The 63472-nt window shown below is 48.0% G+C and overlaps 1 protein-coding gene across 6 annotated transcripts; it reads left to right on the top strand.

Annotated features, from left to right (window-relative positions):
* The first annotated feature begins 3231 nt into the window (after positions 1-3231).
* NINL (ninein like) lies at positions 3232-60528 on the top strand. 6 transcript variants are annotated; one of them, XM_019549028.1, is made up of 26 exons: positions 3232-3247; positions 3315-3332; positions 18354-18558; positions 24252-24348; positions 25446-25621; positions 29178-29244; positions 30924-31114; positions 33079-33231; positions 35361-35528; positions 36097-36233; positions 36452-36592; positions 37940-38114; positions 39997-40107; positions 41007-41096; positions 42461-42469; positions 46363-46477; positions 47318-47380; positions 48014-48123; positions 48479-48825; positions 52459-52563; positions 53318-53387; positions 55005-55289; positions 55747-55860; positions 57236-57448; positions 58674-58787; positions 59685-60528. In XM_019549028.1, exons 3-26 carry the CDS (start codon positions 18376-18378, stop codon positions 59883-59885), a joined length of 3435 nt encoding a protein of 1144 aa, XP_019404573.1. In that variant the 5' UTR covers positions 3232-3247; positions 3315-3332; positions 18354-18375; the 3' UTR covers positions 59886-60528. The 6 variants fall into 6 exon arrangements, with proteins under 6 accessions (XP_019404573.1, XP_019404570.1, XP_019404575.1 ...); XM_019549025.1 differs by having other exon boundaries at positions 46363-46495; XM_019549030.1 differs by lacking the exon at positions 59685-60528 and adding an exon at positions 59497-59678 and having other exon boundaries at positions 46363-46495.
* The last annotated feature ends 2944 nt before the right edge of the window (positions 60529-63472 follow it).

Genomic DNA, 63472 nt, shown 5'->3' with positions numbered 1-63472 from the left:
TTTCAGTAGCTCTTCCAGTTCTTTCACCAGGGAGGGCTGACAGCTGCACTATTTTAACAAGACACCAGGGAGGGCTGACAGCTGCACTGTTTTAACAATACTTATTGATAATGCATTTTTAATAATATTTCTAACACCTCCATGCTGAGAAAATGGTGGTGGTATGCTTTGAACTAAAACACATTCAGTGTGCTTTAGTTCAAAACACACTGCTGCAATTTTCTCAGCACAGAGGCACACTGCACTGCTGATACATGTGCTCCTGACGTGGCACCAGGTGCTTTTAATTAGCACAGCTCACTAATTAAAAGCACCCAGCACCAGGGTGGAAACGCATGTAAAAATGCTTAATGGTTCTGGCATTGTGCATGTGGGATATGCTGGTTTCCTCTGAGTGTTGGTGGCATCTGGTGGGTTCCACAAGAAGAGGGGCAAGTGCCCTACAGAGTCCTGACCTGGGGGATTCCCAGGGTGCATCCACACATGCTTGAAATGATGGAAGAAACTTCCCAACAAATAAAGGACCAAAGGCCTAGACACAAATACAATTGGGAAAAGGAGCAGTGTTCCTATACCAGCATGCTTGGAAAATTTGTAAGTGGAGCACAAAGATTGTCCTTTAGGGCAGTGTTTCTCAACCCATGGGTTGCAGGCCAAAAGTGGGTTGCAAGAATATATGAAAGGGTCACAAAAAAACTTTAAAAATGGGTTCTCCTTTAAAGGAGAAAAACATAGGAAACTGTGCCTTTTCCCTTGCAGGCTGGCAGAGCTCCAGCCTGCAACAGGCTGCTTGGGGCTCCCCATGCCCCACAGACCCCCTGCCCCACACACTGGGGGGCAGGGGGAAGTGGGTCAGGAGTGAGGGGCACTGGACAGAGACTGGCCATTGATGTTTACAAATGGGTCCTGGTACAAAAAAGGTTGAGAACCACTGCTTTACGGTCCTTTGAATCCAAACCTGCTCTTCTCTGGCAAAGACACAGTCCAAGGTCTTTTGCCTTACATGCCTGGTCTTGCTTTTTTTGAAACTATTCTTTTTGGGGGGTTCTCATTTTTGGAAGCCATATGGGGAGCCCTATCAGTCTATTTCCCTTTTGCCAGCATCATCAGATAACTCCAAGAGCTGGGTACCAGCCCCAGGCTTGCTTGGTTCATGATTTGTTCCTGCCCTGCCTTCAGGTATCTCTGAGTGGGGACCAAGCCTGAAGAGCCCAGGGACACAGGTGGGATCATATTGTGAACCTGAGCATAATATCCTGACTGCCAGCAGGCTCTCCTTTTGGTATGTCAAATAGGCTGAGCTTTTTATTGGTAGAACAATGTACTTGCCATTTTTAGTTTCAACATCGCAGGCCTTGACGCATGATGACTATTATATCTTCCTCAGCTTCTGGCTAGTCTCAAAGGAAAGAGCTGCCCATGTCTCCAGGAGTCTTTCCTTTGACTTTGGTGTGCACTGGATCAGGCCCAAATTGTGAAGGACCAGAAAAGGTACTCAGTGGGAGCATCTACACCTACATGTGCACTTTAACATGCATTAGCCTATTTTAATGCACATAAAGCATCACATAAAAACTGTGGGCACCTTTGCATGTGCTCTGGTGGGGAAAATGGCACTTTAATTAGAGCAGCTCCAATAGCTACTATGTCTCCTGTATCGCATCCCTGTGTTTAAAAATAGTGTCGAGGGGGCTTGAGCTAAAGCTTGTTCCAACACCATTTTTAAGCATCAGGACATTGATGCATGAGATGCAGAAGGCTGCTGGAATGCAGGGCTGGACACAGGCATGGATATGGGCAACTGGTGCCTCCTGAGTCTGGGGGGCCACCTGCAGAAGCTGACAGCGGTAGTGATGGCGGGGACGGAGCTGGTGAGTATCCGCAGGAGCCGGCATCGGCATCGGGGATGGAGCTGGTGAGCACCTGCAGAAGCTGCCAGAGACATCAATAGCAGGGACAAAGCTGACGAGCACCCACAGAAGTCACCAGCAGTGTCAGCAGCAGGGACACATTCTTCCCTGTGCCTACCCTACCAGTTGCCTATGGGCTCGTGCAAACTGGGTGGCCACCTGGGGCCTGGACAGAAAGGGGGCCCGAAAATGGTAATTTTTAAATTATTATTATCATTATTTCTGGCGAAGGAGGGCCCTAGTACTAAAAGTTCATCCGGAGCTGCCAGGAGTCTAGGTATAGTGCTGCTGGAGTGCAGCAGTTGCCATGCTCCAGCAACAGGCCCTGCCCAGACTCAGTTCATCAAGTCTGCTCTGAGGTGCTGGAATTCCAGTGCGCTGAAGCAGCCTCGCTCGGTACAGGTGCCTTATGCTTTTTATTTCCTGTGCATCAAATAAGCTAATGCACATTAAATGTTGCTTAAAAAGTGGCACCTTGATGTACATCAATCCAAACTAATGTGCATTTGGGGAAGTGCACTGAGGCTGCTTTGATGCACTGTAAATCCTAGTTTACAGGTTGTGGACCCTCCTGGACAACGTGAGTTCTTTGTTTCTTATCTTCAGATTGGGGTAGGATGCTTTCCTGGAAGAGATCCCTCAGACAAATCCAAGTTATTGGGCTTCACGCAGGTGAAATCCTTTGTTGAATGGAATTCAGGTCATGTCTTTCACCTGAAGTGTGCTTCCAGGGATCTCACACACAGTTAGCCTGTTCTTGGGCCCCCTCTGGTCTCACAACCCCAGCAGCTCCCATTCCCACCTCTGCTTACAATCTATGGATTGCTGGGAATAAAGAACCATGGGGACAAAGCTAGAGAGGTAGGAGGAGGTAACCCCACGGCCTCATACCTTCCTGTAGGAACACTGTTTCCCTCCACTGCATGGCAGACCAGTGCCCCAACAGGGGATGAGATCAGGCTTACAATAGCCATGAAACTCCCCGTTGTCCGATGGCCTCCAGTCGATGGAGATCAGATGTAAGATTCAATAAAGACGCAGGAGAAAGAATGAAACAACACGTTAGCTGTGGGACAGCGGACACACCTGTTGTGTTTGCATCTCTCATTCGGCTGCACAAAGCCCTGGCTGGGATGATGTAGCTGGGCACGGTCCTGCTCGGAGCAGGGGGTGGGACTGATGACCTCCTGGGGGCCCTCCCAGCCCTAAGTTTCTACGATCCGTGCCCTGGCCGGGTCCTGGCTCGGCCGTGCCAGAGGCGCGGGCTGGGAAGACGAGGCGGTTCAGCGCCAGGCGGAGGGGAGGGGAGGGGAGGGGCGGCGCGGCGCGGCGCGGCGCGGGGGAGGAGCGGGGCGGCGCGGCGCACAAAGGCGCTCCCCTCATGGCCCGGCGATGTTAGAGGAACAGCGCGGCAGCGGGGAGGTGAGGTGAGGTGAGGTGGGGTGGGGGTGCTGCGCGGGGAGCAGGCAACACAGCGCCGGGGGCGGCTCCGCCACTCCGGGCTCGCGGTCGGGGGGCGTTCGGCCGCGCTCTGCCGCCCGCCTCAGGGAAGAGGCCTGGGTGGGTGCCCTCTGGAGGGAGGGCAGGCGCCCTCGGGGGTGGGGGCGCCGCCTTGCCTGGCTGTTGAGGCAGAAGAAGGTGAAGCTCCCGACTTGCTGGATGGGGGGGTCTTCCCTCCAGCTTTGCACCTGGGCAAGGAGCAGAGCCGCGTGCCTGGCGGCAGGAGCCCGGGGAGGGATGTTGGTGCTTGCTTTGTGGGTTTTCACTCAGCTGCAAGGGACGGCTTGGTTCCCTGGGTCTCGTCCCCGTTCCCATATGCGTTTCAGTCTCCAGCTCTTACCTTGTTGTTGTTTGTCCTTTGCATTTGAAGATGACCGTGGCCTTGTCACTTGGTTTGGTTTCTGTGAACGTGTGAATGGCCAATGGGCCAGTTTGTGCTTTGAGCTGTCTATATGGCGCACTCAACAAGAAACGCCGCTTTGGGTTGCTTGATCAACAGGGGGCATGCTGCCCTTGCGAGATTTGTGCTGTTTGCACACCTGCTCTGCCTTGGCCGTTCTTTTCCACTCCGGTATGGATGATGAGGCTTCATCAGGTAGAACGGTCGTGAGCGAGATCTTGTCAGGACTTCCGGTCAAGGCTGAAAGGTTTTTAAGGATGACTTAAAGGAGTCTTTTTATTCTGGCCTCCCTGAGAGCGCTTTCTAGATAGCTCTTGTATGTAAAATGGAAGGACATGATCCCTTGGAGGTCAGCCCTGTGCTTCTGTACGCACATGACAATCTAGTCACTCCAGCCCCACAGGCACCAGATCCTCAGGGCACATCAAATTAAACCAGCAGCTGGTCTTACAGCATCAGGAATGAAAGCAGCTTAAATGGTGTTTAGAGCATCAGTTGTGGTGTCTGGGAGCTGATGCCTCCTATCAGAAAGGTGTTCTTAGTATAGCTTGGGCTGGAACAATGTGACTGGTCTAGATTCTGCATCAGAGAGCTGAGGGACTGGCCCCAGTAAAAACCAGGAGCTGCGTTCAGTGGCAGTCAGTAGGTGGCTTGGTGGGAAAAATGTCTGCCACTTTTTTAATAGGTCACTTATTTAGTATAAATGGACATTGAAATTGTTTTGATATTGTCAATTTAATCTCTTTTTCCCCTGGTTTCCTCCTTAAATTTAAGATCGGATTTCTTTGTAAGCTCTATGAGTCATTTAACTTGCAGCAGGGTTGGAGTGTTGTTGTACTTTATGGCTGTCCTCCATTCCTTTAGTAACTGTTTTCATTCACTTGGAGTTAAACATGAGCTGTTGGGGAGGGGAGGGGGGTGCAGTTCCTGGTGCTCAGCTTAGCTTGTGTCTGATTCTTTCCCAGACCTGAAGATGAGTGCTTTGTGCCAAAATCTTGTCCAACCTCTCTTCCCAACCGTAAAGTTGGGCAATAAAAGATATCGCAAACAAAAAACAAACCCAAAAACCCTTGCCTCTGGTTCATTTCTATTGCTAAGGCACTAACTCCTTTGTTCTCACTTCCAGCTCAGTTGTAATAGTCACTGTCATAAGAAATTCCAGGACAAGGGGAGGGGTTTAGCTTGGGTAAATGTCCGGTATCTTGATACGAATGTGGCTTTATGATGATGTGTTACCAGCAATACTTGAGGATTGTATTTTTGTTTGTTTTACCAAGACTTGTTTGGTTTTTTTGTCAAATAGTTTACATGAAGAGCTAAATGTCAGTAGAACTTTTGACAAATTCAACTTTGGAAGGGCCACGAATTGGTTGATTGGAATAAATGTGTCAACCAAAGCTGACTTTTAGTTTCTTTGAATCAAGGGGACACCTGGCAGCATCTGATCCAGGGCATGTACTTGTGTGTGTGTGTGTGGTCTTTTTGCAGATAAATCGAGACAGCTGATCCAGAATGTCAAGGACCAAGCTGTCTCTGTCCTCAGGTTGGCTGCAGTGAGTAATCGCCTTTGAAAGCAGAGCCTTTCTATTCCCTGTCTATAAAGAAAGGAATTCAGTTACATGGAAACCTCAGAATTGTCTGAGAGTTTCCCTTGTTCCCACATCAAGACCTCCCTCTTTTTAGTAAGAGTTTGTGTTTTATTGAAGACTGGGGTCTGACACACTCTCTCCCTTTGGGCACCTTACCCTTCAAATAATCTGATGATTGTGGGATTACTCATAGCACTGCTTAGCTGACCAGAGCAATGAGCATCTGCGTAACATCAACAGCACTAGAAATTAACGTTCTGGGAATGGGCAGCCTTGCTGAGACAACACCAAAGCATTGCAAGGTCTTCATACCTTGTTGTAAATGCAGGGGGGGTCAAACTTATCTGGCCCCATGGGCCACAGGCTGACTCAACGCACTGGAGCCAGCACATAAGGCCAGGTCAACATGGGTACCTCATGCAATGAATGTCGCAGACCAGTCCTGTGTTGTATGCACAGGGTGCACATGCATGAACCTGGCATGGAGCATGAGGTAACCATGCTGGACCAGCCCAGCATGCTAGTTTTGGTGTCTGGGGTGGGGTCAGTCTGGAGACCCAATCCAGACTGGCCCTGGAGCCAGCGTGCAGGATTGGCCCAGTGGGGTGCTGCATGCCCAGTGTGTGCCCTGAACCGGCCCCTTGTGCTGTGCGTAGCACCCGTGATGCCAGGCTTGGTGTGCACTGCATGTGGTGTGCAGGGTTGGTCTGAGTCTCACAGGCCAGATCATATGGCTCCACAGGCCTGGTCCAACCCTTGAGCCATACCTGTGACACTCTTGGAAGGGTTGCATTGGAATATTCTACTCCTGATGTCTGCTTGTGTTTTCCTGTTGCATCTCATCTCTTTCTTAGAATTGCAAGTTCCTGGAGGTAGCAACAATGTCATATGTTTGTACTGTACAGTGGAGGCCGGTCCTGTTTAGATTGTACTTCATTATTTGAATGCAGCCAGTTGCCACAGAGAAACCAGCATATTAGTTTGCTTTTCCCCTTCCACCTACAGTGTTCTGGCTGGTTCCCTTGTGTCTGTACAACACCTGGCAGACTGAGGATGTCACCAGAGACTCCTGGTTCATAACAGCACGGTACAAGCTTTCCCACGCTGTCCTAACAATGTGCCACTGCCAAGTTTTGGAAAGGCACTTCCCCCTCGCCCCCCAGCCTGAGGGGTGGGAGCACAGAGACTGAGCATTTTGGTCCATTCAGTTCTTGGCTTCCCTGCAGTGCTTAACCATATTGGGCTGATGGCTTCTGCAGCGTTGGCACTTGTCCAACAGGACTTGGACTAAGACCACTGATCCATTTCGCTGCCAGCAGTCTGGAATGACTTTTGTCTTCTGATGCTGGAGAGGGTTAGGTGAGTGACATGGGTGAAAGACTCCAGAACCAATATCCTGAACTGCTAAATCAAGCTGTGTCAGTGAAATGGTAACTTGCAGTTTGTCACAAGTTGGGGTTATTTTTCTTCAGGGGCCTTTTCTTACTCTCTAATGAAGGTGAGTACTCCCTTTTCTACAGCACTTGCAAAGTGTAGCACACAATGTAGCTCTCCCTCCTGCTGTCACAGCCCCAGGCTTCTGTTTCCATTTGGGTTCAATGGCAATAAGAAGTGGAAGCCCTCAGATCATGTGCTAATAGGGTAGTTTCTTATTACTGTTGCATTAGGTTGAACTCAAATGTGTGTCACTATCCCCTTAATCATTGTAATCTATAACATAGCAGGCCACCTTGTGTGCCTGTGTCACTGATATCTTTGTATCCCTATGTATTGTCTGTTAATTGATTTAGAGACCCAGTGGTGATCTCTCCGTGAACTCTTAGTTTGGAGCTGAATGCTCTTAAGATAATGAGCTCTTGGATGCTAAATTAAATGTCTCTAACTTTGGCTGCCTGGTAACTTTAACAACAGACTCAATTAATTGTTAAATCATTTGCAGACAACCTAAAATAAAAGTGACCTCTTTGCATGAAGATAATACCTTGTACCTGTCACCTTAGATTCACAGAAAATTAGGGTTGGAAGGGACCTCAGAAAATCATCTAGTCCAACCCGCTGCTCAAAGGAAGATCCTCTCCAACTATATAATCCCGGGCAGGGCTTTGTATACCCAGGTCTTAAATACCTCTGAGGATGGAGATTCCACAACCTCTCTGGTTAGACTGTTCTGGTGCTTTACTACCCTCTTCATGAGAGGGTTTTTCCTTAAATCTAACTTAAACTTCCCTTGCTGCAACCTGACACTGTTACTACTTGTTCTGTCATCTGCCATCACTGAGAACAGTCTAGCCTCCATCCTCTTTGAAATCACCCTTCAGGTAATCGGCTTATCCGCTACTCCTGCCAGCTTGGTGTCATCTGTCTTTTTGCAATTTGCCCTTTTGCAATTGTCTGGGACCTCCCCTGATCACCAGGAGTTTTAAAAAATAATGGCCAGCAGGTCTGCAATAGTATCAGTCAACTCCCTCAGCACCCTCAGGTGTATCACGTCCAACCCCATGGACTTGTACACATCCAGCTTTTCTAAAGAGTCCCTAACCTGTTTGTTTGTTTTTTGTTATTGTTGACTGCTTGCCTCCCCAAACTGCTACCAGCTGCAGTAGTCTGGGACCTGACTTTGCCTGTGATTACGGGTAAAAAAAGGCATTGAGTTCATTAGCCTTTTTCATATCATCTGTTACTAGGTTGCCTCCCCACCACATTCAGTAACGGACCCACACTTTCCCTGACCTTCCTCTTGTTGATGATATACTTATAAAAACCCTTTTTGTTACCCTTCGCATCCCTTACTAGCTGCAACTCCAGTTACGCTTTGACCTTCCTGACTTCATCCCTGTATGACTGAACAATACTCTTATACTCGTCCCAAATTGCTTGTCCAAGTTACTTGTAAGCTTCCTTCTTTCACTTGCCATGCTTGCTTTTTCTTCCTGCACATTGGGGTGGCTTGTTCTGGCCCTCTCAGTAAGGTTTCCTTAAAATACAGCCAGCTCTCCTGGACTCCTTTCCCCCTCAGACTGGGCTCCCATGAGATCCTGCCCATCATTTCCCTGAGGGAGTCAGTTTGCTTTTATGAAGTCCAGGGTCTGTACTCTCCTTATTCATGTAGTATGTGTACTTTTGAGACCCTTCATATGCAATTCTCTTTGTTTATCACATACACTTTATTGGAGTGGTGAAAGATCTATTTTGCTAAGATTTTTACTGATTAGGTTTGACCTAGTTCTCAGTAGTGGAATTGACATTTTATGTAACAAATAAATGTGAGAGAATGTTATCTTTTTCACTGCAGCTTCCAGGATTGAAGCTCAAGCTGGGCCCTTGGAAGTTTTAAATCAAGACTTTTTTTTTCCTTTCTTTTTTCTTCCCCTTAAAGTGTTTTAAAGTAAAGCTCCAAAATCCATATTTAGGTATCCAAATGAGTACACTGATTGTTTTCAGAAGTCTTAAGCATTTGCCTGCTTCATGCTAGCTTTGGAGCAAGCTCTTTTATATGGAGAAAGCGCCTTCATTGAGAGCATGGGGTAACAGTCAGCAGGAGACCCCAAAACATCTACAATTAATGAATAACCACAGTCATGCAGATTTGTTACTAGCTGTTTATTGCTCTGAGCCACTGAGTGTCCCCCCTCCCCCCAAAGTATCTCTTATGTTGCTGTAGAACAAAAGCATGTAGAGCTGTGAGACTGGGGGCAGGGAGTCGTAGACTGTCTTGCAGTTTTGTTTTTACTTGAATTTTTTGTTGTTATTGTAGGGGTTGTTTTTTTTCTTTTTCTTTTTTTAATTTTACCAAAAATGCTCTCTCGGAAACTTCCAGAAAATGCATCCCACAAATAGTTGGTTTGTGGTTCAGATGCTTCTTTACTGGTGCTGAAAAGGCAATGGCTACAGCAGTATCCAGCCTTGTCATTTCTTGCTGTGATAGCAAGTCTTTTGACTGGAAAAAAAAATAGCTGACAGCATAAACAAGGGTCTGATTATTTTTCTTGTTCCTTGAGTGACTTCTGATGCCTAGCTTGAGACCCTTCTGAAAGGGCCTTTTTCCCTAGAGGGTGAGTAGCTTAGCATTTTGTCTCACAAAACTTCTGTATGATGTCAGAGTTTTGGATGCCTAAGATCACAAGTGACTCTGGGAAATTTGAGGCCCCGGTGCCCATTTGATCAAGCTTTATAATAGTGTCTGGTATTTGATTTTTGTTCTAGAGGAGTTCTCCTGTCTTAAAACAGTAGTTAGGACTATATTTGTAGGTGTGCTCCATGTGATTTTTTTGTGCTAGTATAGCTGTGTTGGTTAAGTGCAAGTCCCATGAATGATGCGTTTCCATTGGTATTAATATGTCTTCTACTGGAAATCCACTAAACCTTCCCCCTCTCATAATGGCTGCACAAGCACAAAGCACCTTCATTCTGGGGAAAGCTGCATCTGTGCCAGGAGGAGGGCTGTACTGCTCTGTCAGTGGCGTGTTGTACATCTGTGTCAATAAGGGCTTCAGTGGGAGGGATGGCAGTGCAGTGTAACCAAGGCCTGTCCCAGGGGTGGCTGTGACACCCCCTGGTGGCTACTCAACCCTTGCTTTTATTCTGAGCCTCTTTCTTTTCTCCTGCCACACCTTGATGTACTTATACCTTTAAGAAAAGGGAAGTTGCCCTGGTGATACCTGAGTGAGCTCTCATCTGGTCCTGTCCTACTCCCAGACCTGAGTTAGTTCTGGTTCTGTCCTCGATTCCACCCTGGCTCCCATCTCCACACTATTGCCAGGTACCTAGTCCCCCCTGAACACCAGACCCTCCTGGTCCCCACTGCAGGCACTGGACCTGCTCTGGTCCCATCTCCATTCCACTTCACAGTGCCTACACCCAACCTTGTCCTTTCTTCCCAGACTCATGGGTAACTCTGTGGGGCCCCTGGACTAACCCAGTATGCTGGATTGGGTACCACTGCTCTAACACTTCAGTGATGGGATAGAGGAGAGCTCAGAGCAGAGGTGGAGAAGAGATGGGGTGTGAGGGAACATCTCCTTTCCTCTAGCTGCCTGTGAGCAGGGAGAAGGCCAGGGCTGTTGGGTCTCCAATACCAGTACCCTGCGGTGGGGTCTTTGCAGGGTGAAGAACGCCCCCAGTGACTTCCTTTCCAGTTAGCTGTCTTGACCATGGACAGACCACCCTGTCTGTGCCCTGTTGCTGCCCAGACACCCACAACATGCAACTGTTTTCCTTTCCTAACCCTCTTTTGCTGCTCTGTCCCCTTTCACATGTATGCAGGGAGGAATGTGGTGCAGCTGCAGTGGTCAGAGGAGCTTCAAAGACCACTGAATTTCTGTATAGTAGTACAGCAGTTTGCCGCTTGTTATTCATGCCCCTGCATTGATGCAGAGTCCTCTTCCACTGACATCCCTGCATACAGATCCCCACATTGTTGAGAATCCTGCTAGGTTCGCTGCTGTAGCTGATACCTGGCTGGCAGAAATCTCTGGTCCTGCACTGAAACACTGCCTCAAGTTGCTACAGGTCCTACAAGCATGGGATGGCAGGCAGCATTGGTTCCAGCCCAGAACTCAGGCAGTCCTAGGTATTAGCCAGCAGTAATGGCCCATTTGGAGGTCAGTCTGGCACTCGGGGGGGGGGGGGGGGGGGGGACTTAACCCCTCCCTGTTCCTCTGCATTTCTGCTTACCAGCAAGTTTTGCTAATGAAAACTCTTCCCCTATGCCCTCCCTGCATGACCCAGGGTGCACTTCAGCAGCTTAGCACAGGAGGTTCAAGGTGAAGCAACCTGCTCACGGCTTTTGCCATAGCTCCTTTGACAGAATCTCACCTGAACTGTTGTAAACACATCTGTCCACTGGGCACCTTTTGCAAATTGACTTCAGAAGCAATTGCCAAAAGATTTGGGGATGCAGACCCCATCACTGGGACACCTAGTAGCCTCCATCTCCAGCCAGGAAGGGCTGATTCAGAAAAACACTTAAGCCCAGGCTGGTCCTGCTTAAGCTCTGTGCTTGCGGTGGTTAAGCAACCATTTGAGTCCTCTGGATCATGGACAGCTTGAGGGCCTAAGTGTGTTGCGTGCTCCCTATTCCGAATGGACTAGCGTTGTCCTGCTCAAAAATGTTTCCTGTACAGCCATCTGCACCATGTCCAGATGTTGTCTGGTTGGCAAGGGAAAGAAAAATCCCCCAGGACTTCTATGAATGAATGTGTGCAGAAGGCAACATTATCTCTGAACACAGCCTGGCTAAAGGGTGGGGAGTATGAAGTGGGGCTTTAATGGATCTTTTGACCCTTTCCATACCCCAGTTCCAGTTTGGGGCCTCAGCAGACATTATGGCAGTACAAAGCCTCCATTTCTGCTGGGGAAGCTGCAAGTTAGGGTCTGCCTTCCCTCTGGCAGGCTCTGCCAGAGACAATGGGGCTGCAGGGCAGTCTGTCTGGCAGTGATGGTGGGTGGGAGGAACAGCAGGACGTCCCTTTTCAGCTGCTTGATCATTCTTGCCATGCTTCTGTGAGGGGTGTAGGCTGGAATGGGCATGAGAGCATAGCAGTCTGCCCTTCTCCTAATCCAGAGGGCAACCAGGTGCTGGCTTGTACTCCCTCCAGTGTGCAAGCTTAGTGCTCTGTGGCATTGCTCCATTGGCCAATGCTCACCCAACTTTGCCTGCTCTGAATTCCCAGCCAGCATTGAGGCTATTTCGCACCTACCATCCTGCAGGGCACTGGGAGCCCTTGTTTGCAATGGCAGACCACACGCTGTCTGCTAGGATCAGTGTAGCAGACCTGTGCATAGACTAAACTGGCTGCCTCAAAGAGTATTTTCAGAGCCACAGATCTGCCTGATGAATCCCAGTCTAAACACAGACCCCTAACAGTTCAGTGCCTCTATGCAGTCAGTGCCATTTTGTAATCTTTGCAGCAGTGTTACTGTCATGCTGACAAAGCAACCCCCAGCTCCCCTCTCTAGAGACGTGACAAGACATTGGTCAGGACTCCAGTTAGCTTGCAAATATCTGGTAAATAAAAACCACCACTGACTTGCTGATAGCAGCATGGTGCACTCCACTTACGCACATCAGCTAAGTGTGTAATCCACTTAACCAATACTTGGGTAACAGGTTTGTTGTATTCTAAGCAATATACATAGTGTTTCACATTCTCCGTTTTTACTGATTTTAAAGCCATTCAGTGTTTTACTGATTTACACCCGTTTTTCAGTTCAAATCCCTATTAACCGGCATAAGCGGGGAATGGCCTATTCCCGACTTGTGCCAGTTAACAGGGATTTGAACTGAAAAATGGGTGCTACTGGTAAGCTAAAAGTGCCACTGTGCCGATTTTACCTGAGGCACAGGTTTCTAGCCAAATGTGGGTGGGGGTGGTGGCTGTATGTGGGGTGGAAGGTGGCGGGGGCTGGGGTGACTGGAGCCGCTGCCTAGGGATGTGAGGCTCCTGGCTCAGGTTGGGAGGTGCCAAGGCCAGGTCCCATCCCCACCCCCCATCTGGCCGCATGTCGTTTTTCCACCCCCCATCCCCCACAAATGCCAGGGCAGTCTGGCAGCAGGCTGCTGCAGCAGAGGGGAGGGGCGTGAATGTAGCCAGGGGAGAAAGGTAAGGTGCAGCACCATGTGCTTCATGCCAGTGATCCAGGGGCATGCACCCTCTGGGAAAAGCCTGACGCAGGCTTCTCAGTCCGCAGCTCTTCCAGGGGATGCATAGCAGCAAGAGCTGTGCCCCACACCCCATGCCTCTCACCCACTGACAACTCCTCCTTCTTTGCTCCCTGCTGCAGTCCCAGGAGCAGCCAGCAGGCTGCAGCTTGCCATGCCCCTTCTCTAGTCCCAGCCTTCCTCCCTCCCTCCCTGATGATTTTTTTTCCCCCCAAACTGATCTTTTTTTTTTTTTTTCCTTTTTTATCCTGATTTCATCATGGTTTTCATGTTTCATAGACATTAGGGCTGAAAGGGACTTGATGATCTTCAAGGTTGCTTCTAGCCCTAATGTCTATGAAATCTATAAAGATAAACCCTGAAATTCACAGATTTTGTTTTTTAAATAAAAACTGAGAATGCAGAACACTAAATATGCAACATACTGGGGGGTTATTGTGGTATGCTCTTAACCATATAACTGACATCTTTCAGCTCCTCTGTCTACCTCCTGATGTAACTGTACTCTGATTAACTTGGGGGAAATGGGAACAGAGTCCAAGGGCTGCAGTGAAAAGTCTTGAAAGTGGCAGGAGCTAGTTGGCTTCAGGGCTGCTGTCCCCCTTCTCTCAAAACTGCTCCTAGAAGCCTTAGAACTAATGCCTAGCCTTGGGAAAAAGAGTGGAACTGATCAGTAGACAATGCTGTGTGCTTAATGAACATTGCTGATACTAAGTTTGGATGTTACTTGGAGTGTACCCTGGTAATGTGTCACCTTCTTCCAGTCCTGAGGCTACGTACTTAAATGGTGTATGTTGCAGTGCCACAAGCAAGGGGGGGAGCCTGTCTTATGTACAACTTAATGTTTCATGCACTGATTCTGCTACCGTTATGCTGAATAGCACTATCCTTCTCCCATGCTCTTTGCACTGAGAAGTGTGAATTTAAAAATGCACAAAGTTTTGCACAACTATAGCCTAAGCCCCTTGTGAGGGAAGGGTCCTGCTTTTGATGCTTTCTTTCTCCAACCTGTCTCCCTCCTGCAGAAGCTTTCCAAAGGAGAGAACCAACAGGGGTGGCAGGTTAGGGTGTGCTGAGATTTTGTTCTGCATGGTTACAGTCTTTGGCAGCGGTGTCCCCAGTCACATCAGCCAAGCAGTCGCTGCTGGTGGATGGGGTATCTGGTGCCAATTGTCTCTAAATGAACACGCTGCCTTCACTCACACAAAGCTTGTAGAAATGGGGAAGGCAGCCCTATGCCAATTGCCCTGTGTAAATACCTAGACACAGACCTTGGGGATCCATTAGGATGGACATCACTGTGGGGCAGGGTCCGTCTCTGGTTACTCTGCAGTGGTGATTGCTTAAATGGGTGCAAAATGGGAATTTGGGTGGCACTTGGGAAAAGTCTGGCTCCCACAGCCCCCTCTGTCTCTGTAGCTAATTGCACTTTGACACCCCCACTCTGTATTTCCATGTATTTCTCCAGCATAGTAGCTCTGTGGACTCCCCAGGCCATGAGGTACAATCCTGTTGAGTGGTGCCTGGGTGGCTTAGAGTACTGCCCATGCTCTTGTCCTTGGTGTCTGGGGCTATCATGCAGAAGCTGTAGGTGTCCCTCTGCAGAGGGCTCCTATCTGCCCACTTGGAAGGTCAGAGGACAAGCATGATGCATGTTTCCAGAACCTATAGGCAGGAGTGTGAGCATGGTGTGAGGTTCTGCTTGGCATGGAGGATGGTGCAGTACCTGTCCTAATTGCTGTGGGTTTGAGAGGCTGATGGAGATGACAAACACCCATGCAAACCAAGGATGTTGTTCCCCAAGGCTGTCAGGAATCTGGACACTTTTTTTTTTCCCAGCGTGGCCTTGTGGGCATGTGCAGGAATGAAACTGGACATGTAAATGTGCCACTTCTTTTCTTTGGGATCAAGGCTATATGTGCTTACCGCCTTGCCCTTCCTGAGAGCAAGAACCCTAAGCAGGAGACCTTGCCCTTGACCACAGGAGTAAAGAAATGCTCAGAGCCTTCTGCTTCCCCTACTGCATGGCAGAATCATGGCTCTGTAGCAAAACTCACAGTTTTTTTTCTTTTTTTAAAATTTATTTTAAAATGCATTTCCCTCCCCTTCTCCAACCATTTCTGACTTTTTTTTCCTCTCCCTCTCTCTTCCCTATAGATAAGTATAAGTAAGCTAAGATATAGGATAAGCTTTAACACTTTATTTTAGGTAGTAAGTTTTATTTTTATCTCTCTTCTTTGCAAATAAGTGCCCTGGTATTTTGATATAGATATCCACTGTTTTATAAGTGATGATTATTATGTTTTGTATTAATTTTTTTTTTTTTTGCTTTTATATTGTGAGATTACTGTTTTAGGCCTATACATGTAAGTTAGGATAAGTCATGTCAAGCTTCCATCTTATCCCCATGCCTGGTTGTGTAACCTATGACTTATACCTACCCATCCCATGTAACTTGGTTCCTGAATGAATGGGGATGAATGAGGGTGCTCGAAAGACAATGGCAGTAGGTCTAAAAATGGCTCCCTCTGAATGACCAAACCATCAACACCAATACCTGGACCAAGGACCCAGCCCTTGGAACCACCCTCAGCATTCAAGAAACAAAAAATGAGGCAACCCACCATTGTGCCAAGCTGCATTTGCTTGGTAAGAACACTGGAGCCCTCTGGAACAGGACTGACATTGCCTGGACAGGCCCTCTCCATAGAAAATCAGGGGTAGTCTGCCCCATAAAAACGGGTAGTGAAGACTGACTCCTTGGGATGCCCTCTTCATCTGGACCAGCACCACGCCACACCACCTATGGATAGGGACCACCTATCCCCCACAGAAGCCCTGCTGGACAAAGACCCCTTTTCAGCCTGGATAGGTAGCTATCACCCCCACTCCCTCTTCAGCCAAGGGCTTGGACTCTGTTTCTCTTCCCTACCTGGACTCCAACCCTTCCACTGAGTCTCTTTCTCCTGCTGCTATTGTGAGTGCTTGTGTGTGTGGGAACCAATAACTTCATGGGACTGCGTAGTGTGTTGTCTGTCTGTTTTATTAAACCTGTTATTTTTGAAACCCCAATTTTTGATTTTTGTCTGTTTTCCTGACTGTTTCCTCCTTGCTACCACTTGTCTGCCTCGGTTTCCAGCTCCAATCTACCTTAAGTAACCCCAAGCCTTAGTTCCTCAGCCAGCTTCTCTGTAGTCCACCGGTTCTAATCCCAGTTCTGGCAGCTTTCACTCCCTACACTTCAATTTTTTTTCTTTTAGTAATGGGACAAATGGCGAGGAGGATTTTGGGTTAGTGGCACCACAATTGCTTGTTACAGCATTGTTAACACTGACTGGTTACATGGCAAAACCACAGGCTCCTCGATGCACAAACTGAGTAAGAGGCACTCTGTGATTGAAATAGCTGTGAAGAGACATGAGGGGGAAATGGGAACACTATCCCTAAAGGAGGTGAGGAGATCTTGAGTGACTCATCCAAGGTTATGCAGGGAACAAGCAGCAAAGCTGGGAGCTGAGGCCGGATCTGTTAACTGCCAGGCAACTCTGCATTCTTCAGAGAGAGAAGGTGTGAGGGATGCAGAGCTAACCCTAGAGATGTGTGGGACCCCAGCATATCAGCAGCGCATCCAAATGGGGTGGTGCTATCACTTTAGCTATCCTAGTTTGGTTAAAGCAGTAACGCATCTCTGGACAGACAAGTTTTGAAGGGAGAGAGCTGTTACTTGAGGTTATACTCCAAGATTTCTTTGAATGCTATGGTATGTGGGTGCCTTCCTGCTCCCCACAATGCTGGAATGTCATGGATCTGGGCACAATTCAAGGCCTTGGTCATGGCCTGAAGGTTCCTTGTGCTTTCTCATAACCGCTGTGCCCAGTTTCAGCCTACAGGTGGTCTGGATGGGGTCATGGATCTTCTCTTACCCTAGTCTTACCTTGAGATTGGCCCTGTCACCCTCCATGTACTTTCCTCAGTTGGAGGGATGCCCTTTGTGGTGCTGATACTGTTCCTGCCTTTGCAGGCTGTCTGGCTGTGGCGCTCCAGAAGCAGGGTTGTGGGGGGACAGGTGAGAGCAACTTGTGACAGATATCATGGGGATTGAGGCACACATTTCACTTGCTTTTGGTCTCTGGTTTGGTAGTACAATAGGAAGTGGATTAACAAGACGATGCCTTGAGCGGCCATAGACATGTGTCTGCTCTTGGCAGCTTTGAGCCTTCTGAGGCCCTATTAAGACTCTGGGTCTGATTTGGTCTCGCGCTTGTTATCCTGAATGAATGCAGCATCTATGGGAAATGTGGTTTTTCAGGGGCTGGCCTCCGATCCCAGAATGCCAGGATCAGGCCAAGACACAGGTGTGTGACTCTGTACCTGAGAGGCCACAACTTGGACTGTGGCTCCTGAGAGGTACTTCAAGGTAGTGCTAAGTATCACAAAGCAGTCACAGTCTGAAAAGTGCAACCTCTGATCTGAGTAGGAGTCCCCTTGGCTATATTGCTCTGGAGGGTGGACTTGCTTGTGTGCTGGTGATATGAAAACTAATAGGTTCATATTCATACGCTGAGTATCTGAACTATCCGGCACTGAAGCATGCACATGCACCCAACACAAGTTGGACCAAGAATGCTTGTTTCCAGGATCGTTCATCCACCTTGCCTCTTCTGGGTATTCAGGTGCGGAGGGGTCCAAGTATGTGTGGCTGCCACTGAATCATGCTCTGAAATCAGCACAATCATATTCTGAAATCTGAGCTTCTAATGCGCCAAAAAATTATCTTGATCCTTCATGATGTTCAAGGAAATGGGCGCTGCCACTTACCAGGGCTTTGGCTATAAAACCATAGGTCCAGTTTTTTGCAGTGTATGTGGGGCCCTGAATCCTGTGAGGGCTTGCTGCCTGTGAAGAGCAGAATCACAGGGCTTTCAGTGTCCTCTTCCACAGTACCCTGTCAAGGTGATGGAGGTATATGGAAGAAAGGTTTGGGCTAGGTGGTCTGAGTGCTGGTTTCATTTAGTATGCCCGAGTCAGGCCTGTCAACATGTTGGGGTGGTGAAAGTAGTTTCTTAGTGAAAGGCTTGGTGAACCTGGGTCTCTCACTGGAAACCAAGAGATCATATGCTATATCTCTGAGGGGTTTTTTATGGATGGGAGAGGGAGACTTAATTTTGCTTTAAGATTGGCTCTATGGTTTTGGGAGATTGTCTGGGAAGGGGGAACAAACTTTTTTTTTTTTTTTTTTAATGCTTTATGTACCAAGACTTATTCAATCCTCTCTCTCCTTGCTGACTTCTCAGATTGGTGGCAGGATACTATGGGATGGATGAGGAAGAGGAAAACAAATATGTGTCCCAGCTGAAGGAGGTCTATAACAGCTGTGATACCACTGGGACCGGCTACCTGGACAAGGAGGAGCTGACGGAGCTATGCCACAAGCTTCATCTGGAGAGGCAGCTGCCAATACTTCTGCAAACCCTGCTGGGGAGTGATCACTTGGCCCGGGTGAGCAGCTGTGCCTGCAGGGATCAATATCAGTTTTAGGACAGTGCAAAAGTGCTACCCCAAGGTAGCTGGAGATCACCAGTTGGATCCTCAGTGGAGCTGTGCTGACTTGCACTCGCTGTGGGTCTGGCCCCATGATTCTCTAACTGCTGAAGAGTATTTGGTAGTGAAGTTTAGGAAACCTTCTGCAGCCTGCAACACATGTGAGCAGTATGTCTAGGCTGACCACGTGTCACTCACTTGCTGTTTCCAAGCACCAGGCTCAGTCAGGCCCTGGCTGGTTTGAGGGATCTACACCAATGCAACACCCTAATCTTTGTGCCTTGGGGACTGCAAGCACCTAGCCCAGGAAAGTGTTAAAGAGAAGGATTCCTGCTGAGCACTTGCCTGTGCCGTGTTGCTTGGCTACCTGGGATGGGGGTGTGGAACTCGGCCAGCTCCAGCAGGTTCTGCTACTGGGGTTTTTTTGACACCCAACCCCAGTGTTTTGAATGTTTGCATCTCTGAGTGTGGACAGTTTGATTCCACAGGACCCCCACCTCTTTTCCCCCCACCTCCCCAGAGACAGGAGCTTTCTGCCCTTTACTTTGGAACTTAACTGAATCTCTGCCTGTCTCCTTGCCCCCCCACCCCTCACCTCCCTGGTGAGCTATTGCATTTGGGATCTGTTTAGCCCAGGACTTTTTTTGTCTGGTGGGGATAGGAGAGGGGAGAGGAAGGAGAGCCTGGGCTCCCTCTCTTTTCCACCCCCCCCCCCAACACATAGACTTCCCCCTTTAGGCTCTGTATAGGACTTGCACTTGGGAAACTCTGTTGAATTGGAACTTGATGGCTTAGGGGAAGTGAAGATTCCAGCCCTTCTGAAAATTATCCTTCTTTCCTGTTGTGTCTCCTGGATGCTTCTGTCAGCTGTATAAACATCCCGTCCTGTCCTGCTCTGGAGCCCCACAGAGCTCTTGGCCTTCAAGCTGTCTTGTGATAGTGAGCTCTGCTGGCCAAGTGCCCCATGGGGACCTTTTTCTACCAATGTGGTGCCTAAGTATGATTCTCCTGCAGCCTGCTCAAGTCCCTGAAGAGCCCTTAACACTTATACCAGTCCACTTGCCTCTTAAAGTTGAGAGCAAGTTGCAAAAAGCAGCAAAGACAAGAGACCCTGTGTTTGTTAATGGTTTTTTTTAAGGACTTGGAGCAGGGTGAAATGGAATCATCCTTAGGTGCCTACATCTACTTATGCACCTCGTGTGGAATTAGATGTGCTCCTGTATGGAAAAAAGAGTTGACTCTTTCTTTCTCCTTTTAAATCTAGTGCCTCTTTTTTTTTTTTTTTGCTGCTTGTCCCCTGGTTTCTGGTCTCTGAGTAAGGGTCAGATTTTAGAAGGGGAAAGATGGGATTGGGCTTCAGGGTTTCAGCCAGTCTCTAATCTGGGACTTCGGTTTCATCCTTGTGGAAGCAGAATATCTTGCACTGGCCTGCTGTAGGGGTCCTAAACCTTTCTGGGAGTCTGGCACTTTCTGCTGTAGAATGCAGGAGTAGGCAAGATGGGCTTTCCCAGTCTGTCCACTCTGGGTTTCCCACCCTTCTGTGCACATCTCCTTGTTGCCCTTGGCCCATAGTACCCCAGCAGTTTCAGGCACTTCAGTTTGGATCCACTGCTGTTTTTCCTGTTGGGGTTGGGCTCTGGGTGTTGTTGTGGTAGGGCACTGGGGCTTGCAGTGTTTCACCAATGCAATGCTTGATCTGAGCCTTCAAGAGGCTGAGAAGCAATGTAGACCTTAACCAGGTCCAGAACATTGCACAGGCTTATTCATAACACCCAGTTTACACCCAACAGAGCAGACCTGAACTGAAACTTTGCTTAAACCTATTAATGATTGAATAAAACCAGATGCTTTAAACTGAAACAAGAGAGTCTACCCAGGGATTTGGGCTTGCACCAAATGTAACTAAACCAATGCAAATACCCCTTACCCTGGGGATCTTCAAGAGGAGGTTGGATGGGCATCGGGCTGGGGTCATCTGGACCCAGCACTCTTTCCTGTCTATGCAGGGGGTCAGACTGAATGATCTATTGAGGTCCCTTCTGACCCTAACATCTATGAATCTATGTGGGGGTGGATAGGTCTTCTAAGCTTGTCCCTTGCCCCATGGCAGGGGTTTTCCTGCAAGAGCACCTGGCTCTATGATGTACTGAGGAGAGAACTTCAGAATCCTGTAATAATCTCATAAGAATTTAAACCACTGGTTCACAGCAGATGTGAAATCATTCCCTTGGGCTTGCTCCAAAACCCACTGCAGTTAGTAATGCTCCTCAACTTCAGCTTTGAATTGAGCCCTGTAGTGTCTTGTTAGCTCAATTAGGGATGTACAAAAGTTGGAACTTGGAGATGGAGACAGAACAAACAGATCTGTATGCACTGGTGTGAAAGGAAGAATCTTCCCCAACATGCACTTCTGCCAATGGTCATAAGCCTGCTCTGCTTTTGTCACCATGACCCCAGTGCACCATGAGGATAAACAAGTCTATCCCTGCATGGCAAGGCATGTGGTTCCTGCTGCCCATCGAGAACTCTGCACCGCAGCTGCATCCAGAGGCACTGGGACTTCACTGAATCAAAAGTCTGGCTCCCTCAGACACCTGGCAATGCTCCCTGTGTCCTCTGGGGCTCCTGCCAGGAGATGCACATTGCTTCCCCAGGCAAAGGCCAGGCACAAGGAAGCGTGTGAGCTGAAGTGGGGAGAGGAGGTGCCAGGAGGGATGAGTGGGGGAGGCTGGAAAGAGGGGTGCAGACTGAAACCTTAGGAGTCAGGAATGTCCTTGGAAAAGGCTGGAGAAAGAGGAGGCAACCAGAACATGTTTGGCCATAAAGCTTTTGGCTGCTAATTTCCTTAGCATGTTCCATATTTTTGAGAGGGGGGAAGGACTGACTCAAAAGATTGGTGGATTTTGTATGGGTGGATCAATGCAAAACAAACACAGCCTCAGACAGAGGGCTGTTTCCAAAGGGAAATGTTTTGGGTGTTGTCTGGGGTGGACATATACCTGGTCAATTATGATGTTTGTTTTTGTAACATTTCCTTAAAATTGTTTGTATACAAAAAATTTTTTTTTCACAAAATCTGCTCAAAATTCTTCTCCCTTTCGGTGTTTGTGGCAATGGAGTGCATTTCAAATGAGAAGAAGCTACCACAGACCAGTGTTTAAATGCTGCCTTGAAAAACGACTGTGTAGCTGTTTTCTTTGGCATACAATTCAAGGCACAGCCTGTCCCTTCACAGTGAAAGAAGGCCACCCGAAGAGATAAATAGTCATTTTTCTGCACTGCTTCCTAGATCTTTTTTCAAATGCAGTCTTAACTGCACCATTAAGATTAACACCTCCATTTTGTACAGAAGGGAAAGGCTCAGAAGCCTCACCCTAGGCCAGGGGCGGGCACCCCCTAGCTTGCATACTAGAGCATGGCACGCAAGGCCACTTTTCTCGGCAAGTCCTGCTGTGAGCTGGCCAGGCTCCCTGGCAGGCAGCAGATGCCTGGAACCCAAGCCAGATATGGCAGGGAGGCTACAGCCAGAGCACCAGGGCTGGAGCCCTGGCCCAGCTCCATGACCAGCAGTGGCTGCATGTGTGCCTCGAAGTGCACAGCAGGGAAGGGGCCTGGGACAATGCAACTCTGCCCCCTTCCCTACCATGCTCCCTGAGGTGTGCAGGCAGCCGGGCTGGGACTCTGAATCCTGATATGGCCACTTGCAGGCTTGCAGCTGCCTGCTGTCAGCAGTCCGGGCTCCGTGGTGCGTAGCAAAGGCCTGCCCAGAGCCTAGGCCGCTTGCAGCAGGGAGCCACAAGGCTACAAGTGGCTGCACCAGGGTCTGGAGCTCCGGCACAGCTTGTTTCTGGAAGCAGCTGCACACAAACCGTCGGGAAGTTGGCAGAGCTACACTGCCACAACAAGGATAGGGCCCCTCCTGGCTCCCTTGCTGTCTGGCTTGGCACTCCAACATCTTCTAATTCCAGGTTGTGTTGTATATTGGCATACAGCTCAAACATTGTGGCCCCTGCCCTGGGTGCTGTTCTGATCCTGTCAAAGTTGCTGGGTGGCATGCAATAATATGTGTGTACACGCATATGCACTCACTGCATTTTGTGTAGTTCTGGGTAGGCTATAGCAGTTTCTCCAGCCCATGTTCAAAAGACAGTTGGGTAACACAGTGACAGTGGAACAAAATTCTGGGAGAAATCTGGATCTAAATGGACCCCAGGCCCAAACTCCTCATGACCAGCGTGGGGTCAGAGTTGTGTTTTGCAGGGCTTTGTACAGTAAGCTTTGTTTTGGTTTTACAGGACTTGTGTTCCCTGAGTTTATCTTATTTCTAGTAAGCCTGAAGGTCAGGTTACAAATTTCCTTGTGGTTTCAGTCCAGAATCATAAATCAATTGAATGCTATTTTAAATAGGCCAAAGGACTTCAGGAGCCTTTTGGTACATTTGGGGCAAACTTTCAATGTATTTAAAAACTTGCAGCTCTGAACTCTCCTCAGTGGTTGGACAGTGAAAATTCTCCTGTTTTCTAGATGATCTCTCAAATTATTGTAAAGAGAAGAGTTAATTTCAGTTTTGGCTAATATTCCACTCCCTGAAAATACAGAATGCTAGTGACTTCATTTAATGGTTGAGAAGACTGTGGGAGGAAAGGAAATAACTGGATAGATAATTAAATGATGAAACCGCAACCAAATTTTTTTTTATGTGATTACAAAACTTTTAGTTACATTCTGTTCCTTGCTGGTGAGTTCAAGGAAACATGCTTATCTGCAGAAAAGGCTGGAGACAGACTCATAGTGGTGGTATTTCATTAGACTGGAATTTATAGCTGGCCTCTCAATTCACTTGCTCTCTGCATGTAAAAGACTCTTCTGTCTCCATTGCACTGTTTGAGCATTTGAACTCTGTCCACTTGCTGGAGGGAGATCAAGGGAGAGCCCAGGCATGTCCTCATGTTAATAAGATGCCCCTTTTCTTTCAAAAAAACAAAACAAAAAAAACACCAACAAAAAACAACAAAAAAAAAAAAAACTGTGAAGATGTAGTTAACCTGACAATTCTGGGGGGGGGAGGGCTAGAGAGAGCTGAATCTTTAGTTCTGCATCCCAGCAACTAGCTGTACTCCTGTCATTTGCATTTCATTGCAGTTGGATGTGTTCATTCAGTGCTGCTGCAAAACCATCAGTAGTAGGATCATGTTAATATTAACATCAGTCACTATTAGCTTAAGAGACCAGCAGTAATGGTCTGTGTACACGCTTCCAGAAGTTTGTCTCTAAGGTGGTGACAGTAGGGATCCCTATGGGGGACTCTGAAAGCAGCAGAATAGTTGGGTTTGGGTAGCTTGAGGCCAGACAGACAGGTCCTAGGCAGTACAACATTAGTGTTTTAGCATCAGACTTTTTCAAAAGCTCCCAATACACCAATAGCTGGACAACTGAGGTGTTTTCTCCACTCTGTGCCCCCCCACCCCACCCTCATGCATGTGTGCACACAGAGACATGCATAGGTACACACAAGTTCTCCGTCTGTGGATTCCAGTGGCTTCTCCACAGCCTCCCCTCAGAAAAATGGCTCTGGGCTTGTAAGACTTCTAATTACACACTGGCAAAGCTCTCCTTCCAACAGTCTGAGTGGTTTCTCCTGTCCCCACCAGGTTAACTTTGAAGAGTTCAAAGAAGGCTTCGTGACAGTGCTGTCCTCCAATATTGACCTGGGCATCTCCGATGAAGAGAGTAGCTACTTGGAACCAGGTGAGCAGGCAGATGGACACCAAGGTGGGACTCTCTTGCCAGCCATTCAGGTTTGCTTCCTGCATCTGCCACTGGGCCCGATCCTAGGTGCATGGGAGAGTATATCTCTATGAACTGGCAAAGTGGACTAAACAGTTAGCTCAGTCATTAAGGCATTAGCCTGAAGCATGAGAGACCCTGTTAGATTTTTCTGCTGTCACAGGCTCCTTGTGTGGCCTTAGGCCAGTCACTGATCCTCTCCTTGTCTCGGCTTCTGCCTGAAAACTGGGGAGAATGGCATGGACCTGCCTTGCAAGGGGGAGCTGTGAGAACAAAGACATTAAAGGCTAGAGTACTGGAGAGCTGCATTTGTTTTCCAGGTCTGCTCCAGTCTTCCTAGCTTGACCCTGGGCAGATGGCTCCATTTATGCAGTGCCTCACTCTCCCTTGGGTTAAATGTCAGTGGTCCTTCCCGGTCTCAAGGATTGTATCAGTCCTTTGAGCACTAGAGAATTTCTAAACACTAGTGGAGTCTAGAAAATGACATTGTGTCATAGTCATATAGACAGATGTATGCTTTCTGTCTGCTTTTGGTGGTCATACCAGATAGAGGCTTATGAATTTGTTTCCTGCTTGCAAAATAATGACCCCACTCCTCTAGCTCAGGCACTGGACTCCTGCCTTCAGAAGCCAGAAATCCTATGATCAGTGCCCATAGACAACTTGACTCATGCAACTGTTGCACGAAGGTTGTGGCTACTGTTGCACTTTAATGAAAACTGACCAAGGGAAAATATTTCTCTCTACTGGCATAAGTAAGAATCTTAACTGGGGGTGGGAGGAGGGGTCCCTCTTTAGAGTTGCGATTGACTGTCCTTCATAGAAAGCTATTTTTTTTTTCCCCCAAGAAAGCCAGGGGGTAATGCTGTAGTTCCACAATGAAAGAGGAGGAGCACTGCTTTTTTTTTTTTTTTTTTTTCCCCTGCATATTTCCTGCTGGTGGTGTTTCCTTTAGTCTAAGCTTCAAGATCTCATTAACGAAGAGGAAATGGAATTTTAAAGGGGCTTTGTCTAGACATTTGCCTGTCCCAGACTTGGATTTATTTTTCCCCTCCTAGCTATCCCAGATGAAATCAAGCCTAAGTACGTGAATGGAGCCAAGTGGTATGGCCGTCGGACAAGGCCAGAGCTCCAGGACACCGAGATGGAAACCACCAAGTATTTACAGGAGCCACAAGTCAAAGCTAATGGGAAAAGTCAGCTGAGACGTTCTGCATCTCTGGAGAGTGTGGAGGTAGGGGTGACTCATTCCCTGGCTATTCTCAATTAGCTGCTCAGACTCTGCTGAACCTCCTTGCTTTACTGAAATCCATGCTTTAACAAAAGGCCCCATTCAGGGTCTGACCAATTCAGCAGGGGCTGCTGATGGAGGTCTTTGAGGAGTTTGATCTGTTTTGGGTTAGCAAGAATTGCTAGTGCTGAGTGCTGGAATGTTGGAAGCTGCTTCTAGGCAAAGAGTTCATGTAGGTGCCACTTGGTCACCGGAGCAGACCCCACTGGAGTGGAAAGGAGGGGTTGTGCTTGCCCCTAACAGCTTCCAGCATAACAGAAATACCCAGACTGTTAGTTGGCTCAGACTAGAAGATGTTTTTCCTGTAACACAGCTTATTCAAAAGAAGGCAATTACGTTGGATGTCAAAATATTACCCTGAGGCATGCAGCATTTCTGAGTGGAAGTTTTTATGAGGAGAAGTTAGGGGTCATTTCTGGCTCCCTCAGTGTTCCTGAGCCAAGGCCCGTTGAAGGTAACAAGCATTGGAGTGGGGTTCTAGAGACCTGGGCTCTGCTTCTGGCTCAGGTAAATTTTACATGACTTCTTCTCCCCATGTCTATTTCCCCTGTGACTTCTTGCCAGTCTTTGTCCTTTTAGATTGTAAGCTCTTTGGGGCATGGACTCTTCATGATGTTCGTGCTGCAATGGTGTTTGCATCTCAGTGGGATCCTGCCAGACTAAATTGGTTTCTCTCCACCTGAGGTTGAAAGCACAGGTTGGTGTTGCTTATGCTACCTCCAGAGAAGAGCCGAGAAGCCAAACCAACTAACTATATTTAGAGAGAATGTAAGCAGAGCACTGGGGGGAAAAAAATTTCACGTGGTGTGCCACTGTCAAAGTACTGTGCAAACAGCAACAGACCAGGCTTGTAGTTGGGTAGAAAATTATTTGGAGAGAAAACAAATGCTAATGTCTCCAGTGCTGAGAGGGCAGAGCGGCACCCTGATTCAGAGCAGAGTTTCATTTCCATGGCTTCATCACTGAAGTCTGCTCTGTGCATGACTGGGTCCCTGTCCCTTCCATTCACTCCCCTGCCTGCACCATCAAGGCCCTTGGCTTGGTTCTTTTGTTTAGCTTGTGCTGCCCCTTTGTGATGGCAGTTTTGCCTTTTTGTTGCTCTGGTCTTCATTTCCTTTTATTTTATTTATATATATAATATGGGTTTTTATTCCTTGTTTTAGTGTTATGATTTTTATAAACCTAGGTGAATTTGCTGGTAGTTAGGGGTCAGATTCTCTTCCACCTAATGAGGAATCTAAGTGAACATAGGTGCTATAGTTAAAGGTGTACCGATACATCGGTCCAATTATAGGATCGGTACCAATATAAAGAAAATTCGCTGCATTGGAAATTGACCCAATGCAGCCGATTAATTTGGACGATAAATGCCCCTGCATGTGTTCAGCCACAGTGCAGCACGCAGGCAGCAAGGAGCACAGCCCAGCAGTATGGAGAGCTGCATGCAGCTGTTAAGTTGGTTGGGGGGGGTGCTCTTCCTGGCGTATGGGTGGAGGTGGGGCATTGAGCTGGGGCTATGGCAGAATTTTGGGGTGGCTGCAGCCCCCTCCTGTAACCCTGGCCTCGAGCCCAGCCCTGGCTCTAGCCTGAAGCTGCAGCCTGCCCACCCTGCCCTGCGCAGATCAAGGGGTCACACACCCTCCTGGGGTGTGCACAGCAGTGAGAGCTGTACCCTGCCCCATGCTGGCTGGCTAGCGCCTGCCCCTGCCCCCTCTCTCCCTCACTGTGGGGCGCATTGATCTGCCTGCCCATGCCCCTTCCCTCCACCCTCCCCATCCAGCACAACAGATTTACTAGCTGCACACAGCTATATCAGAAATCGTATCAGTATCAGCCTATATGACTCCTTAAGAATGGGCTATCAGTATCAGCCCCCAAAATCTCTACTGGTGTACCCCTAGCTTTAGTGTAATTCTGTTCCACCCTGCTTGACTCCCTGAAAATCCAGTAATCCATTGTGACTCACTGTTGTTGGACCCTTAATGATGAGTCACAAAAATGCAGTGAGGAAAAAAAGAATCCACCCACTTCTTTCTGTATTAACAGTTTTTTGAGGACTTGAGCAGGGTGGAATAGAATTGCATTTAGGCATGTAAATGAACTTAGGCATGTAATAGTGGCCTCCAAGTGTCTAAACATCTTCAAGGCTCTGGACCTCAGTGCCTCTGGGTATGGATACATGTAACCCTTAGGTTGGTTTAAATGAAGATTTAAGCCTGAAGTGGGCAGCCATACAAGCCTGTTGAACCTATGTAAAGCTACCTAGAATGGTTCAAAAGTGCACATATAAAATCAGATACTCTCTTTTGAACTGGTTTACAGGGCACCAATTCAACATTGTGTTGACACCAGGTGTTCCCTGATACTAGTCTACTCAGCTCTCCAGGCATCCCATTCAGCATCCTTCCTTTCCCCTACCTTCCTCCCCACCCACTGCTGTAACTAGCTGTGCTGATATGCAGCCAGAACTCTACTGCCTCCTTTTCTTCTTCTTTTATCAGTGCTTTTTATCAGCAAGTTCTCTTGCTGTGCTTGTTCAATAAAAACTACCTTTCTAACAACTAGCTGTGTCCTCACTCCCTACACCACTGTAGTCTCTCATGCCTCTCCAGCCTCTGGGAACCCAAAGGTATGGGTCCAAACACTCTCTTCTCTCCTTACTGCTCTCCCTGCTGTGCCACCCAGGTCAGACAAGCACACTGCAGCCTTCTTCAGTCAGTTGCAGGCCACTGAAGTTTTTACTGAATTCATGTTTAGGAGAGAAGAGGAATTAGAAAAGCAAAAACTCCCCCTGTCTCAGGTCTCCCACTCTCTGGGACCCCCAAGCATGGGTGTGAGCACTCCTTTCCTTGCCCCTACCACCCTACCCATCCACTGTGCAGCATGCTCGGCTGGGTGCTCCATCCTCACCTAATCCCCCTGTGTTGGAACCACAACACTTCAGTGCCTGAAGGGTGGCCGTTCTCTCTGGAACAGTAGAGCACTGTGCTTGTGAGTACCTCTGATCCACGTCAGTTGTGAACTCATTCCCCACCAGTGATATTTGAGAACAGTTTAGTTGTTAGGTGCATCTGCACTGTCTGCTTCCGAAATGGAGACAGTGCTCTGCCCTCCCTGATAGCATAATTTGACCTCGCAGCCTCCTGAAGGCCAACTTGGGAACACAGCATGGCCTGGGGCCTTTTGCGCCATCGTGTCCACTTCTCTGCATTCATAGACAGCTCTTTATTCAGTGTCCTGAAGAAACATCTGCTCCAGCCCCTCATGTGCCAGTTATGTTCTGAAAACGAACCTCCAAATGTCCTGAAACATACCACAGGCGAAAAGCAGGGGAGATGAAAGCACTGCCAATGTTCTGGCCCTGTAAAGGCATGTACTGTGGTGATGGTGGGTGTCAGAAGGATTAGTGGAAGTGACTGATCATAGAGGCCTGTTGCTCAGCACCTCTGAGCCAAGTCAGCCCTTTTTAATATTATTTGTTCATTCATTCTGTTTGCAGAGCCTGAAATCAGATGAAGAAGCAGAAAGTGCTAAAGAGCCCCAAAACGAAATGTTTGAGGCACGAGGTATGAAGCCCTCACTGTCGTGTGAAATGCTGCCTGGTGTTTGGAGGGTGCTGGGAATTCATGGTCTGGACCCGTGCTTGGGCCAGTAGGAACTTGTTTATGCCATCTGTGGATCTGATACTTCTTTCTGTTTCTCTGAAGGACATGTTTATGGAGCTACTTCTTGCAGTGTTTTGCAAAACATTTTTGCATACTGCTTATTGGCACAGTTGTGGAGCATGTAGTAAGCTTTGAGATTTTTTCAGTTCACTTGTCAGCTACCTTATTAATCTTCTGAAAATTGATGTGATGATTAATTGGTTAACATGCTGATCAGCTAGGGAGCTCTGAATCCCTAAGTGATGCTGTAGCTACGTTTGTCAGTCTACTCCTAAAGTTTCACCCCTGTCACCCTAGCTCCTTCAAAAACTTTTGCACTTCTGATTTGATATATGATCTGTGGCAGGGGAATGTGTGTGTATGTTTTGGCCACTTTCCAAGTTGAATCAGAAAAGTTATTTCTTAGACGTTATATTAAGAATGCCTGTCAAGAAATTCTCAGATTTATAAAAAAAAGTTTTTTCCATAAAAAGGAACAGAACTTTACTTTTGGACTGCAGTATCGTAATGAAACAGTTCCAGCTTTTCTTTGCCTAAAAATCCCTTTGTTTGAAAATGCCCCAACGCTTTGAGCACTGTTAGCTAGATTACAGGTAATCTTCTGGGTAGGCTACTAAGGAAAGAGGCAGAAATGGGCCTACAGCCGAACCTTTTATTTGCTTGCACCTTAAAACATGAGAACAAACATTTTTTCCCAAAGTCTGTCTGGCTACCTGCATTACCAGGACATAGATTCTCACTTATACTGGCTGGGGAGACTCAAGAGGTGGGTGGAGGGTGTCATGCAGATTGGCAGCAGGTTTTCTTGAATTTGCTGAATTCTCCAAATTTCCCTCGAGCCTATGCCCAATATTTATGGCTGGCTGGCTTTAATATATTAATAAATGATCTTTGCTTGGCTTTATTTAAATTTGTTTCACTGAAACTTTTAGAACTGGACTAAACCAGATCTCTTGTAGTCTTGGAAGGTGTCAGTTAGTTGGGATATATATCCTTGAGAGAGAAGGAAGGTTTCTTTATTTCCTTTCCTTCCTTATTGTGGGATGCTGTTTCTGTTTCTTCTTTAACTTTACTTTATGGTCTTCTCTGACTAGCTGTTTTTGTTTTTACAAATTATCTAAGCATTTTAACAAAAATTATATCTATTAGGGCAGAATAACATCTAATGCATTTGGTTACATCAGTCACCACTACTACTACTTTAAGATAAAGCTATGATATTGAATAGATGAATTATTTAATGTATGGTCTTCTCATCTTCTTTTAGGCCTTGCACTTTGTTTAATTGTGTTTAATGGCTTCCTTTACTTGCTGACCAAGTAAGTTGTCACATCTGCAAATGTTCATACTGCATTTGCTCAGAAACAAGGTTTGGACTTTCTGCTTAACAACATTTCTGCAGCTTGGTCTAGGCCTCTTGAAAATGGCCAACGCCTAACAACGACACCCTGTCCCAATCCTGCTGAAGATGAAGGAAAGACTTGTTGTTTTCAGCAAAGTGTGAGCTCTTTCTTGTGGATCTCCTACGCTCATTAGAGAAAGCTATGTGGTGTAACTCTTGGTGTTTCCTGTCTTTTTAGGCCAAATGAGCAGCTGGAACCCTGACCTCTTCAACAGCCCGAGGCAGACATCCAGTCCCTACTTTGACATGACTGAGAATCAGGTTCGGGACATCTGGGAAGAACTGGGCATAGGGGACACTGGCTACCTCAACAAACATGAGCTTGCAATTGTCTGTGAAAACATTGGACTCAAATTGCTGGAGAAGGAGGTAAGTTGTGTGGCTTGGAAATAGACACAGCGAGGAAGCAAAATGGTTGAACAAGCCACGCTGTCAAAGTAAGCAGCCTTCAATATTGAGCTGATGTGGATGCTGGTCCTAAACTAGTATGATTCCTTTTGCTGCTGGTGATGATTGTGATTGCTACCAGGTCACTGCTGTCCCCCTGGGGTAGGCTAAGAATCTCTTGGTGACCTGGACTAGTCTGCATCTTAACAAGGTGGCACTGGGGTATTCCTCTCAAGGTGAGGCTGTTCCTGACCACTGCGACTTTGATGGGAAAATTTACAGGAGGTGGTGTTCAGCCTAGGAACAGTCCTAATCCACTGGAGGGAAAACCAACAGAGACTTCCAGTCCCTTATACAACTGTAATCCTCTGGACCAGTTAGTGGGCCCTAGGGGCCTGAATGGGAGCCCCTCCAGCCCCTACACTCCTGCCTCAAACCTCCGATGTAGTATACTCTTTATGGCTCAGACCCTTAGGAAGGGTCTGTAAGCGTTTAACATCAATATCTTAGTTGTATTTGCACCCAGCCTCATAGCTAAAGGTGCCAAATCCAGCTCTTGGAATATCCAAGTGTCCATCCTGAATGCGTATAATAAAAGGTGAGCAGCTTGGCTGCTCCTTATCCATCTTGTGCTCCACTCACTCTGTCGTCCACTCACTGCCATGCCTCAGTTCTGGGAACTTCTTGAGGCTTCCTGCTGGTTCTCTTTTCTAATTGGGACCCTCTTCTGCTGCATAGTTCGGGCTTGTAATCCCTGCTAAGGGAATGACTGTGCTTCGATCAGCTGGCCAGCTGCCCAGTAGAAGAGCTGGTGTGGGGCTCAAGCCCTGCTCCCAACCAGGAATCGTGGTCACACCAGTATGCGCCTCCGCTGTGGTTAGGCCAGGTGCTGAGTCTTTCTGGTATGGCTGGGAATGAGTGGTGATCCCAGTCCTGTTCTCCTGGCTCCTGGAGGGTCTTGCCATCCAAGTGAATCCTAGACACATCGCGGGTAAGGAAAGGGTGTGAGCGGAATGTTTCTCCCCTCTTCCTTGCCAACTCTGCCCCGCTGATGTTCTGTTTGTTTCCGTAGAGCCGTTCTGACTCTGGGGATCTGGTCTGTCATGGTTCAATCTGTAGGAAGCAATTAAGCCATCTGAACTGTATTGAATTAGTGTATTCAGTTTTGATTTTCATACAGGCAATGAAATGCAATACTAATCCTTTCAGTCTTTCTGATTAGTCTTCTCTTAACTGACTACTCCCCCTCCCCCCCTTCCCGTCCCCCCAGCTACAGGGAATGATGAATTGACCAATGAACACTGCACCTTGGGGTCTTTGAAATCCTAATCCTACACTAAGGTCCACATGAATAAACCTCTGTATACACATGAAACTTGGCGAAGCCCATACTATACCATGTCATCATCAAAAAACCTCACTCCTATGTGTATGATGTAGGCAATAGGGTGGACCCACAATTATCCCATCTCAACAGCTCCATCAGCGTGTAGGAATACTATTGTCATGACAGCACTGGAAGTCAAGAGTTTTATGTTCTAACCTAAGCCTTATCAAGTATTTGCTTTGTACTACTGAACTCATTTCCAAAATGAAGATGGATACTGAACACCACAAGATTGTGCAAGCTTGCTCCTGGGATGGGAAATGAGAAGTGGGGAGGGAACAGGTTTTATTCTTGCTCTTCCATAAAAGGAACAACTTATCTTTTATATGCAACCCTCTTTATTGATACATGTGTCTTGAATTTCATGCAGGGGATATTTGTGTTGTGGGGGTAGGGAAGGAGTTAATTCCATGATGATTCTTATTTGTAAGTTCTGTAGGTGACACAAAAGGGAACAGTTTTAAAAAAAAAAAAAAAAAAGTGGTGTTCTCTTCTCATTTACTGAATCTGTCTTGTATGGGTCTGGTGTCTGATGATAATCTCTTCCCTTCTGCCTTAGGAGCTGGAAGATTTATTTAAGGAGCTGGACAGGGATGGAGATGGCAGAGTGAGCTTCAAGGAGTTCCAGCTTGGCTTGTTCACCCGTGGCCCCATTTCTCTTCCTGTTTGCTCCACTCCTGTCAAGCAGCCCTGGCAGTGGCCACGTTGTCAGGTGAGGCAGGCACCATCACCATCTGAGCTGAGGGCTTTGATGCCAATCCATTGGAATTGGCAAGCTGGAGGACAGCGTGTTCCAGCCTTACCCTCCCCTGTGACCTTCCTTGGGTTTGTCACTAAGCCTGAAAGTGGGACTGTCACGTAGCCATTCTATCAACTGACGCAACTGGCCTCTTTAGGGGCATTTCAACCCCTTTGTGCTCCCAGAAAGATTCGCATGTCCTTAATGTGATAGAATCTCCCCCTTCATTTCCCTTCAGACAGTGGATGGGTTGAGTATGTCTAGGTGGGCTGGACCTAAAGGAGAGGGGGAAGCTGCTTCCATATTTTCCCCACCTCTTGGCCTTTGTGCCAACTGGCCACAGCCCAGTGTTTGCCTCACTGGTGCATATGTAACTTTGCAGCCTTCATGCTTAGCAGTTTGGTTGTCCTGCTGGTCACAGGCACAGTCTAGGCTGGAGGGTTCAGAGGGCCTTTCCAGTCTCAGTTCTACCTACTTGTATAGAATAGGGTGGTTGCAGCCTGGTTAAAAAGATGCTGGGTCTCCTGCAGCCCCTCCCCCTTGCATGCCACTGGATTTACCACTGTAAAAGGAATCTGGCTTTTCATGTCTTCAGTTCACTCTAGCTCTTTCCTTGCCTGTTAGCTTTTATTAATGCAGTTTCTCATTTAGTCTCAAGCAGGTTCTTTGACGTGTGTGGCTGAGCAAAGAGTTCATTCTGAGCATCGTGTTTCACAGGGCAAGGGTGGACAGGCTGCAATTTGTGTTCTGTGCTTCTGAGCAAGACTTAGTTGATTTAAACAACAGCAACTATTTTTCTGCCAGGGTCATTTCTACCTTCCTCCTACTGCTGCCAGGAGCCTCTGGGATCCTTTTCACCTTTCCCTCCCAAATGTGCTGCAATCCAGACTTTGCCTGCTGCTATGGGGAGGTGCTTCCCTTCTTGGCACTTAAGGGTGAAGGAAAGACATGGCTTTGGGTTACATACTTCTCTGCTGAGCGTCAGCCAGCTGCTTCCCAGCTCATCAGAGAGAGAAAGAGAAGGGAAATGCCATATCCCTGGAGATAGGAGTAACTGTTCTAATTTTGACGTCATCTTCAGGACTCCTGACAGCTCTGTCCTTGTGTTGATAAACAGGTCTCCTCTGCAGTGCTTGAAAATTAGTTCCATAGAAGTTTCCTTTCTGGCAGTAAACATTTAATGTGTGGTGCTTTTTGGCCCCAGGGTGCTTGCAAATTAACTGCAGTAGAGTGCAGCCAGAATGGAGATGACTGTCTGGCCCACAGCACAATAGCGAGGGCAGTTTTGGCTCAGGATCCCAGGAGAAACCACCAGAGTTCCACAAGGTGCCTTGGTGTGCTCCTTTGCAAGCTGTCTGCTCTGCACTGGCTTTATAGGGATCAACACTGGGCCCTTTGGATTAAACTGCTTTGAGTTTGATCAGCCTCAGGAGTGCAAAGGGTTGAGTTGCTTTCACCAATGTCTTAATCTAATGATAGGGTGTTCTCCCCACCCTCCACTTCTGAGACAGCTGAGAATGTAGTTATGCTAACACTGACTTGCACTTCCACAGTATTCTACAAAGCTAGCCTAATTGATCCTCCCCACACCTTTGTGATGGAGGCAGTCACTGTTATCCATAGAAAACATCTGGGGATATGGACTCACATAGAGGTAAAGAGCTGGACACTTTAAATACAACCTTGGACTTCATGTGCCACCATTTCAGGGTGCCCAACTCTCAGTGCCTCCCAGGTGACTTGTGGAAGAGTCACCATTCCCTCTGAGTTTTTTTTGGCACTGCAGATGCTCAGTGTATCTGACAGTCCAACTCTTGGTGCCCAATGATGAGTGTTCAAAACTCAGACTAGATGGTTGAGAGTTTGGCCATGGATAGTTTGCCCATGCTGGTGTTTTGGATACAGTGGCAGCAGCAAGACTGGAACCTGGACCTCCCTGGCCTCCAGCAACTGGATCATACCAATTCTTAGCACAGGCATTTTAGAGTTTTTGTGCAATGTGTACCATGTGCTGATGGCCTCTGCGGTAGTGAAATCTGTCCTTGTTGTTTGTATTGAACGTCTCTTCTCAGCTGACTTCTTTTTTTTCCATTGGCTCTCAGGCATCTGAAGAAAGTGGACATAGAACTGCAGCTCCTTCTTTCCTTACCCACCCAGAGAGTCTGCATCTCTTTTCCAGTATTGATGATGGCAGCGGCTTAGTCAGTCCTGAGCTCATTATCTCCATCTGGGCCCAGGAAGGCGTGGAAAACTGCAAGGAGATCCTCAAGGTTTCAAGTATTGCCTTAGATTTAAAATGAATTTCTCTCTGAGCAGGATGCTTGCTGGAAGGAAATGGGTGAGAAGAGAGGTCAGGCCTATGGTAGGATTTCTATCATCCAGAGGGCAGGGCAGAAATGACCCTATGTAGCAGGCCAGAGCATGGATGTAGTTTGTGCTGTGTTGGAGACTAGTGTGAGCACCCTGGGTTGTTGCTGTGCAAGAGCTCTAGATGTAGTTATTTTTTCTTTGTACTGCATAAGGATACTCCTGTCTCCCTCCAGCAGAAAGGCAGGTAATTCAGCTTGGAATCCTGCCACGGGTAAAGGCCTGAAGGCTGTTTCTAAGCTAACTCCTTTTTTCCATAATTCCTAGTGTTCTGAAATTTGGGGCTGTCATGCTTTGGTTTTGGGTCAGTGCTACAACATCCAAAGCCTGCCTCCTCACCACCGTGAAGAAGGGAAGAGCCCTTTAATGATTGAGAGGTGCCTGGCTAGAGTGTGGTGGCTAGGATCCATAAGTCCTAAGGAAAGAGAGATCTCTTCAAAGCGACTTCAGGGAACTGTTGTTTCTTTGCAGAGCTTGGATTTCAGCATGGAAGAGAAGATGAGCCTGTCAGAGCTGGCCCTAGCCTTTGACAATGAGCTGATGGTTTCCCAGAGTGGTGTTCAGCAGGCTGCCTTTGCCTCGTTCAAGCATGAGCTGCGCTACTTGGAGTAAGGAGTCCTACTTTTCTGTGTCCTTGTGAGTGGGAGGCCTGTGCTCTAGAGTTCCAGCCTCCAGCCACAGGCTCCTCTTCACTTCAGTTTTGTGCAAGGGGTGAGACATAAGTGCAGAGCTTCCACAGTTTACCCATCTGGGCCCTTGTATGCTGCTCCCTGGGTGTTGGGAAATCCTTGAACATGCAGTCAGTGTTGCCTGCTTGTGCTTGCAGGGTTCAGGTGGAGCAGATCTCCAGGGAGAGAGACAAAATGAAGCTGGACTTGGAAAAGGCTGAAAAACGAAACCTGCAGCTTGTCAAGGAAGTGGATGACCATCACACTGCCATAGAACACCGCAATGAGAACAAGCTCAAGTATGGGGGGAAGGGCTGGGCCCTCCCAGAAATGGCTGATGAGAGACACATCCTGCTGTGCAGTGGGGCAGTTCCCAACCTGGTATCGGCAGGAGTTCAACTTCCCTGATCCCTTTGCTTCAGCAGAGCATGGCCTATTTTTTACCTCCAGGAGGGGAAATTAACTCAATGACATGAGCAGTGACCCATAAAAAAGGGTCTGTCCACCTTGACGTTATAGCCTAAGCTCCCACCTAGTTAGGCAGTTAGTTGCATGCTCAGCTGGTTTTCTGGAGCTTTGAAAACAAAATTGCACACTGATTTTTCTCATTGTCCACTCTAGGAAAGGCAAAAATGCACTATTGGCTGTGCTTCAGACAGCTCTTCATTAGATGCAGCCGGCGATACTTGAGATAACAACAACAGGTTCAGGTTGGGCCTCCTTAGCTTCTAAGAGGGACCAGGAAAGCATCTAATTCAGTGTGGGGTTGGGGATGATGGCTGAGTCTGTCCATGGAACCCACGAATTTGGGAGGTCAGTTGGCAGCTGTTTCTAAGACTCCCTGCGTGATGCTGGTCATGTTGCTTTTCACTAAGGGGACATTTTAGCCAAGCAAAAATTCTGGCTCAGTAGAGGATGAAGCTTTCTACACTGATAGACAGACAGGCAGTCACATTGCATGACCTGATAGTCCTCTGCAGCTGTTGGTGAAAGCAGGAATAAGGTGGCTCTTCTAAATCAGGAGTGGCCAACCTGTGTCACAGGTGCCATAAATGGCAGGGGCAGCCCCTGCATGTGTCACTCAGCAGATTGGGGCAGAGATGGGCAGTTCAGAGCAAATGGAGCAGGAAGCAAAGCAGCAAATTTGGTAGTGACCACAGAGAAGGAAGTGAAAAACAGAGCAGCAGATGAGAGAGAGCTTTGATTTCAATAAACTTCAGCATTGCTTTCACCAGTGTCTGAATCTAATGTTGAGGTGTTCTCCCTGCTTTCTATTTCTGATCAACAATGAATGTAATTATACTCCAGATGCTGACTTTCACTTCTTCTAAAGTGCTCTGCAAAACCAATTGCAGAAAGCAGAGCAGCAGATCAAGCAGAGGAAGAAGATTAGAGTGGCACTTGTGGAGAGTGCAGGGCTAATCTGTGGCACGCCTGCCAAAAATTTTGCCCCCTGCTGTTCTAACACACCTAAGTGACTTAGGAGCACAAGCCCCAATGAAAACTGTTGGGGACTGTGTGGTCCTCAGTTGCTTGTGGGGTCTGGAAATTCCTACCCTTCATTTTTTACATCAACTGGACCCATGTCCCCTACCCATTGCTTAGCTTTCAGCTCTACCCCAAGCAGTGTTTCTTGTCTGTTCCAGAGCCCTAGAACAAGACTACAGAGGGAAGCTGATTCATATTAAATCTGAAGTGGAGACAGAAAAGGAGCAGCTTGTGCAACAAGTAACCCACCAGCAAGCCAAACTGGAGGCGGATATACAATTCCTGCAAGATGAGGAGGCTAGCCTGAGGGAGAAGCTGACTCTAGCCATAAAGGTAAAACATTCCCCAGGTCAGGAATTTCCACCAGCTCATTGAGGCTGCTGGCTGCATGGCTGTGGTGTTTCAGCTGTGTCAGTGGACTTTGCCACCTTCTAATGGAGAAACTCTTGGCTCTTCCTGTCTGAGCTGGGTCTTTCTGCTGGCTGTGAGGGGGAACTATAGCCTTGCTAACATGAAAACAAGTGCATGTCATTTTAAAACCAAAATGACTCCCCTGTATACACAGTTCTCCCTTGCAGGGGGAGAAGCCCCACCTGTGGTGGCATTAACCACATCTCTGGCAAGGGCTTGGATGGTACAGGGCTGGGAGTCTGCCCAGGATAGAAAGACTCATGTCATTTCCTTCCCTTCATATAATATCCTGGGCAGATGTGTACACTATCCCTGGGCTCTCCCAAAAACACTGTTAAAAGATAATGGGCTATCAAGATGGATTTTCATACATCAGAGCTGTTCACCTGGTGGTCCATGGGCTACATGTTGCCCATGAGCAGTTAGGCTGGGACCCATAGGCTACATATTGCCATGCAGCAGAGAAGGGTCAGGACCTGAGGAGGGGCCATGTGCTACCAGCACAGCTTGTATGGTGGTGGTTAGAGGGCTGCATGCTGCTGGTACAGCCCTTACAGAGGGGGAGATTCTGGGGGAACACACGCAGCATGGGGCCTCCAGCTGCACCAACGTCGGATGGCCCTGTTCTACATATTTCGCAGCTCCTTGTAGAGCATGAGCAACCTCCTTACCTTGGGGTTGCACTTGGTTGCAGGCTTAGGAAGCAATGCAGCATGGATCTGAGTGAGTGTGTCTCCCTGTAAAGCAAGTGCAGTAGGTCACAGCCAGGGTTGGGCTTCCAGGCTGCTGGGCTCAGCATCTGCCCTGATGGGAACAAGCCCATATTTCTGTCTTCCGGTGCAGTGTGGAACCACCCCTCCTCTCCCCACCTATGTTGTCTGATTTAAATGTGTTTTTAAATAGCTTTGTTCCAGATACTTTCTGGGTTGAATGAGCCCCAAATCGAATTTGTTCCCAGGCTGTTATAGTGAGGGCATGTCCCTTCATCCTGGGTCCTTGATGTCTTTGTGACTCGCCCCCAGCTGTCCCCCTATGCTGTGAGACCAAAAACTCAAGCTCATACTGGCCCTTGTAACTCAGGCTGTTGTGCAGAGACAGGTCTTCCTGCTCACAGTCCTTTGGCTGTACACACAGCTCCATGTGTACACAGCATCCAACATAATGAGGACATGAGTCTTGCTCTGCACAAGCAGGCCCCTGGGCCCTGCTGTCCTCTCTGGGGCTGTTCCACTTGAACTTGAGCACAAGCATGGGATTCCTAGCTGCACTCTCCTTGTCTGCACGCACTTCTGCATACAGCTCTAAACAGATCACAGTAAAGCAATATGCTGCCTATGCCAGGATGTTGGTATAGCACTGTAAACAACTCGACACTGGGTCCACACAATAAGTTGCTTTCATGGTCTCTGTATACTTAATAGCTAAAGCAGTACAAAAAACAGGTGCAGGATCAGTAACTTTATTCCATGCTGCATCCTGTATTACCCTCAACACTGGGGTGGCAAAGTGCTGTCTGCTCAGCATTTTAAGCAGCTTGATTTAGCCTAGTGCATGTGGCTGCTCTGCTTCTCAAGAGATGAGCTGGAAGTGACCTGCAGGATCCTGAGAGCAGTCTGCTTCTTGCTGCAGTGTTCCTGCTGTGGGGAGGAGAAGGAGAACTGGCTCCCAATTTCAGCTAGGTCCTGGCTTGGCTCCCAAGCCTGTCATTTTAAAAATTTACAGTTGAGAGTTTCTGTGCCAGGGCCTGTCTTGCCCTGGATACAGTTGGCCTGGATCAAACCTTCCCACATTTCTTCCTTCTCAGGAAAACAGTCGGTTACAGAATGAGATCATGGAAGTGGTTGAAAAACTGTCTGCTTCAGAGAAACTGGTGTCAAAGCTGCAGAAGGAGCTGGACTTCCTGTTGAAAGACAAAGTAACTCTTTTTGCTTCTTTTAGACAGAGTATGTTCCAGTACAGGTCAGAAAACACGAGGCATCTTTCACAGGAAACCTTAAAATAGGCTGGGTGGGCAGAAATTAATGTGCTGTGAAATACTGAACTTCAGTAATCTGTTTGAAAAATTCCCATTAAAAAAACATTAAAAATACAGAATCATTTTGTCCCAAATCCAGACATTTCTGTTAATACCTAATCTTCCAAAGGAAACTTTTATTTTTTTTCTCTACTTTGGTCAAAAAAAGTTCTGCACTCCTTTTTTTTCTCTGCCACAGAGGAGTATGGGGAGATAATGGGCTAGGAAAGTGGATCTGATGCCTCTTAGCCAACATGAAAATATCAGTGTTCCACTCGGTTGTGTCCTATCTGTGTTCTGTATCACCTTTCCTACTGCAGATAGTGATGGATCTTTCTTTTGCTTGTCTTTGCACACCACCTTTTTTCTTTTCCCTCCCATTTTCTCCGTTCTTTGTGCTCTGCTTTCTCTCTCACTTTCTAACTTTGTTCTTTTCCATCTTTCTTTCTCCCCCAATCCCCTGCCCAGTACCAATCAGTTTCTCCCTGACATCCCAGGCTTTTACAAGTCTTACCCAGTTACCTAACAGCCAGATGACTGAACCACTAGCTGAAGACTGATGCAAAATAGGGATCACCCAATATCGTGAGAAGATGGCCAAGGGACCAGGTACTGGGATGTCTTCTTGCCCTGAACCTGTGCTGAGGTACCTGAAACTCAGTAAGGTGCATCAGGTCTTCAGGTGCCTAGCACTTAGACTTAGGAGTTATAACCTGAGGCTGACATTTATTCTCAACAGAGGGGACTGAGGAGATGATACCCAGCTAGAAGCATTTCTAGTAATTCCTCTTTCCTTGCAGCTGGGCCTGATAGATCCGCACAGCACAGAGCTCCTTGACCAAGAAGAGCGCTTTGCCAAGATCATTAAAGAATATGAGCTGCAGTGTCAGGTAGGTGTGGGCAGCTCTGCTTATAAATGCTTTTGACTGAAACCACATGCCTCTCTCCTCTGAGGGAAAGCCAGACCCTTTCTGTGTTCTGCCTGAGAGGGGAGCAGGGAGTGAGGGGAGAGTCTTCGTTGGGGGGTGAGTGTGGGGCTGTGTAGGCTCTTCCTCCCTTAGCTATACCCAGTTCCCATGCTAGTCCACCTGGGTGCTCATTCCATCCCATGGATAATCTGTTGGAGTCTTTCAGTTCTCATTGTACTGAAACCATGGTCAGATCCCTGACTGAAAAGGGACAAACTACTTTTTTATTTTAAATGGATAAAGCCAAAGCTAAGTAAAGACTTGAGGGAAGAGTTTCTGCAGTGTAACCATATGTTTTCAGGGAAGGTCTGACTTGCCTTAACTCCCCCAGGCTGCCTGCAAGATCAGCTGGTGGTACCATGGTGTTGAACTTGGTAAAAGATTTTAAATGACATGGATCAGTCCCTGGGGGCAGGCAGCCTTTGAAGAGGCTCTTGCATTTCAAGGAAAATAATTTCATTTAGAGCTGTTATTGAAGTAATACAATTATTGGTGACATAGCCTAGAATGTGCTTCCTCTCTGCTCTCTCTCCCATCTTTTGGCAGGTGCTTTAAGGGACTTGTTGCAAAGAGAAAGTGCTGCCTAGTAGCTAGAACACTGAACTGGGAGTCAGGTAGCTTGACTTCAATTTCTGACTCTGCCTGTCAGGGGACCTAGGGCAAGTTGCTTCCTCTCTCTATGCCTCAGTTTCCCCAGGTGTAAAATGATACCTCGAGCTGAAAGTAAGACTTCTTGATGAAAAGCAACATCAGACTCTAACACTTTTGGACAAAGGATTCTCCCACCTCCATTGAGTCTGTGCCACTTTTCCCAGCTCTGGATATGGAGGTGATCCACAGCTATGCCACCCCAAGAGGAGCCCTAGAGCATTGTGATTCCTCCCTGGCCTTTTTTTTGTTTCTGGCCAGGGGTGACTTGCTGCAGGCCTTTATTGAGTGCATCCTAGTCTCCTACCTGATGTGGGGGGAAGCAGAGCTCTGTTTATGGACTCCTCTTCAGGGCAACACAGCTGTGCATGACCTGCTAAGGCTTGACAGGCTGGTTCCTTAGGAGGCAGTTCTGCCCGGTCTTTACACCTGAGCAATAGCTCTAGGGTAAGAGTAGTTGCTGGTAGACCATTCTATGATATCTCCTCCCAAAATCCAGTACAACTTTGCTGTTTCTTTAAACTTTTTTTATTGTTTATGGTTTGGTATTGACTTCCCAATTCCTGTTTTCTTTCCCCTTCCTAATCTTAAAAAAATCCCCAATGTTTGCTGCTGCACTTTCCTTTGGAAAATGCTAGAGAGTAAAGGTGAGCACTGCTAATGCCTGGAGTGTGCATGATTTGGCCCACTGTGTGCTGTGACCATTTCAGCCCCCTGCCTAGTGTGTCTCACTTCTGCTTGAAGCCTCAAACATTGCCAAGCATCATTCTCAAATGCTTGAGTTTTATGTTTTTGCAGCTGATTTTGGTAACTTTGTGCATCATGGTTCCCTTGCTGCCTTGTGCACTCACTTGGAATATTCCAGACTTACGTACTTCATGTAGACTTGTCGTGAGTCCTGTCTCAAATGCTGACTGTCTCAGATAACCTCAGTGATGTCGTAGGCCAGAATTTGATGAAGGCACTTAGCCCGTGCTTCTGTTTTAAGGTGCTCAAAGTCCGTCCATCTTCCCTCCCATCCACCTCCCACCCGAAGCCCCACACCTGCCTTCTGCTTAAAATCCACTGATAGTTGGAAAGAAAGAACCACAGAGCTGAGGCTAGGGAAAGCCAGGAGGAGAGAACTTCATAGTTTTGTACGTCCCTGCACGAACAGTACTTCCCTCCATTGCATCTGAGTCCAGTGCCCAAGCAGGGAATGAGCTCTGACCTGGTGCATTTATAATAACCATGAAACTCCCTGTTGCCTGATGTTCTCCAGTAAGCATATCAAATAGCATAAACATACCCTACCCTTTATCTCTCGACTTAGCCCTAGGGTAATAGGAAGTAATAAATATACTGCACCCAGAGCCACAAAGGCACTGACAAAAGAGGCTTTTTCACACGTTGCAATTGCCCTCTATGCTTTGTGTTTGGTAGGAGAAAGGGGAGCCAACATGTGTTGGTTTTTTCTTGTTTGGTTTTGTTTTGTTTTGTTTCGTTTTGTTTTAAATACAGAACTGCCCCATACAGTAACTCCTGTTGGGAGCAGGATCAGGCCAGAAGGAGGGAAAAGAATTCTAGGGGAGCAAGCTTTTGACATGTTATTTCTAGCACCTGAGTCCCCCCTCTGTCATAGCCATGCTAGTATTGTGTACCCCTACCCCAAACAAAGCATAATCTCTTGTTACTGCTAAGGGCAAAACCCAGCTTTGTTTAATATAGGCTTTAGATGAGGGTGATGTGAGGGATGTGGTTGGCAAAGAAAGCTTTGCAGCCAAGGTTCCTGTAGCCAAGCCATGACTGTACCCCAGTGTCCATTCCTTGCCTTGGAAACTTTTATGCTACATCTACACTAGGGCCTGTAACTCACCACTGGAGGATTGACAGTGGAGGAGATGGCAAGCATGGGTATCTCTGGTCACATGGTTCATTCCTACTTGGATCAGCAATAATGAATTTAGGGTTTAGTTTTCCTAGTGTCTCAAGGCTCTACAGTCAGCATCATGACTTGGATCATATTTAGAGATCACTGACTGGTGGGTTAGGGGTAGGTCTGTAGGCCACTTCTCAGATAGCAGATCAATCATTTGTTTTGGTTTCTTTTCTCATGCGGTGGACAGCCAAATAGTCACGGGTTGGCTTCCTTGTCTGGGATTCTCCCCCCGCAAAACTCCAGGGGGGAAAAAAAATCTATGTATTGCTGTAGCTTTTCTATCAAAATGCTATGGCAGAAAAGCCACAAACTGGTACAGCTTTTGGGCCTCATGTTCCTAGGCATGTTTATACCTTGCTTAATGCTACATGTTGTTCTGACTTGCTTAAGAATGTGCTTTAGACTGAATATCTTCAGGAGGAGTACGATTCAGTGGCTGGCTGGATGATGAACAAACATGAGTCAGGCTGGCAGCTCTGTTCCTCCACTGGGAACTCTAAAAAGTTACAGCCTGTGGAGCTATCTCCATCTGGTCTGTAGTGCTCCTAGCTACAGATTCTGGGCCCCCATCAGTGGCATGTGGGTATCGAGGGCTATGTCAACAAAGACCCACTCTTGCTGCCTCTACTTCAGCATACAAACTTGTGGCAATAATACTGGGTGTATATAAGTTACCCTGCTGTGCATATACATCTGTCCATTCCCTTCATGTAGGCCTGCATGGCACTGCATTGTGCTGTCTCAACCTATTTGAAGAAATCAGTCCTGCCCTCATGCTTATAAGTTTGCCCTGGAGATGCTGGGAGCAAGTAATGGGATGGTGGGATACCCTGGGGTAGGAGTGTCTGTATGGGCTTTGTAACCAGGGCTGGTGCCTTTCTGTTCTCTGGTGGTTTTCAACCTGTGGTCCACAGACCCCTGGGGGTCTACAGACTATGTCTAAGGGGTCCACAAAACATGACTGTGATCAATAAAAGGCATGTAAATACCCACACTTATAATTCAAAGGGGTCCACATCTCCATTTAAAAATTTTTAGGGGTCTACAAATGGAAAAAAGGTTGAAAACCAGTGCTCTACTCTGTACTTTCACCACATGCTGGTGTTCTCATCTGTATGCTTTGTTGTGGCTGCATGCCCCTTGTTTAATGTCTAATGGATTCCTTGAATCGAATCAAATCTTGAGTCTGTAGCAAAGACTAGTCCTGCTCCAGAGCCTCCTCACAGGACAGCACGTGGTGCTAATGTGGGTGAAGGGCTTTTGGCTTGTTGATCAGGTCAGGCAATACTGTTCATTCAGGACTGTTAGCAAGTCCCATAACAAATTTGGGGCCTATTAGTCTTGGCGCTCAAGTTCATGAAAATTTTTCGCTCCACTCCCTGTTTACAGCTCAGCACAAATTACCCAGACCAGCTTCCTTATGAGAACCCAATGTCTGTGTAAGAAAACCTGGGGCCCTGCAAGACCCTACATGTGTCTTGCTATCTCTGGTTCCCAATTGTAAGTGTTTTGGTTGGTGTCTGGACCATCAGGAGTAGGGCTGTGTGAAACAGCACTGTTCCACTTCAACAGAACATTGTTTTGTTTAGAGTTTCGTTTCGAAAGCACTTCATTTTGTTTAGTCAAAGCTGTTTGACATTTTGCCCATAGGCTATAAAGCTCAAGCTCATGGACACGAAACTTCCTATAACTTTGTCGTTTCTAGCCTGCTTTGGATGCAACTTGCAGGGATGGTAGCCCCTTCTGAGGGTATGAAGCCTGCCAGGTTTCAAGGAGATGGATGCAGAAGTTTCTGGGAAACTGCACCTCAAGGTGCTGACAAGCAAAACTGTCACTTGCTGGCAGCAGCAGCCTCCTGTCATCTGGCAGGCAGATCCAGGGGCCCGCACCCCCAGGAGGGCTGCAGAGTTCTGCTGGACTCCTGGGAATGCAGGGGCCCCCAATCTGCCTGCTGGATCACAGGAGGCTGCCTCTGCCACCTGGGATGCTGCTGGGCGTAGCCCACACCCAGCCCTGGGAGGATTGGTGCTGCCGCTGGCCCCAGTCAGCAGCAACAGCTTGCTGTCATCCAGCATGCAGATGTGGGAGCCAGCGCCCCTTGGGAGAGCTGGGAGATGTGCCAGAATCCTCATGCAGGAAGCCTGCTGGGGAGTTCCCCTTCCTCCCTTTTACTCTTTCAGCACCCTCTCCTTGCTTCTGGAGATGGTTTCTCTCCTTTCCTTGATGCAGGTCCACCAGTTCTCAGCTAACCATACCACACCAAAGCTCTGGGATTTTGCTAGGGGGCTAGGACAAAGTTCCAGTACACTGGGGAAGGGATGCCTGCATGCTAGGAACAGCTGGAGCTGGGTGCCTGAATCCTGCCTCCTGACTGGCTCTTTTCCCAACAGACAGGAGGGTGATGATTGGGTGGTGCCGCCTTGGCAGTGTTGTATGATACAGTTTGTGGTGCTCTGAGAAAAGTGTTGCTCTGCTATTCATCCTGTGCTTCCTCCTGCAGCAAGAGGTGCTGAGCATTTGGATTTCCCATCCCCTCCCCAGGGAGCTGGGACTGTTGTGTATCAGCCCTTGGGTAAAATTGCCAAGGTGAGTCTTCAGCAGTCTCTGCCATGTGCCTTGCAGGAGTTACGAGATAAGAATGATGAGCTGCAGATGGAGCTGGAGAAGCTGCACTCGCAGCTGCAGGAGGACAGGCACTGCCGGTCCTGGTGCCGAATGAGGGACAGCAAGGCAGCAGGTCAGCTCCAGCCCACTGGTAAGATAACCATGCTCCAGGCAAGGGCCAAGGTAAGGGGAAGCCCATGTCTTGCAGAACAGGTTATGGAAATCTCTCTTGTAAATGCAAGAGCAGGGGCAGTGGGGTGCATCCTGTGGGGCAGGGTAAAATCTTCCTGCAAGGATGGGCCATGCCATACAGCAAGGACTTCATGCCTCAGCTGGTCCATGTGCTGGGAACTCTGCACAGAGCAAGGAGAGAAAGGCAGAGATGTAGCATTCAGTTGCTTTTTTCAGTACCAGAGTCGTATTCAACATTACTCAAGCAGAGCCCCCTGCTTCTTTCTGCCCTTTGTTCTCCTAAATGAAATTAGGAGTCAGTAGTGGAGACTGGGGGTATGCTGCAGGGAGGGCAGTGCTCAACTAAGGAAGGAGGGGAGACGCACAGATGACAACAGGAAGAATAGAAATATGTAACTGAATAGTTGAAGGGTTGCTATTGGGAATTTGTCCCTGTAGAGTTGAGACCCCACTGAGATCTGATACAGAGCTAAGAAGCTTGCCCCTCCTGGCCATTATTTCAGGCTGTTTTGTGGACTCAGGCAGTCAGGACCATGTTAGTCATTGTCAGGCCCCATCTAAAGGCTTCTTCATAACTGAGAAAACCAAGTAAAGCCTTTGCTGGAGTGAAAACTGGACCAAATACACCAAGCATGTGACTCTATCAAATGAGTAGGCAGGCTGGCTGACTCATTCTCCCATTCCTGAGGTACTGCCACACATTACTTGCATGTCTGTCTTCCTTGGTTATGCTGAATCATCAGAAAAACTCAACTCTGCTGCCTTCTCTTTTGCTTTTAAGATGAGACGCCAAGAGAGAAGTCCCTTCAGGAGAGCAGGCAGTTATCTGCCACAGAGAAAAATGGTAAGGAGACCAGTCAGCAGTACAAGAGTATGAGTGTGTCATATGTGGCCCATCAAAGACCAGACTGATTGGCTTGTGGCTGTCCTTGAAATGCAAAGTAAATAGATGTTCCTTGTCTCTTAATTGCCTTTCCACTCACCAAGTGAAGCCCAGCCTCTTTACATGATGTCTGCAGAAGATAATAAATGTCATTATGTCTGAAATGTGGGAACCTGTCTGCTATGCACTCTGTACACTGAGCAATTGATGTTCCCTGCCCCAAAGAGTTTACAAATGGAGGCTAGATGGAGCCGGCAGATGCAAGGAAGAGAAAATGGCAAAACCTGCTATCAGGATGAGTAGTGCAGTGGTTTGCTAGCTGAATGATATTTTTAAAATGCTTTTTCTTGAAGATAAGCAAAATAGAAGGGAGGGAGGGGGAAAGGGCAGGGGAGAAGTGGGTAGGATGGGACACAAACCATTACTACCTATCGCTAGCGTACAATTCATGCAGTGCATTGTTTTAAATATGAGCTAAATTCCCAATTGGTCCAGAATCACTTGACATTTGGCCAGCACAGGGTGTCAGAGGTATGGTGCTGCTAGTCATTTAGTTCTTACTGGGTCACATCAAGGAGTTTTGTTTCTTTTCAGGCCCTCTTTGTGTCAGTGTAGACCCTTATGCTGTGAGCATAGAAATGGAGCTCATGGTTGAGCAGCTGAAAGAACAGCTTCAGGACCTAAAAATCCAACTGGAAACCAAGGTGAGGTGGAAAGTGGGGTCCTGGCTCTGACAAATATGATGTCACTGGGGGCCTATGGATGCCACTAGGGACCTCTGTGGAGCTGTTCCCTTCCTAAAGGGTGTGTGTGTGTGTGTGTGTGTGTGTGTGTGTGTGTGTGTGTGTGTGTGTGTGTAGCCAGAAAAGGATTACTCTAGCATGTTGGAGACCTGTTTCATTAGAACAGGTTTTTAAGCTGAGTGAAATACGATGACAGAACCATGAAAACCATCCCCTATCTAGCATGCCGTAAATACGTCATTCTGTTTCATAGTTGAATGCCAGAAATTGCTCTTAGGAATATGTGACTGATATCAAAATAATGTTTTTGTTGCAGGGAAATTATTATGAGAGGGAAATCGAGTTAATGAAAAGAAACTTTGAGATGGAAAGGAAGGACACTGAGCAGAGCTTTAAGATTGAGATCAGTGAGTTAGAAGAGCAGAAAGGTGACCTAGAGAAACTCAATGCAAAATATCAAGAAGTAATTGATGGTTTGAGATACCAGCTCCAGAAGTCTGCAGGAAGCCAGGACCTTGAGAAGAGATTTGAGAAGGAGAGGTCAGAAATGGAACAATACTATGCCAAAGAGATTTGCAACCTTGGACACAGGCTGGCCCAAGAAAGGGATAAGCTAGAAGAAGAGCTGAAGATGCAGCACAAAAACGAGCTACAGCTAATAAGGTCGGGTGCCATTTCCCTTCCAGAGGTTGATTTTCTTTTTTCTGTGAGAGAGTGAGAAGGATCCTAAATCAGTACTACTCTTCTCTGTTAAAGATCTCATAACAGAGGAAGGGAGGGAGGGATACAGAGGGGTGCAGGAAACGTTGTAGGAGGAAGCTTTCCTTTTATTTTCAAGGAAAGTCAGGACCATGTTGCAGTCTGCATCTATTCTGAAAGCAAAAAATCTGCACTCACCTTGAGGTGAACATCCTTCTTCCTGGAATTGGAATGTTTGTTTGATCCTGTTGGATGTCTCCCAGCCCCACTTGTGCAGGGAATGCAGTGCTCTGTGGAGAACACCAAATGTCAAGAAGAGGGAAAGACAGATAAGTTCAGCTCTTACCCAAAGCACCTTGCCCCTTCAGTAAACCCACCTCCCTTTATGAGACACTTCTCACTTTAACAGTAGTAAAACACTTAATGGCTGCATCTGTGCTTGCCCTTTACTGTGGAGTTGACTAATTCACTTCACAGTGAAGCATCACCATCTCCATGTGCACCAGTATTAGGGTGCAGTAAACTAACTCCATCATAAGATAGTACTGCCCTCAGCAGTACTATCTTATGATGGAGTCATTAAGTGCAATCAAATGTATGTGTAGACAAATTGTGCCCAATCAGCCCACCCACCTGGGGTCCAGGCTTTCAGTGCCTCCAGACAGGAGCCTGGGGCTGACTCACCCATGCCCCCTGCCAGCCCAGGGCTGCTCCACTGGCTCAAATTGATGCGGTCCCAGGCGCACACACAGACACCGTGCCTAAGAGCAGTTGACTCCAGCTCAGACTGCTCTGGAGTTTATTGCTGTGCATTTAATAACATGTGTAGATGTACCCAGTGTCTTCAAGGTTGTACCTTGACCTCAGTCTTACTTTGCCCAGCCGTACTGCTCTCAGTTATGCCATGCCATACTGCTCTCAGTTATGCCATGCTTGCTATCATCTTTAGCTAAAGCAATGTGATGTGGTAATTGGCACTAACTCTTGACTGTGGCACACCTGGTGAGTGAGGTGGTGTGTACCGAGCTGTACAGTGTGGCTGAGGCAACACAGTCTGGCATAGTGAGGTTTTGCAGCTTAGGTGTGGCCTAAGTGACCAGCAAAGGGATTTGGCTGGTAAAAGAGCAAAGGTGTTGGCAAATATATTAATCTCCTCCCTCTCTTTCCCCCATCTGGCTGCTGCTGTTCCTGAGCCGTTGACTCATTTTGTACAATAGCTTATTCCTTAGTCTTGCTCACATATGTGATAATGTGCATGACCTGTACTCTGCCCATGCTGTGTTAGTCCTTTTGCTCCTAACTGCCCACCTGGCTTCTTTTATACAAAGCCAGTTCTTGAACTTGGGGGTCTGTTCTAGACAAGAGCAGGCAAGCAAGAGCCCACTGGGGCCCTGAGGCTGAAGTGTAATCTCAGGGTCAAAACTTGGAGCTGGGTCCCTCAGTCCTGAGCTGTATTCTTCCCCCTAGGTAGCAGTAATGCAAATCCAGGTATTGCTACCACCACAGCTAGAATGTCCCATCTGTGTCTGGTGCCCCATTGCTCTAGCATCACCCAGAAGCAAAGCAGGGAGTACTTAGTTCTTTGTCTTGCTTGTTAAGGTTGTGGGAGGAGGGGTGTAAATCAGCTTTCCCATTTTATATAGTGGAGAGTAAGTGTCTTGCCCGAGGTCACTGAGGGAGTGGAAGGCAGAGCAGAAAACTATACCCATATCTCCCAAGTCTTAGTCCATTGCATGATCTGTAACATGGTCTTCCCACTAGAATGATAAACCACTGCCATGGGGACTGGAGAGATGCTTATTAGCAGAGTGCTTTGAGACCTTCAAATGGAAGACAGGGTTGTCTATTGATATTGTAGGCTCTCTGGAAGGCAAGCTCTGACTGTATATGGTAGTCACTGAGTCTCAGTCCTTATATCAGTAGGAGCTCCATCATAATGCTAATAGTAAGGTGTTGCCGTGGCTGCTTAAGGCCGTTTTCTCAAGTGACTTAATTTGCTCCTTATGATGCATGTGAAGACTTGTGCCAGTGATCGTTCATGTGCTAGAGGATAGAGTGGCCACTTAAGCATGAGGATAGGGAGGTCCCTGTGTTACTTAAGGCCCCCTCTACACTTGCAGGTAAAGGCACAATTGGATCTAATGCATGATCCATACAACAGCCTCCTGCCATGCCATGTACAGGGCAGGAGGCACGACTCTGGGATCTCGCATTAGATCCAATTGTGCCACGTTGACAGTGCAGAGAGAGTTTGATCCTGGGCTCCCCCTTCACTGGCAAGTAGCAGGTTCCCATGCCTGGAGCCCCCTTGACTGAGAGAGTTCCCAGCTGAGAGGGCTTCCAGCCATGGGGCCCACTTGCAGCTGGAACCAAGAGCCCTGCAAGTGATGGGGCTCTTGGCCCTAGCTATGCATGAAGTGCAGTCCAGACCAGGAGCTCCATCAGTTGCAGGCCTGTTGGTCCCAGCTACATGAGGTAGCTGGGGCTGGGAGCCCCATCAGCTTCAAGGTCTCTCAGTCCCCATTGCAGGTAAAGAACCAGACTGAGAGCCCCAGGTGGGCTGGGGGTTTCACATACCGCCCCCCCCTCACCCGCATCCTTGGGGATCAGAGCAGTTGCAATCCCCATGGCTCAGCGCTTCCACTCTGGTCAAGGTGCACCACTGTGGCTGGGAGCCTGATCTGCTGACAAGGCTTCTGGTCATGGGGGAAACCCTGCTTCATGTGTGAACTTAAAGCTCGATGGCAACCAGCTATAAAGTTACTACACATTTTTGAGTTCTAACTTTATAGCTAGTTGGAGCTTTTTTTTATAGTGTGATAGCTGCTCTTACGGTAATTTCACAATTAACTAGTTAATTGCACAATAGAGGGGACCTAAGAGAGGTGTTGCTGTCCTGCTATCCATGCACTCTCGCATGGACACCATCTTTGTAGTATTACAGTGCCTAGTCTAGTGATTCTCAACCAGGGTGATTTTTACCTTGCAACACCCTTAAAAAGACTGTACCACTCAGCATCAGCACTGTTAGGTGTGCAGACACCTACATGTGATTCACAAGGACGTGTCCAGATGTGCATGGATAGCAGGACAGCGTGCCTTGTCCCTAGGGAATACCTATTACCTGTGCACTCTGGCATGTGGCAAGTTACCCCAGGTAGGGTAGGAGAAGTTGGGGCACTAAGCTGGCTCCAGCAGCCTTACCTGTAGTCTTGGGGGGTCTCCTGGGGCAACAGCGGTGGTGATCCTGCCGTGTGATCCCTGGCTGGCAGTATAGTGCAGGTCCAGCTGGCCAGGCTCTGCTTTGGGCAGCACACACTGCTGTGTGCCACGCTCCTTTTTTTTTTTTTAACCATGGGATTTTTTTTGACCCCTGGATATCCTGGGCCAGGGGCATGCATTCAGGACTAAACTGGTGCATGCCTCAATGAGCAAGGTTGTGACCTGCCCCCATAGTGTTCTGCAGAAGCTTGTGGGTGAATATCATCCACACTTCTGCAGTGCTCTTTGCCCCTTGTTAACAAGGTAGGCTGTGCAAAAAATAAGCAAGGCCCTTGGCCATAGCAGGGCCCTGAATAGCTATGTCTTCATGTACAGGGCTGAGCTGCATCAAGTCTTGGAAAATAATGCCCTGCTGAAAAATAAACTGGGGAGGCTCCAGCAAGAAGTGCAGGCTGCGGAGGAAGCCAGCGATAAGCACAGGTAAGAAAACCCCCAGCGAACATTGCAAAAAATGGTTCTTTGAATGATTTGGAACTAAAGCTTGGGTAGGAAATGGAAGAACCTGGAGGACATTGACTGGAAAGAAATCCGTTGGAATCGGGCAGCTTGGTGCCAACCCAGTGGAATGCAGGCGCTGGACAGCACCCAGTGTGGTGGCAGGCTGCCCCTGGGAGGTCACATTGGCTTCAGGGTTTTGGTTGCTGTCTGTAGTTCTGAAAGCTCAGCTGTTAAGCTCCATCTGGCTACATGCTGTAGAGTGCCTTGGGCCAAGATTTGGTGTCTGGAGCAGGGGATCTGGGCTTCTGGCCCAACCCCACTGACAGAATCATAGCACCAGCAAATGGCTGTAGGATCAAAGAAGAGCCTGAGATTGAGAGGAAGTCAGGATTGCCTCCTCCCTCCCCCAGGGAATCTGACTGTTCAAAGGGTGAGTGCTCAAGACATCCTGGGGAACAGGCACCTTTTAAGACTTGTCACTGTCAGCACCCAACCTGATAGGCCAAGGTTTTCAAAACTGACTATATTGCCAGTGTAATGTTATATTGCCATCCCTGAGCTAGTGCCTGAATATGTTGGGGGTTTTTTTTTTGCTTTTTGTTTGTGTTTTCTCCTTTTAATCTAAGCTAGTGTTGGGCAGGGGGGGTTTCAGCACCAGGAAAAGATGTATTTACAAATTAGTTCTGTGACTTGTCATTCTTCCCTAAAGCTGATATTTCTTCCATGCTCCCAACAGGAAACTCATTGAGGAATTGCAAAGGGAAAAAGAGGAGGCTTACTCTTCAGTACAAGAGCTAACTGAATTGGTAAGAACCCATTAACATTAGCTGACATGCTGTTAGCTGCCACACCGAAAGATTCAGCCATGCAGAAGGAGCCAGGAAAGGATCCTCCTGGATATTATGCGCAAACTCCCATGAACAAATACTTGGTTCTGCCTGTTAAGGAAGCTTGTTGCAAGACTCCTGGCATGCAGTTCAGCTAGGCTGAGGCTTCAGCATAGGTGAGGGGATTAAGACCCTTATTTCCCATGTGCTGAAACTGGAATTCAGCAATCAAGGCCCATGGGCAATGTTTGAACATCTTGGCACTTGTAGAAAAACTTTTTCCTAACTCTGGGTTGGACATCCTGAGGCTTTTCTCATCTTGACTATATATGCACATCTGCATGAGGATGAAGGATCCTGCTTTGTTGAAAAATTTGGCTGTATAAATCGGGTCCCCCTTCAGATGCCTCAGTTTGAAACTTCTAAAATTACTCTTAAAATTTTTGGACCACTTTTTTTTTTATTTGGGGACTTCTGGGTTTAAACCCACTATGTGGGTAGAAAGCTACATAACTAACTACTAACCAGTAATGTAAAAATGTGGTGCATGTGTACTTGTACCTAATGATAACTTGGTCTTCTATGATACTGTCACTGTTATCTTTAGCTCCCTCTCCTGAATACCTGCTTTGAAAGATTTTCCTCTTATCCATTTTTACTTTACATTCAGTTATTTTCTCCTTGTCACACCACTGTTGTCCATGGAGAACAATTGATCCCTCCCCTCTTCTTAACAGCCTCTTTATGTCTTGGAAGACATGCAAACAATCCCAGTCCCCTCTACCTTTCTCCATAGGCCATGCTTTCTAAATGATCTGTCTGTCATGTCACTCTCCTCTAAGCTTTCTTAGTATGGTGTCCAAAACTAGACAGTGCTCCACTGAGGCCTTCCTCTCCCAGCATAGCTGGGCAAACTGTCCCCAGCTAGCAGGTAGAAAAGTTGTGTTGCCATAACAGATGGTGCTTGTCTGGGGGGAGGGGGCATGGGGTGTATAGCATGTATTTGTATACCACAGGCACCTTTCCCACCAAAACTGGCCATCCAAAATTAGAGTGTCTTGAGTGATGAAACTGACTTCTGTGCTGGAATGGCAGCGGGGGTGCTGTGCTCAGCACTGGCTCCCCCTGGGCTGAACCTCATATGAAGCAGAACCAGAGACCTGCATCAGCATCACTTCTCCCTACCCATCCTGCTCCAGGACAAACACAGTTTAACCCTCTCACAGGTACTGCCAATTTGGCTCTCAACAGAATGGAGGCAATTTGATAGCAGCTCTGACAGGGTTAAAGCTGTAGCTGCATTGGGCGAGCAGCAGGTCACGGGGCAATGATGCTGAGGATGAGACTGCTTCTACTCCTTCTGGCAGTGGGTTTGCCCTAACTGAACTGGTGCTGTGGCAGGGCCTACTCTTGAAAAATCTTTCGTTCATTCTACTTCCACAAAACGAGCTGAATGTCTTTTGTCTTTTTCATGGGTATGTGGCATACAAATAAATGTGGGATGATTTTTGTCTGTATACAGACGCATGGACATTTCTGTAGATCCCCCATCATTCTCTCTGCCTGATTCATGTTTCCCCGTGTCTCTTCCCTCAGAATGAGAGGTACAAGCAGGACATCTCCCAGTTAAATGCCGAGACCTGTCAGCTGAGCAGTGAGCTCTCTGCTTTCCACCACCAGAATGAGGCCAACCACCAGATGATCCAGTTACTAAACCAGAGGCTGGCTGATGTGACTAGCCAGAAAGAGGACGAAGCCACTGTTAGCAAGCGACTGCAGGAGGCATTTGCTAAATGTGAGCAGGAGCATTGGCAGCAGCAGTTGGTGTGGCAGAGGGAGAGGGAGCTGCTTGAGCAGGATCTCCGAAGCTCCAGGGAGAAGGTAACATCCTCTCTGTGGTGGCAAGCCCTGGCACCCTGCCTGGATGGGGGAGCGTGTATCATGTCCACGGGTTGTGCCACATGCTAGGGAGGAGTGAAAAGCCCCAGCTGCATTCATGCATGAGGTGTGCGTGTGATGCGAAGGAAGTGTGACCATTATGAGCTACACATGTGCTAATTGGATTTATTGTGACCATGTGCTGTTATGCTCTGCCTGTGGACTAGGAAACAATGGGCCAAGCCATTCTATTCCTGTTAGTCAAGGGGGAGTTATTCACTGCTAGGCTGAGGTGCTGAATGCCTTAACAGACCCACTCAGCAGGCTTCTAAGTGACCTCACCAAGTGACAGGCGGATGGATCTATCATTTTGCAGGCTCTTTGACACCTGAATGGTGTAGGACTCCCTCCCTTCTTCCTAAAAGGCTCCCTCTCTTTGTGCATATGCTTCTCCTGACAGGTCAGCCAGGTGCAAGAGCTGAAGGCTGAGCTGGAGCACATGACTCAGGAGCGCCAGATGCTGCGGCTTACGACAGCACAGTTGAGGAAGGAGCTTGAGGAAAGCCAGGATCAGGTATGTGGCTGGCCTGTTCTCAGATGTGGGGAGAGGGCCCTTGGTGCAAGGATCTAGCTACTTGGCCATGGCTGCTTCCTGCCAGCAACTGAAAGAGCAGAGTTGATGCCTGGGGTCAGCTTGAAGATGTGCCATGTGCCAACCCAATCCCATGCACCTGTATATAGCCAAATGCTGGCACGACCCTGTGTGCTAGGGTAAAGCCATGTTATCTGGCCCAGAGGGCTCCCCACTGCTCTGGAAATTTTGGCAGCAGGAGAATGATAATTAATCCTGGCACCATTCCCCTCCGCCAAATTTCTGGACCCAGGGGGATCAGTGCAGGCCAGAGGTTGAGCACCACTACTCTAGATGATGGCAAGGCTTCTCCCTTTCACCTCTGGGTGGCAAGAAACAGCAAAAAGAATATTGGTGGTGCAAGCAGAGATGGGATCATGGATAGTATGAGATATTTTGAGCCCCAAAAACATCCCAGCCAAAGGTTGTTTAGGATTTGGATGAGTTAAACCTCAGAGTGGGAGACAAGGGGGAAAAAGCAAAAACAAGCACATAGCCCATAGACAGGAATAGCCTGGTATTCCTTCCCCCTGTCCTGTCTACTGTGGGGTAAACTCTGAGGTAGCCATTAGCTGCTCTTCTCTTGGGAGCTCCCCAGCAGGGTGCGCACAACCTGTCTTGGCTCATGAATAAAGGAATCTTGGTGAATCTCAGAATAGCTCAATTAGAGTGCACAGCTCCTAGCATGCACCTGGGCTCCCTTTCATATGGCATAGGCTAAGAGGCATTTAACCCATCACAGAGTTCCAAAATGGACCCCTTTCTGGTATTGGCAGGCCTTGCTGCCACTGCCTCTCACTTCCAGGCCCAAGGGATTGATCCTGTAGTTGTGCACTGCTATCTGTTACTTTCCTTGGAGGGAGGGGGTGTAAGCAATCTGGTCTCATTCCCCCCGTGGGCTAAATAGCACCTTCCTGGAGATACCATGTTCTTTGCAGCAGCTTGTGGTGGGACCGGTTACCTTGGGTTCTGGGATTTGACATCTTACTCAGGAAAATGACTCATCCCCTTTCAGTGGCCTGCATAATATCACTGAAATACCCAATGGGCCCCCCAGGAGCCCTTGCTAGTCTTTCTGTTTTGCTGACCTTTGCAGAGCTGGAAAAAGCGTCCCCTAATCTCTTTGATCAATGCAATTTATCCTGGTACTTTTAAAATGTGCCTTATTGCCCAGGGAACCCAGCATGGTCATTGAGCTTTCTCTGGGGTGCTCAGCATGAAGCAGGTGCCCCCCACAAAGCTCCACTGTTTCCCTTCAGGCTGCTGTTTTCAGCCAGAGGTGGTACCTGGTTATCACACTGTTTCTATTGTGCTACAGTTGTTGGAAGCCAACACACGACTCCACCTGGCCCATTCTCAGCACCTGCAGGAGCTGCAGCAGCTGAAGGGCCAGATGGGCAATGTTGTGCCTAAGGAGCATCTCTCCCAGCTCCACAATAGATTGGCCAAAGAACAGCAGAAGGTTCAGCAGCTGCAAGAAGACTTCAGCTTCCAGGCTGAGCAGTCGAGCAGGCAACTGGCTATACATCAGGTGAGGAGGAATTGCAGAGAGAGGTCTCCACTGCTGGAGGCAGTGGGGCCCAGTAGAGTCTGGGACTCAGTAATCCTGGTTGCCATGACATGGGACAGGTTGCACCTGGCAGGTCACACTTGGCTGTGTACCAAGAATGCTGTATTTGCCTGAAATGCTCTGTGTGAGAGCCAGGGAAGGTGGCAGCATTACCTGGAAAGCATGATTTGATGTGATAAAGCTAACTCCAGTCTTCAGTCCGTTGTGCCAGTGCAAAGTCTGACTCCTCCCTGCATGCGGCATCCCTAATCTAGATCCAGGGTGCCCTTTCCATTGTTTCCCTGCAGTCTGGAACAAACTCCAGCATGGGACTGGGTACTTCATTTCCATTCTGGTTTGGAAGATTTGGCTGAGGCTTCTTTCTCATATTGGCTTGTGCTAGGCAGCAAAAACAGTTTCCCTATCCAGTGCAGGGTTCTTAGAGGAGATGCAGATGTGATGTTCCAAGCTGCTAAACAAGTGGGCCCCTGTGTTTGGCACCAGTTTGAGCCCTCTTCCAGGCCAATGACTGCAATCCTCATTATAAACCTTCTTGGTTAAATCAAACGAGCAGAGCACTGAAGGAGCAGCAGGGTTACCAAAGAAAAAGCCTGGCAGGCAGAGCTAGTGAAACCAAGGGACGCTTAAGAACAGCTCCCCCAAGGTCCTGTTTCTCATCTTGGGGGAAACATTCTCCTCTCAAGAATGGTTGCTTTATAAGATGCATGGGTACGTTTCCTGCCATTTCTTTAAAGGGTCCACACTGAAGGCTAAGATTCTTGGAGCTTCTCAGTGGTCTCCGTTTAGTTGTAAGGGATGTTCAGCTGCATCTATGACGTTCCTCTATGCATTTTTACCCTTTATACCTGTTGAAGAGCTGAAGGACCCTCCATCAGGGCCCATTTATGCAAGGCAGTGTATATGCACAATGTCTGCAAAGGTAGCTCCTCTGCTCGTGAGCCCCCTACCTAGGGGTTAGACAGGACACAGCAGGGAAATACACTGGTCAGTGTGGGAGACCAGAGCTGGAACACCAGAGATGGGGGCATCAGCATCTGCAGTCACAAAGGTCTCATCTAGGAGGCAGAGGAGGACATGGCAACGAGATACTCCCTTGGTGCAGGGCTGGGGCAGCAGTTCCTAAGCAAGGCCTGGGAGGGCTCAGTGTTACAGAGTTAAGATATGCCTTTGTCACTGCATGTCCTAGGAGGAACATGAGAAGATGCTCAGGGTGATGGAGGAAAGGACAGAGGGGCTGGAGCAGGATCTGAGGAATGCAGAGGCAATGCTGCAGGAAAAGGTGGCCCAGCTCAAGGAGCAGGTCAGTGAGAGGACCATGTTGCTCACTCTGCATCTTGCACTAGCTGACTGACTTTCTGGGGCAGGCAGGAGCAGCCATTTAGTGACCAGGCAGCCCCCCGTGAGGTATTCTCAATAATGGCCCAGGTCTTTCCACCTCCAAGATCAACTTGTGGCAGAATCTTCCCTGCAGGAGTCTCCCCTCCCCTTCCCTCTTCCCCCCACACTGGGTGGGTGGGTTTGCAGATGTGGCTGTATTCAATCTTGCAGCTCTTCCCAGGAACCAACACAGGCAAAATTATCCTTGCCTGTGCACCATGCACACTCTAGAACTGGGCTGTAGAGGCTTGGGAAGGCCACTTTGGGGTGGGCTGCAGTGCCAAGGACCCTAGTGTCCATGAACTGTGCCTGCTGTTCCAACCCTTTAGGCAATGGTGGCAGTCAGAGCGGTGTTGGAATGAGCCTCCTATCCTGGCTCTGGATGGAAGGTTTATTTTGGTCTTTCAGCACTCCACCTGCCCACAGCAGGGGAGAAACATCCACCCCCAGTGCAGGGTGTCTGGGGAGGAACATTAGTGGAGTTTGGGTTACCAGCCCCTCTGGTGCCTTGTCCCATAATCTGGTCCTGCTTGCAGCAGCTGGGCAGATTGCAGCTTACAAGTGCTGCTTTTCCTTTTCATGGGTCATTTTCTTCCGGATGACCTTTCTTTGCATCTCCCCTGGTATCACAGGTGGCTCCAGTTACTTTTGATTCAGTCTGATCTATGAATATTACTTTTGCCACACAAGACAAGCACCCCAGTGAATTGTTGCCTCACTGCAGCACAACTAGCAGGGGGGAAGAGGTGGGGAGCATGTTTGACTGGTTTCTTGACATGGAATGGTGGCTGAGGTAAAACCCCTTCCTTCTGTGCTCCAGTTTGACAGGAAGGCTAAGTGTGACCTCCTGCTCAAAGACCTGTATGTGGAGAATGCACAGCTGATGAAGGCTCTGCAGGTGACTGAGCAAAGGCAGAAAAGTGCTGAGAAGAAGAACTTTGCTCTAGAAGAGAAGCTTCTGGCCCTAAACCAGCTCCTCAGGCGGATCACACCAGCCTCTCTGTGTGTGAATTGGTGCTGACCTCGGAGCTGAATTCAGGTAGAAGGACAATCAAGAGCAGGGATACACTGCTGCCTGCTCTCCTTGTTTTCACTCGTGACCAAGTGGGCAGCTTTGGGGTCCCAGTTCTGACCCCATGAAGAGTGTTGAGTCTTGCACCCAGGGCCCAGTGCAACTTGATAATGGGGTAATCTTCTCCCTGCTGATGGGCTGTGGGGTGCCACAGGATCACTCCCCCATTTGCCTACTGATAGGGCCACTCTCAGGGAAGAGGGTGAGGCTGGTAAACGAGACCATGGCCTTCCAGCATGTGTACCCTGAATTTTCTTTTCCTAAGTGGGAAAGAAAAAGCTTTAGTGCCTTTGGCCATTTCAGGTAATGGATGTTCACCCTGTATGGTGGGTCTGTCTCAGGGCTAGGTCGGGTGTCTGGTGATGGCCATACTTACCCACACACTACCAAACTTGTCTGCACACTGGCAGCTTGTCATATTAGGACGCACCGTTTTGTATAGGGAGGAATTGTAAATAATCCATAAGTCCCAGATGTGCTTATGGGGCTGTACTGCTGGAAAAGGCAGCCCTGAGGTGATGGGGTCTTCCAATGCTAGCTCACATGGAATAGGATATTATGTTTTAATAAACAAAGAAAATAGCATTTTTAACACTTGGTTCCTGGTTTTGATTCCATTCCTTGCTGCCCAGACTCTGTCCTTAATGCTTCCCTTTTTGTCTAAGATGTACAGACCCTCACATAGATAAAATCCAGTTTGGAGAGCTAAGAAAATAAAAGATATCCTGGACCAACTGCATACAGTGTAGTTGTGGGGAGCAGCACAGAGATGAGAAATGGAAGAATCTCTTGGGGTTTGTTTGTTGTGTGTTTTGTCTTTTTGTTTTTTCTTGTAAAGAGACAAGTAAGGATAGTTGCCCCATGAGTGGCCCCTATGCTCACAGTCTAGCTCTTCTCTTGCCCATAAAGACCCTGGTAACCCTTGATAAGCAGCTAGAATATGAAAATGAGCCCCAGTATACTTATTTCACCTTTATGTAGCTCATACCATGGGAGCGTGAATCAGGCCCAAGCTTGGGCTTCTCTCTGTGAGCCTCAATGGCAGCCAGAAAGCTTTAGTCTCACACAGCTGCTGCGGGAAGCGGGTGGTGGTGGGCAGGAGAAGGACTCATTCTAGGATGGTAGAATCCAGACACCAGAACTGGATAACTGTTCTGTTTAGAGGCTGAAATGGGAAGTGAGTGTTTTGAGTTAGACTCTGAGGTGTTGGCCCAGTCCAGGAACTTGTCCCAGCACTCTGTATCCATGGGAGTTCATTCCCATTCAGATCAGTGTGGTATGCCTGCAACTGTCCCAGATGAGGCTTCTTCACACAATATGCTGGAGGCAACTATTTTTAATGAATGCCACATAACTTGAAATTGCTTTACAAGAAACATTCTCTCATTCTTATTTTAAAAGGCAATTTAAAGTTAAAGTCTCAGTATAAGCGTTATATACTCAGTGACAACCTAGGATCACAAGAGGAGTGCTGGAGCTGGGACTGGATAATGCCTGACCTTTTGTTGTGGTGACTGGAGCAATGTGCTGAGACGTCAGAGAGAGAAATTCCAGTCCTCTCTAGGTAAGGGTAGGGCAGGACCTAGAACCGGAGTCTCCCACTTCCTGAAGTCTTCTTCAGCCTCTCCATTTGTGCCAGGCCAGAATTTCAGGACCTGTGTTCAGGTACTTGCACACAGAGCCATGCACCTGACTAGCCAGGGAGCAGGGTACCTCACATGCTAAGCAGTCCTGTGGATTTTCCATGTCCATACTGCACCTAGAATAAGATCAGAATCTGTGCAACTGCCAAAAATCAGCCATTACAAAACTGGGTAAATGCCATTTGGGTGTGTTAAGTAAATGAGGATGTTGCCCTTATCCTACAGTACATGCCAAGGGCCCACCCTACTTTCCCTCGGGGGTGAGCCATCTTGTACTTAACACAGGGTTAGAGTATACACATGGAAAGTTACTATGGAGTACCTGACATGCTGTGAATCTACCACCCAATGTCCTTTAATGGTAACTTCTCCATAGAGCCACCTCCTACAGCGTCTTGCAGCTCGAGGAAGACCTAATGAAAAAAGGAGATCAGTGTCCACAAGCATCCTGATCCTGCAGCAGGAATCAACAGGATTCTGTGCCCCACAGGGTCAGTGAAGGTGCTGGGGCACTTTCGTGCTGCTCTGCCTGCAGGAGAATCTGACCAGGCTCCTCATTCCCAACAAGCCTGAACGGAAACCTCCTTGTCCCAGCTCTGGCTTGGGAGAGGCTGCAAGTACTGTGGCTTCCTGCTGCCAGGGTCTCTTTGTCCTCTTTACCCACTGACTGCCCTTGGGCCAGAGACTTCCTCCCTTCCCAGGACTGGCTACCTTGCTGTCCATGGCAAACAGAACCTTCCAGGCTGCTCCTGCTCCTGGATATAGCGCCCTTTGTGTCCGTGGCCTGCTAAGCCTGATGGGAAGGGTAGTCTCACCCACCCACCCAGCTGCAAAACATGGTAGGGATTGTGAGTGAAGAAGACATCTCACTGCTGCAGGAAGCTGCCCTTCCATATCACAGAGTCTTCTTCTAGAGGCAGGACAAGCCAGCCCAGTCACAGACCTCCTCCAGGGGCCTTATCCAGATCCTGATATCACCTCCTCCTTCCAGGGGCTCATTCCTATTTTCCCTGCACCTCTGAGCCTTCCCAGGCCCACCACTCATCACGGTGAAAGTTCCCAGCCTGTTGGCATTCCAGCTGCTCTCTGCTTTTGTTCTGGCTGGTGCTCCCTAAGGCTTAGCAACTTGCATCCCAGACAGTGGAGTTGTGGTTTATGCTTCAGCTCACTGCCCCTGCATTAAACAAAAGCCCCACAAGCACTGATAGCAAAGAGGTTAAACCTGGGTCCAAGCTCCTGTCATGAAAGCTTCAACAGTACCAACTGTACCATTAGATCCAGGTAGTCTCTGATTGGAACAACATTCCCCTTCAGAAATCATTTGTAGCCTATGAGAGGCATCTAGTGCCTAGTGCTGGATACTGCACTGGCCTTGTGATAGCACTGACTATACATCCCAGCAACATCCAACTTGGCTTTGGTTTTGTCACACTCTGAAAAACATTGTGCTGACAGGAGGGAGGGGGAGCCAATCCATCCTGTGGTGCACATCCAGGTTAGAATTGGGCAGAGCAAGGATGATGCAAGATCAACTCTCTTACAGGCTGTTGGGTATGCTGTGGCCTAGTGCATCTGAGTCTTTATTTCATCAGTAAAAAAATAACCCCTGAGATGGCTCAGGGCTACCCTGGTGTGGAATGGGAAAGACTTATGAACTCTCAGAATCATTCAAGAGACAGAAAAACACTTTCTCCTCCACTCTTGCTGAAGGTGAACTCAAGAGACTTAATGTGTTCTCAACTAGAGATGAAAAGGGCACACAAACATGGCACAAGAACGAAAGACCCTTCAGCATGGTATCAAATCGAGTGGGGTCCAAGTTCAGCTTTTGCAGGAACCCACAGATAGAACTGGTAGGTGCTGGGGTGCTAAATTTTACACCCTTACCATCCC

The sequence above is a fragment of the Crocodylus porosus genome, unplaced genomic scaffold (genome assembly GCF_001723895.1).
Source record: "Crocodylus porosus isolate Cpor-Errol unplaced genomic scaffold, CroPor_comp1, whole genome shotgun sequence".
In the NCBI taxonomy this organism is placed as follows: domain Eukaryota; kingdom Metazoa; phylum Chordata; order Crocodylia; family Crocodylidae; genus Crocodylus; species Crocodylus porosus.
This window is presented reverse-complemented; position numbering and strand designations above follow the sequence as displayed.

Coding starts and splice junctions, on each gene's coding strand:
- NINL (XM_019549025.1), top strand. CDS start 18,376: ATGGATGAGGAAGAGGAAAACAAATATGTGTCCCAGCTGAAGGAGGTC. Junction 46,496..47,317: donor AGGTCAGCTCCAGCCCACTG/GTAAGATAACCA, acceptor TTTGCTTTTAAG/ATGAGACGCCAAGAGAGAAG. Junction 47,381..48,013: donor ATCTGCCACAGAGAAAAATG/GTAAGGAGACCA, acceptor GTTTCTTTTCAG/GCCCTCTTTGTGTCAGTGTA.